The sequence below is a fragment of the Sceloporus undulatus genome, chromosome 5, assembly GCF_019175285.1.
Source record: "Sceloporus undulatus isolate JIND9_A2432 ecotype Alabama chromosome 5, SceUnd_v1.1, whole genome shotgun sequence".
Classification (NCBI taxonomy): domain Eukaryota; kingdom Metazoa; phylum Chordata; class Lepidosauria; order Squamata; family Phrynosomatidae; genus Sceloporus; species Sceloporus undulatus.
Window position 1 is genome coordinate 149,649,333 of NC_056526.1, and position 72,089 is coordinate 149,721,421.

Genomic DNA, 72,089 nt, shown 5'->3' on the forward strand with positions numbered 1-72,089 from the left:
CATTTAATTAAGTCTTAGATCTTAGCTATCCCCTCATGGATACCAAAATACATTGATGCAAAGGTCCTATTAAATACAATGGCATAGTGAAATGGTGTCACTTATATAGAATGACAAAATCAAGGTTTGGTGTTGTTTTTTTTCAATTTATATCTTTTTGGAATATTTTCAAGTTGTACATGGTTGAATCTGTGGATAAAGAATCCATAGACATGAAGGGCCAACTGTATATTATTCTAGCATTACAGAAACCAACTAAATACACTGATGTTCCTAGTAACCAAAACCACAAATTATTACGCTGCTAGATTTCCTATTGCTCAAAAATTCCATAAATGTCTTCCAATTTCACATATGGCTCTTTTACATGCATGTCTTTCTCATTTACAGTCTGACCCTGGGATACGTTTCCACACTTTCCAGGTATAGCAAGAACTGCAGCTAATGACAAGCACTGTATTTATGCTGGAAGTTGACCACAGAGTTGTATTGGAGGACCTCCAAATGTCTGTAGAGGTGGTCTCTCTAGATCCTCCAATGCAACTCCATGACTAGCTTCTGGCAGAAATATAGTGCTCACAATTATCTCTCTGTTCTCAAACTCTCTTTTTTACAGACATGGGTAAGTGAAACCGTGGCTACTGATTTACACTTATGAGGAGGGAAAATAACAGTAATGGCCACAACACCATATTGAAGTCTATGGCCTGTTACAGACTGCCAAAATAAAGCTGCTTCGGGTCTCTTTGGAGGTATGCTGTTTAAATGATGCATGGTTCTAAGAGTCGGGAGGTTGCACCAAAGCCACACTCCATTCCTAAGCACTGGAGTGCAGCTTTGGTGCAGCTTCTGGATTCTTAGGATGCATGCATCATTTAAACAGCAAACCTCCAAAGAGACCCGAAGCAGCTTTATTTTGGCAGTCTGTAACAGGCCTATGTTACATAACCTTACAATATACTTAGCTAGGTGGCAGAGGCAGATAAGGGTTTGGAATGTATTATAATCTGAGAGGTTTTTAAAACATATAATGTGACCAGTGAACACAAAGAAAGGCCCATAATGGCACAGTGAACTCGAAACCCATGTTGTTAGGGTCTCTGTGTGTATGTCAAGAATGTCTCATATCCTGGGATCTGTCTCAAAGCTGCATAGTGTAAATTTTCACACATTGATTGTGCTACACAATCCATGTTGAATGGCAATGTTGCAAAATTGTCAGTGCAATAGAAGAAATACTACCTCCAGTTTCACCACAACAGCCCTGCACATGGAGCTCTGCTTCTGCGACCTTTAACTAAATGCATGGTTTGAGCAAATGACAAAAATGTCCAACCACTTCCATAGGAAAGCTTACATATATGTAGAAGATCTAGTTCTATTCTTCTTCACTTAGAAGTAATTACTATTATATTATCATGTTAGCAGCCAACTGTCATGCCAAGTTGTTTTTATTGAGACTGTGTTGGATATTTCCTCTTCCAAGAAACCCACCCCAGCAGGAGCCCACACAGAAACTTGAAGCACCAAATTTGGTTTTGCACTATTCATGTAACATTTATTAAACATAAAGACATGCATATATTCAAGTACCAAGAGAGCTCTCACACACACCATTCACCCAATACTCACGCATACAAGAGTGGCTGTCACTGAAGTCATTGATCAGGTGCCTTCATGAAGCCATGGGAGATCTGATGCCGTGGATTCAGGATCACAAAGTCACTGCTTTCAAAAGTCTCTCTTTTAAACCTTTCTGCCTTTCCACTGACCACCGCCTTTTGGGTTTTGTCCAGGAGTTTCTTCTTCAGTATAAACTGGGTTGTTTTCCACATTCCATCTCTTATCAGTCCAAATTTCAAACATCCTGGACGGTCATCCAAACATACAGTAACTCATCACTGTTAGAACCTGTATGTTCTCTGTTCCTAGATAAGGTTTTTGGCAGCTACATCTTGTTTGCTTCAAGATGCGCCATCTCCGTCAACAGACTTGAAATCCTCGCTTTGCTTGCCAGGTAACTTCCCCACATCATGCATTGCGGCTTCTCCATTTTGTTCAGAGCAACAGTGCCACCTTATTCACATTCACTCATCTCTTCACACAACAACTGCAGAATAAGAGGTAAAGATGTTACAGAATGCATCAAAGATGCCCTTCACCTTAAAATATATGATTGCTTGGGTGGAATAGCAAAAATCTATGTATCTGATCAACATCAGAATCTGGTGTTTTTTCAAAGAATGTGGTAAGACATTTTTTAAAAACAATTTTAAAAGAAAAGATTCCTGGAATGGTATCAATTCATAACAAACATACGTTAGGAGGGTTTTTTACTCTTAATCTTGTTTATTTTTCTTCTCATGTGACTGTACTACACTTATGAGGAGGGAAAATAACAGTAATGGCCACAACTCCATATTGAAGTCTATGTTACTTAACTTTACAACATACTTAGATACATGGTAGAGGCACTATGGATCTCCACTAGTGAATTGCAAAAGATCTGGCACTGGCAAGAGTATCCAAATGCACATCTAGGGCTCTACTTGTGCACACTGGTATTCCCTAGTCAATGTCCCATTACACACCGGGAATGCCCAAAGCTCAATAGTCACTTCACTAGCTTCCTGATGCAGTCACGTCACAACAGCTGAACAGGAATGTTGTGAAAATGCTCAATTCTCTTTCCTGCAAATGAAAGTCCACTTACACAGACATAAGATTTATATTAAATTCTAGCCATCAGCTACAAAAATTACCAGATGACAAGAAAAAAAGAAGTCAAAGCACAGATGTAATCTGCTCTAGTGTTTTAAAATTCCATGGTTTTAAAACTTTAACAGCATAATCCTATGAGAGTGTATTCAGGAAGTATTCCTATGGGATTCATTCCACAGTTTAATCGCCTTCTTATAGTGTTGTTTCAAATAAAATGCCAATGCTCACGGTTTTGACTCCTTCCTAACCTGCATGATGGCAATTGCAAACTATTTTTTCTTCTTTTGCCTGTAGATATTCGCTAGTCATACCATTTGATTGATTTCCACAGTTATGTATTATAATTGCACTTCATTATACTGAGAGTTCGAGTACTGGCCTGTTATCCTCTTAATCAACCAGAATCATTAAGTGCATACCGAATCAGAATATGATTTCATAATTCAGAGCACTTTCTTTCCCCCACAGGCTATTCCTTATCCTTCACATTCTTTCCCCCCTTATGTTTGATTTACACCATATAGCTTTATTGAGATTCTGAGGAGCTTGCCATTACAGGTTGAATATCTCTTATCCCAAAATTCAAAATCCAAACATGTGCCATAATCCAAAACTTTTTAGAGTACTGACAATGGTTCCATTTCATCCTGGAGAGATGTGACCAGTAGGGTCCAACTGGGGTCTGTCCTGGGCCCAGTGCTATTCAACATCTTTATCCATGACTTGGATGACAGAGTTAGGGGCATACTTATCAAATTTGCAGATGACACCAAATTAGGAGGAGTAGCTAACACCCCAGAGGACAGGATCAAAATTCAAAATGACCTGAATAAGCTGAAAAGTTGGGCCAAAGCTAACAAAATGATGTTCAATACAAAAAAAAAAAAAAAAAAGTAAGGTAGGGCCCAAACAGACAGGTCAAAATAAAGCTGCTTCGGATCACTTTGGAGATATGCTGTTTAAATGATGCAGAAGCCACACCAAAGCCATGCTCCAGTCCTAAGGACGGAAACACAGCATTGGTGCAGCTTCTGACCTCTTAAGATGTGTGTGTTATTTAAACAGCATACTTCCAAAGTGGGCCAAAGCAGTTTTATTTTGGCCTGTCTGTTTGGGCCCGTACTAAACTTAGGGCAGAAAAACAAAATGCATAGATATCGGATGGGGGACACCTTGCTTCAAGAGACTACATGTGAAAGGGATCTAGGAATCCAAGTAGACCACAAGTTGAACATGAGTCAACTGTGTTATGAGGCAGCTAGAAAGGCCAATGCAATTTTAGGCTGCATCAATAGAAGTATGGTATCTAGATTAAGGGAAGTAATAGTGCCACTATATTCTGCTTTGGTCAGGCCCCACCTGGAATATTGTGTCCAGTTCTGGGCATCACAATTCAAAAAGGATGCTGAGAAACTGGAGCGTAACTAAAATGGTGAAGGATCTGGAAACCATGGAATGACTTAGGGAGCTGGAGTTGTTTAGCCTGGAGAAGAGAAGGTTAAGAGGTGATATGATAGCCCTGTTTAAATACTTGAAGAGATGTCATATTGAGGAGGAAGCAAGCTTGTTTTCTGCTGTTGCAGAGACTAGGACCCAGAATAATGGATGCAAGCTACAGGAAAAGAGATTCTGCCTCAACATTAGGAGGAACTGCCTGACAGTAAGGGCTGTTTCACAGTGGAACACACTCCCTTCGGGAGTAATGGAGTCTCTCCTTCTTTGGAGGTCTTTAAACAGAAGCTGGATGGCCATCTGTTGGGTATGCTTTGCTTGAGAGTTCCTGCATGGCAGGGGGGTTGGACTGGATGGTCCTTGTGGTCTCTTCCAACTCTACAATTCTATGATTCTATGATACTTTGAGGTGAAAGCTGCAGTGCTCTTGCTCAATTGTTTGCAAGGTGGAATCTTTGTTTTTACTTTGGGTCATACACAAAATGATTATCAATATTGTATAAAATTACCTTCAGGCTATGTGTATAAGTTAAATATGAGACATAAATTAATTTTATGTTTAGTGTCCCATCTTGAACATATCCCATTGTGTATATGCAAATATTCCAAAATCTAAAACACTTCTGCTCCCAAGCATTTCGGATAAGGGAGATTCAACTGGTATTAGGAATTGTTAAGGACTCCAAAACCGGCTGTACATCAGGTGCCCACTGGCATTATCCCAATCACTATAGCTTTACTTCTGGCCACCACTTTTCCTACTTAGGTTACTTGGGCTGACCACTGTCCAAGAAAAACTCACACATGAATAATTATTTTGATGTCATGCTAACATCAGTTCTGTTTTATAAATGGGTAATCTCTGTAAGGCATCCCAAAAACTGATAGAATTGCAGGATTGCTGTCAAGTTTGCAAAGACTTTGCATCACCTGTCCCATTTCGAACCTGTTATATTTTTCTCCAGATACTTTATTTCCAAACTACTATGTATCATTCCTTCCTGTTAAAACGGAAGATCACATTAAACACCTTTTTCCAGATTCTCTTCTCTATTGAATCGTTTTGCAATAGTTTCAAAGTTTTTCATAAATTCTATGTATTGTTTTTCTTCAAATGTTTCACATTCTTGGCACTGAGGTGCTTCTTTATCCTGCAAACAAGAAAGGTTAAAGAAGTGAGCATTGTGTAAGTAAAATAATAAAAACACTGAGAGAGGCAGGGCAACACTAGCATATGACTGGCATAAATAATAATACAAAAGAAACAGAGAAGGGTCGTGAAAAGAAAGCTATACCTAACAAACTCGGGGGAAACCATACATGGTACAAAATATAATATAAAAAATGAACAAAAAGTTACTAAAGAACATATGAAAAATAACTACTAATTATATAATGAACTAAAATTACACAAACCAAAAAGTAATTATCAAGAAAGTAACTAACAAATGTATAATCATATACAGAAGTAACTGACAGTGTTTTGCAATATTGATTTTACTGACAAATATTACCTACAATACCAGTATTTGACAGAATTGCTAAAGTGCTAAATAGAAGTCAATGAAAGAACTGTCTCTTTCACAACAACTTCAAGTCTTGAATCCTGGAATAAACAATGGTTCACTTCCTCATGTGTCAAGCTGTAGTAATGGAATAATAAGCAAACCAGCTTCACAGACAGGCTGCTATTGTAATAGCACACTTAGCTGAAACACTGCGTTTCAATCTTCAGAGAAAAAAATCACAAGGTAGAATGATTAGGTCTCTGGCTTTCAATCATGTTTCTCAGAGGATAAAACATCATATTTAGACACTAACACATAATGCAAAACCTTCCTGATTGTGCAAAACTACCTATCAGTGGGTTATGCAGGACTATAAATTTAAGAGATGCATTAGTACTCAGAGATTTCTTTCAATGTGAGCAGATAAGTCCGACTACATTTGGACATTTTAAATTTGGGCACTGTTTAGCACAAAGTTTCTAATGCTTGTAATCAATTCCCTGGCTTTCCTTCCGAATGGGAATTTGGGCCTTTGAACCAAGATGATGATCCCCCTGAGCTACAGTGCTAAGGATGGGTCAAAATATTTTGCTGACCAAGGCACAGCAACCAATAGTGCCCCCTTCAAGATACATAGTTCTGAAGTTGACCAGGTTATTGTGTGACATGAAGCAGAAAATCTTACAAGGACCCTACCCATTATCCATTTACTAGCAGTAAAAATACAATCATAATAAACTAAATAACTAACAGTTTGGATGTTTCATGATGCTCACAATATACTGCCTGAGTTAAATGCTTCTCCCTTCCCAGTGATAAAGGCTGGCTCTGTAAAATGAACACAGCAAGCATTTGGCTCGCCAGTCTTTTCCAGGACTCCTTTTCTCTCCTGCAAGGATGTTATCTTTAGTCAGCTGAACAGGCTGGCATCATGCACAGAAACATGCAAACACCACAGCTCTCACTGTCAATTAGTTCTGTTCAGAATTTATTTTCTTGCAGTTTGAATCTATTGGTTTGTGTCCTAGTCTCTGGAGCAGCAAAAAAATAATTTCCCACTTTCTACATGATATCCTATCAGATATTTAAAGATGGCTATCATATAAGCTCTCAATCTTCTCTTTTTGGAGCTCTCTATGACATTCCTCCTAAAGCTTAGTTTTCAGATGTTTTATCATCTTGGTCACCCTCCTCTAGCTTGCCAATATATTCTTGAACTGTGGTGCCCAGAATTTGATACAGTATTTGAGGTAAGATCTGACTAAAGCAGAGCAGAGCAGGACTTTTACCTCCCTTGATCAGGACACTATAGTCCTCTTGATGCAACCTTGAATTGCACTGGACTTTTTTGGGTGCAACATCACAGTGTTGATTCATGTTTAGCTTGTAGTCTATTAAGATACCTATATCTTTTTCACATTGTGTCAAGTCAGATGTTATCCATTCTATATTTGTGCATTTAATTTGTTCCTGCTTTCCTGCTTTTACCCTACATTTATCCCTGTTAAAATTCATGTAGTTAATTTTGGCCCAAGTCTCCAATCTGTTATGATCATCTGGAATCCTGAGTCTGTCCTCTAGGGTATTCATCTGAGGAACTTGGTATTCCTATAATAACGCTTTACTTATTCTGGGCTGTGCATCATTCCTTCTGTTTGCACCAGGCTGAGCAGTCTTTTTCTTTTGGAAGAATACTTTGGAGGCAAAGTAGGTGCTGAACAGTTCCACCTTCTCTCTGTTGCCTATTATTGTTAGAGAGAATGATGATGTTTCTTGGAGAGTTACCACTAATGGAAGCATATACAGTCGGCCCTTCTTATCCACAGATTTCTTTTATCCATGGATTCAAGCATCCACAGATTGAAATTTTTTTTAAAAAAGTATACATTCCAAATAGCAAAGTTTTCCATTTTATATAAAGGGCACCACTTTACTGTGTCATTGTATTTAATGAGACTTGAGCATCCAAGGATTTTGTTAACCAAGGGGGTTCCTGGAACCAAACCTCTGCGGATAGCAAGGACCCACAAATCATAATTTGTGGTGTAGGGTTTAATAAACTATCTAGGTTATTCACACAGCAATTTGTTGAAAAGGGAACTGGACACTGGCACCAAATCTAGTATGATAGAACACATGCATGTACACAAAGGCTGCAAAGTCACTATCTAATCACCAATGATGTAGACTCTAGTCTACATCAGTGGTAATTGGCTAGTGACTTTGCAGACTAGTTTTCTAGGATAGTGGCCCTTTTAGAATGCTGAAAACAAGGTGCATGGCGTTATCCCACTAAGTGGTGCAGAAGCCTATCATGACATATCAAAAAGGTCACAAAATGGGGAGTAGTCTCCTTGTTGAAAGAAACAGTTGAGAGATTCAGAAGCCAGGGAGCTGAGGTGTAGTCCCCATGAGACAGGACTGTGTAGCAAATTTATCCAGTTTAGGCTTTGCAAAGAGATCAAATAAGGCTACAATGCAAGAAACATTGCTAGAGGGATTTCTGCACATTTTGTGACTATATACAGATCTCATCCAAAAATAGTATCAAGACAATATATAGCAGATATGACAACTAGGAGAAATAACAGATTTACAATCGGGGACCATATTTCCAGAGACTTGATAGCTGTGGGAAAGCAAATTAAAGAAGCAGTTTGGAGAAAAAATTAGAGAATTTAAGTGGAAGAAATTTAGTGGAAAATACTATTGGCCAAGCAAGTCACTTCTACTTTTCCTTTTCTCTGTTCTCTGGCAGAAATTGCCTTATCTTAAAGTACTTTGCAATACAGATAGGGCTGTTGGAAACACCCTGCTTGTTACTATAGTACCCCTAGGGTACACTTACCTGTTTGCCTTTTAAAAATGCTTCTAGGGATCTCACAACACGATGCACTTTGTTATAAAACTTTTCATTTCCTCCAATATAGGCTTCATAGGAAAGCACTTTCATCTCAAGATAAAAACACTTCACCACTGATATATTACAATGCCCCTAGAAAGAAAAATTCAGGGGGGTTACAATATGAATGCTATACAGATTAATTCAGAAATGACATTTTTCATCCACACAGACCCTCCTGTATCTAGGTTGTACAAATATGCTATAAGGTCCTATAGACATGCAGCTATTCATGAAAAACAACCTCTGTGATAATAGAGGGTAGAAAAAGTAAACACCACCACCACAAACCTTCCCCTATTATCCCACAGTTGCTACCTATACCTGCAATATAAAACCATATATGGATGGAAGAAGTAAAGCATAATATATTGTAATATATTCCTAATAAATTATTAATAAATTAATTGATGATTAATCGCCATCTATTTGACAGTTGTGATAAAATCCAGTGGTATCCTGGTATTTGTCCTGGGATAAATTTCTAAATCCTGACCACTGCAATGGGGAAAAATCAGGCGTCAGTGGGACATAAGGAAGGGCCTTTTCTCAAAGCAGGAAGGGTTATCATTAGCATTTTTAATCAAGCCCAGAGTAAATCAGTTATCAGTCTAGCTGTTTCAGCACTTGCTCCCAAAAGGCAACTCAACTAGTTAATAGAAACCTGGCTGTTACATCCTGGAATTTACAGAATAAGTACAATTATGCCAGCTATATTGTTGTGGACTTTTGAAAATAAAGCTGCTGTGTTTCCTATAGAAATGAAGGAAAATATATGACAGCTAACATGGTGTAATGGTTTGAGACCTCTGGAGACCAAGGAAGGGAAAGAAGAGAGAGATAGGTTTGTATCCATTTTGCAAACCACGAGCCTTGGAAATCCTGGTAGTAAAGGGAAGAGAGAGAGGGAGGGAGGGAGGGAGGAAGTTGGTACCCCATTTTGCAAGCCATGAGCCTTGGAAATCCTGGTGGTGAAAGGAAGAGAGAGAGAGAGGTTTCTACTCTGTTTTGCAGGGCATTAGCCTTAGAAATGCTGGTAGTAAAAGGAGGGTGTGTGTGTGCTTGTGCACGTGGACACTGAGGTTTGTTTCTCCATTTTCTATATTGAGACTGTGACCCTTGGGAGAGGTCCAGAGAGGGACAAGGAGGGAGGGAAGTGGTGCTTTGTTTCCCTCTTTAGATCTTTTGTAACATGCCTCAGTGTTTGACCCTTGACTTATACACGGGTCATATCAAAATCCATGATTTTGTACCCAAAACTGCCTTTGACTTATATATTAGGTCGATTTATACACAAGTATATGGTAATCTTTAACTTGAGGCGAAGCAAATGAATGGCTTGGAGCAACCTCTGGCTGCTCCAGCCATGATCGGCCCGAGACTGCAGTGACTGGACACATACTGAAGCTGGCCATGATCCTGAATGGGCCACTAGCAACGATTGGCTTTTTGACACTCCTTTTTCAGATGTCTTTGGGCCACCTTAGGAAGTTTTAGAGTGGCTTTGCGCTGCATTGGGAGCATACATTGTCTGCCTGCTATGCCCCTGAAGTGGATGGAAGCCCCACCTTTTGGCCCCTCTGTTTCAGGCCATTGCATTTTATATCTGATTAATAAATTATTATTTTTATTACACACCTGTGCACCTGGGAAAAGTGCAAGAGTGCTAATGGTTAAATTCAGAACCATACTGTCTGTGAAGGCAGAAGCGGTTGAAGATGGTGATGTCTAGATGTGGGATTATAGGAAGAAAGAGTCTTGCACAGGAACCACAAGGATATCCAGAAAGTCCTAAAATAGGTAGAACAGTGGGATAGGTGGACAACCTCCACCCAACATAAAGAACTCAGGAGTAATCCAGACATGAGATATTCAGCACATGAATTATCATGGATAGATCTCAACAACTTTTTAAAAGACTGATCAAATAAAACTGTATCTAAGATGCATACAATTTATTTTATAAGAGATGATTACATTCATGAAATGTACTTACAGGATAATTTATATCTGCAGTATATAAAGAAGCATCAATCTAAAAACAAAAAAATTCTATGTAATCAAGATAATCAAAATGAACAAATAATAAATACTTGAGACCCCCCCTCCCTGCTTCCTAAGTGGAAAAAACCCCTGCAAAATTGGAAATCAATGGAACATGAGATGTTCAGTATTTTAAGAATATCTAATTCCTGAAAGCTTCTGTTTGACAGTTACCAAAATTATTGGTAAAGTACAAGGTTTCACCTATGGATGCTGAAAAAAAGTTTAACATAGGCAGCCTTTCAAAACATCTGCCCTTCATTCAGCTCAATGAAACATGTTTTTAGGAAGACAATTCTTTTCTGCTTTACTTCAGTGGAGCACACGTAAAATATTCAAATATCTCAAAGAAGAGGCATTTGATATTAAATGCTAGAATACATCACTCATGCAGAAAGCACTGCAAAGAAATGGATTTCGGGGGGGGGGGGGTTACAAAATTTTCCCCAAAAATTCTCTTGTGTTAACCAGACTCTTGTAACCCTGATCCCTTAATTTCAAATAACTACATTTTAATTTGCAAAGTGCCTATCATGAACCCTTAAAAATGAATGTAACCCTCTTTGCTTGGAAGTAAATTCATTTCTGTTGAAGTGTAGCTATTAGAGTTGGTGTCAGCCAAGAAATTCATAGTATCACCCTCACTGACCTGTTCCCATACCGCACCATATAGAATCCTTAGTAATGTTTTTAATACTAATGTTACTTGTAAACTGTAATCCCTGTATAACATTAAATGTACTGGCAACAGCTGTAACATAAACAACTAGCAAAATTAAAATTATATCTTTAAATTGCAATATCATACATACATAGTTTCATGCGGTTAAAGTGACAATTTGAAAAGATGTGATTTAAAAAAATAATAATTTTTTAAAAATTAAAATTAAAATGTTTAAACTTTTTAAAAAAAATTTTTTAAAAACTGAGGCCTTTCCTTCCTCCTTTCTTGCCACACTCACACCATCTCCAGTGTTTTAAAGGAACACAGGCAAAGGCACAGCCGGTTTATGACAAAAGGCAGACATTTAGGGAGCAGTGATTTTACCCCCCATCAGGGTGTCACCTAGAACGGCCTGCACCACTAGCAACCCCTAATGACACCCCTGCTCTGTTGCACTTACTTGGGGCATACTCTCCAGTAAGCAGGAAAGGATTATGTAGGTAACCTGTGGCCTTCCAGCTATTTTACCCCAGTAAAAAAGAGATAAATCTCCAAGGGCTCAATTGATTCTGGAAAAAGCACAATACATTTTGCCCTACATATATTTCAATGGTCTCCTTCAGGAAAGATGTGAAATCTAACTGCAGAAATGTCCGAAGCTGAGAATTTTGTTCCATTTCCTGTTCCTTTTCTGTCTGGCAAATGGAACGAGATGCTCAGCTTCAGAAATTCCTGCAGTTGGATTTCTTATCCCCTCTGAAGAAAGCCACTGAAATATTCAGAAACCAAAATGCACTGGGTGTTTTTTTAAAATAAAACAGCCATCCACAGAACACACAGAGAAGTGTCTCTGTTTTCCCCTTTGGATGCTATTGGGTAATCTTCAATTTTTGTCACTTCTGCTCCTTCCAGGTATTTTGGCCTACCATTCCCATCAGTCCCACACAGTATAGCCAGTGATAATGGATTGTGGGAGTAGTAATCCAAAATATCTGGAGGGTCACAGCAGTGTACCTCAAGCATTGGGGGAAAGGACTGGCAATTTCTTTTTCTAATGGGTTAACAACTGGGACCATAGTTGTGCTTATTGTGCTACAATTTGTTTCTTTTCTGAAAAATTACAAGAGAATATCAGCTGTTGACTCCTGGACTGATATCAGTCCATGGACCAGCACTTTAAGTAGCACCTCTTTATAGGATTGAATCTCTACTTTCAAGTTATATACTTTCCAAATTACAGAAGCCATAATATACAGTGGACCATTGTTATAAGCTGGGGTTTGGTTCCAAGATCCCCTGTGTATAACAAAATCCGTGTATGCTCAAGTCCCATTAAATATAATGACATAGCAAAATAGTGTCCCTTATTTTTAAAAAATTGAAAAATCAAAGTTTGATATTTGAAATTTATACTTTTTTGAACATTTTCAAATCGTGGATGCTTGAATCCGTGTATAAAAAAATCTGTTTACAAGAAGGGCCAACTGTAGAATAACACTATTCCCACTTCTCTTATTTGAGACTACAGTACAATGTACTGTATTTATATTTTAAGCCTTATGTTAGTTCACTTCTATTCTGTAATCTTACCTCAGAATGATTTTTAATCTGTTTTAAATCTTCTATTACTGGTCCCCAAGAAAATAATTTGCTGGTCTGTACTTCTAGGAGGTATGAGCTTGGATGTAACAAAGCAACAAAAGTGATTAAAATACTTTGGTGTAATCAAAGCAAGGGAATTTATTGCTTAAGACAATTATCAAAAATAAACATAGAAGATACAGGTCATCTGTAGGACGTATTTGATGCATTGATTGTAATTTCTGATCAGTAAACCCTTGCATTCCTCTCTACAAGCTGACACCACAGGATATCCTGATTTTTTATTTATTCCAGGGAATGACCCATGACTCTAATTTGGCCGATGAATAATTCCCATTTATCCTAGGATGGATTCTCCCACCAACTCCCCCCCCCCAAAAAAAAACTCTCCCAGAGAACAACTGGGAACAGAGTAGGGGTGTTTTAAATGCTTTTTATTTGTTTTGAATGAATACTGATTTTAATTGAACAATTTTTTTTGTGGGTTTTTCGGGCTATGTGGCCATGTTCTAGAAAACTTTCTTCCTGACGTTTCACCAGCATCTGTGGCTTCATTCTCTGAAGATGCCAGCCACAGATGCTGGCGAAACGTCAGGAAGAAATTTTTTCTATAACATGGCCACATAGCCCGAAAAACCCACAAAAAAACATGGATGCCGGCCATGAAAGCCTTCGACTTTACATTTAATTGAACAGTTTAATTATTTTTAAACTTTATATCCTGGGTATTAGCATGACTTTATTTTCATGTATGCTGAGACCCAGTTTGGGTACCATGTTAGGAGAATGGTGAGATATAAATTAAATAAATGAGTATTTGTTATTTCTGATCAGAAAAATATCCCCACACTGCTCACCATCCAAACTCAAAAAGTTATTTGATTTACATTTTAAGATGAACTGACCTAATTTTCACTTTCCAAGCAATCAGCTTTCAGTTTTCACACTTCTTCCAAATTTTATAATCATTTTTTCTGTTCATGAAACATATAGAAAATTTAATCATGGAGTTTTATTAATGCTAGGACTGAGTTGTTTCTTTGTACTTCTGCTCTGTCTCACCTGAGGGACCTGCATGTTTTGATCTCTGGACCACAGATTACACTGTTTCTAGAGATGGGGATCCAATACTTCATCTTCAACCCAGCATGCACTGCCTGGTGTAATCAGCTACAAACAGCTACACCTACCATTGTTCATGCAATTTCCATTTAATAGTTGAGTTTAACTGCAGAGCTCACAGCTACAATATATGAACATTTTCAGGAGGCTTGCTATGCTCTGCCCGTTCCTCCAGTCCTTTTCAATCAACTATCCTGATGATATGTTTTGAAAAACCCAGTATATGGAATTTAGTTGTCCCTCATAAACAGATTGGCTCCCTGTACATTTTTAATACTAGAGACTTTTCAGTTGTACAAAAATGCACACAAGAACATGTGTACATATTTGTGCAGAATGAAAATTGCAAACTGGTGTAGAACTGGGACAGAACTTGTACATGACAAATGTGAATGCTACAAAAACCTGCCTATATTCCCTTAAAGTCTGTTGCTAGACTATCACATTTGCACAAGACCAAAAGCAGGAACATTGTTAGTGGAACCTTTAGACATCACATTGAACATTGTCCATTCCTCTCTTGAGGTTCATACAGTACTAACCAAGGGCCCATATTTGTGTGCCATTTAATGATTTTCAAGAAAATATAATTAAATTTATATTCCTAATCAAATTATTACCAGTGCATTCGGGAGTGCAATTACTCTATCTATTATTTTAATCCCCATCCATGCCATTACATATAGCAGCACTAATATAAACTATAATTTAAAGTTATAAACACCAAAAAACGAATTCCTACCAAAATATCCTTTCATTTTGTGAAAAGGCAGTATTCCTCTTGTACTTCAATTGCACTACTGCTACAGATGTGGTTTTTTATCTTTCCTTGCAGTTTGTTTTGTTTTGATTTGTTCTTTAAGAAAAATATCATCATGACTACAGCATACTGATTTGCCTCCTTAACTATCTAATTATGAAGACAACTGTTATGTCTGAACAGTAATTTCACATAAATACTAAGATATTTGGGGCAGGCAGTTCAGCATAATGCCTCACTTATTCTAACTGGAAATAGTAAGGTATCCTGCAAAGTTAAATCTCCCTGGTAATGTACACATAAATGAGGACATTTTTACTATTTCAAGCTATAATTACCAAAGAATGAAGATGGAAATGGCAGATTCATTAATTAACGAGCTCCAGAAATAATTGTTCATAATGACATGCATTTACTACTGAAGGTAAACATTCTCAAGCGTGTTTCCTGAAAGACATAATTTGCGAAGGGGAGGAGTGAATAGTACACAAATACATTGCACTGTACAATCCTACCTTTGTTTTACACACATTTTTATTAACCATTAGGAAACTCATTCTGCAAACAGAATATAACAGAGGCTAGATGATGATGGTTAAGCAGTATGTGCTTCACTTACTGGCAATGGGAATAGAAATACTTAATGCATTGATATACAGGAAAGTAAACTGGGGAAAAATTCCTCCATGCAAACCTGTTTTTCTGCTCTGCTGAAACAATTGCACTGCTGAGGTGGTAAACAAAAGTTGATGGATTAATGAATAACCTATAGGGTTGCTGTAATTCTCTCCCATAAAACCAGGACTAAAGTATACGAGACGGGGCTGGCCAGATTAGCAACAAAAAACACCAACCCACATATAAACATTTTGTTTTCATGTACCAATTATACTTTTCAGGAGACTGTACTTGGTCAAGATACTTTGATTTATTTTCACTGCACATCAGTTTGTAAAATTCAGTGCGACTTACATTGGCCATGTTGTACTGAATGTCAAGAATGGACCTATTGGATAACAAGAGTGAATATATTTTTTCTGATCAGTCCACTGGAAACATCTGGGAAAACTTTTAGGTTCTGTATAGGTTTTTCCAGAGATAACAGTACAGAGACTTGAGAAATTCAGTGTTCTACACCCAAGAAAGGGGCCTTTGGCTTCAGAAAGGACAGAGACATTATGGATCCAAAGTGAAGCAACTTTACCTACCAAGTTCACCCAGATCTTTTTGGACAAGCATATACTACTATTTACTTGATCTCTACATTCCTAAATTCAGCCTAAATGAAACATTCCCAGTTATGGTAATGAAAAAAAACCTGTTAATGCTAAGGATAATTACAAAAATTCCACAACTGTATTATTATTATTATTATTATTATTATTATTATTATTATTATTATTATTAATATTATTATTATTATTATTATTATTATTATTATTATTGGCAGTATATCAATATCCCACTTTCCCCAAAAAAAATGGGACACAAAGCAGCTTACAAATTAAAAGAACAATACAATCAAAAACATCCAAAATGAGCATTAAAATAGAATTAAATTAGAACAGGATTAAAACATAACTCATTAAAAGGATAAAATGCAGTTTATAAAGATAAAACCACTTAAAACCATTACACATTAAAACAGTTAAGAATATTAAAATGCATTAAAACAACAATAATAAAATTACCATGAAAGCATTTGTGAATCAAAACCATTTTCTAAATATCCAGCAGGTTTGTATTAACCAATTCCATGTCTTGTGAAATACAATGATGTATAAATTGAGCAAACCATGAGTACTGAGGATAATAACAACAACAATAATAAAGTATTCATTTATATCCCACATCTTCCCTTTTGGGGATCAAGGCAGGTAACAACAGAGGTTAATACAATACAAAATAATCAAACAAAACAAACCCCCAAATCCCCCCAACCCTCACCCTCCCTCCTTGAATAAAATTACCACAATAAAACCATATATAAATATAGATCACAATAATAAGTTAAAATCAATTTAACACATGGAGACAGCGGTGAGATTTAATCAGAGAATCAGACTTGTTCTAGTTTGGGCAAAGGTCAGTCTGGGAAGGCCCAACGGAAAAGAACTGTTTTTATCGCCTTTTTGAAAGCCTCAAGGGAAGTTATTTGGTGAGTCTCTTCCAGTAGGTCATTCCTATAGAATCATGGGATTTGTAATTTTGTGAGGCACTGAAACTCTTTGGCAGAGAAGGCTAAAGACCTTGTAAAACTACAAATCTCAGGTTTCTATAGGAAGGAGCTACAACACTTAAAGTGCTATCAAACTGCATTATTTCTACAGTGTAGATGCACCCTGACATTTTCCTGGTGAGGTGGAGCAAGACAATTTCTATACCAAATGTGGTCCTGAGCTGGACTGATCTGGGTCTGGTTTATTTGAAGCGAGGCTGGAGTTGATCAACAGTCATTTGCTGGGGCCGCATTTCTAAAGATGCAAAAAAATGGGACAGACACACAAAACACACACACATAGTGTAACCTCTGATAGTACAGAAAGCCACGTCTGTTTGTAGCTTACAATGGAAAAACAATGGATTGCATTTTTTAAAGCAATAGGTGCCATTCATCAAGAGCCACCTTAATATCAAAGCTGGGCTTGCTTGTGTGTAAGGTGTGAAAGGAACCTAGCTTACACAATCTAACTATGGCGGGTTACACACCGCCATTTAGTACGTAATGAATACATACTAGGGTTAGGAAGGGGCGGTGCTTCCGCACCCCCCTAACCCTAGTACGTATTCTGTATGTACAATATGGCAGCGGCCGTTCCACACGGCCGCCGCCATATTTATGTATCGGACGCTGTGCGTCCGCACGTGTCGCGGCGTCTATGACATCGCGAGTCCGCCCCTGGCGCCTCGCGACATCATAGAGGCGCCGCTTAAAGAAGCTCCATTTTGGAGCTTCTTTTTCGGTCCGTGCAGGAGCCGTGCGGTGTGGCTGCTGCGGCTCCCACATGGAACAAACGGCGGCGGCGGCAGACCGCCACAAAGCAGCGGTCTGTAACCCACCTATAGGATCCTGGAGGCAACTGCTATCATAGAGCTTTGTTTTTTTTAAAAAATGAAGTAATTTGGTAACCCAAGTAGAGATTTTTTTAAATCTATTAGCCTCATTTTAAAATACAATAGTATTTCATTTTGAACATGGGTTTTAACTAGTCAGGTTAAATTGTGATTAAACCTGCTCCGATTTAAGCAATATATAAGATGAGATGAGATGAGATGAGATGGGCTTAATTCTCTTACTGCATATTAAATTCCATTCACGTGGCAAGCATCATTTATCTGGTAGATGAACCAGAGATAGCAGTTCAAATGCCTGGCTCATCATCTCAGAAAATGACATCTGACTAATTTTAGTTGTGGTACTATATGCTCCAGGACATGGCAAGAAGAAATGAGGACAATTTAATCCATTCAATATATGGCCCAATTAATTAATGCTGACTAGCTTCCAATGGCAGAAGTGGAGAATGTCATTTTGCTCTTTGTTCTCTTCGTAAAAATCTGGGTATTAATATTAGTTTCCATTATTTATGACAGACCTTCTATCCTCTATTCCTTACTGTGTTTTCCCTCAACTGATCAATTAACAAATTCACAATGCCCTATACAAAAATACAGCTGCAGCCTCATACATAGATACTTCAGAGTAAGCACCGGTAAACATAATAGTGTTTTTCCAAGCAGACATGTATAAGATTTCAATGATAAAATAAGCATCGGCAAAACTCTTTGTTTCTTGTAACCATTTACTGCAACAGTTATTAAATCTTCAGCTTCTCTGAACTCACCTTCAAACAAATGGTGCTGTGTCGTCATTCTGTGATGGCATCATTATGCTGTATCAGATGTAGAAATGGGGTGAAGAATGTACTGAAAAGCACGTTAAAATCAGATATTGCTGTTTGTTTGAGTCCTCCTCCTGCCGGCACATCTGGCTGAAATGATAAAGAAAAGCTTTAGTGAGAGTCTCTCTTTCCATACGCACACATACACACACTGAAGAAGGTTCCAAGTTTTGTCCTTGACCTATCCACAGGTCATGGCAAAATCCAGTTTTGGCCCCAAAACCTGACCTCGACTTATACATGAGGTCAACTTATAGTTGAGTATATACGGTAGGTGCTTGAGAAGTAATGGCTCAAGTGTTTAAGGGAGAATGGATGCAGATAGTGTGGTGTAGCGGTTAAGATGTAGGACTGGGATTGCTGCATCAGTTTCCTAAACTTTTAGACTTTTTTTTCCTGTATAGGAAAACATCCACTATCTCCTACCTCCAACTGTGGCTTGTGAGGAAACCCAAAATGTTCCTCACAAGCCCCCAGCCCTCTTCCATTTCTAGCCCTGTCTGTTATAGTGCTGTATAGTATTAAACAGCACCCTCAGGTGCAATACTGAGGAAAATTGTCCCAATTGCATAGCATAGCACTTTTGGGGGAAATGCTATTTTAATGCTAGAAAGGACTTGTACAATAATGTTGTAAACTGAGACTGCCCTACTTTGTCCTAACATGAGAAGACATGACTCACTAGAAAATATAATAATGCTTGGAAAGGTAGAAGGCAGTAGAAAATGAGGAAGATCACCTTCCAAATGAATAAACTCAATCAAGGAAGCTACAGCTCTTTCTGTAAGACCTTAGAAGAGCTGTTGGTTGCAGGGTGAACTGGGAGATTATCAGACAGGGGCGGGGGGGGGGGGGGGGGAGCCAGGAGAAAAAGGCATACTCCTGGCAAAGTTGCAAAATCATGCTGGAAATTTTCAAACACATTGCACTTATTCGAGACTTAACCCATGAAGATCCAGGAATGCTCCAGCAATAAATCATTCACAGGTTAAGTCCAAGCAAGTGTGACATCATCTGAAAATCTTCAGTGCCATCAAGCAACTTTGCCAAAAGTATGCCTTTTTCTTCCCCAATTTTCCTCATCTGGTAATCTCCTTGGGGTTTCTCATACATGGGGTCACTTTAAATCGAAATTGACTTGATGGCAGTTAACAACAACAACATGACCCCTGAAGAAGTGCAAGTATAGATCAAAACATCTTGAGCTTGTTATTAATAAATCAGTCATCTACTGAGCGCCTTGAGACTTGTCTGCTGTTTTCTGCTGATTATATTGGGTGCTTCTGAGTTTTTGTTTCCTCCACTGTTATTATGGCAGGAAAACAAGGATCCACAATTCAAAGGATGTTGGGAAGCTGGAGTGTGTCCAGAGGAGGGCAACCAAAATGGTGAAGGGTCTGGAAACCATGCCCTATGATGAGCAACTTAGTGAGCTGGGTATGTTTAGCCCGGAGAAGGGAAGGTTAAGAGGTGATATGATAGTCCTGTTTAAATGTTTGAAGGAGTGTCATATTGAGGATGGAGTAAGTTTGTTTTCTGCTGCTCCAGAGAACAGGACTCAGAGCAATGGATTCAAAGTACAGGAAAAGAGATTCTGTCTCAACATTAGGAAAAACTTCCTTGCATCAAGAGCTGTTTGACAGTGGAACACGCTTCCTCAGAAAGTGGTGGAGTCTCCTTCTTTGAAGGTCTTTAAATGGAGGCTGGATGGCCATCTGCTGGGGTGCTTTGATTCAGTATTCCTGCATGGTAGAATGGGGTTGGAATGGATGACCCTTGTTGACTTTTCCAACTCTATGATTCCATGAAAAGCAAGATCAATGGGGATTGGAAGCTTTCACATCTCTCATTGTCCAGCAATTCTCACCAAGATCACTGCCCTATCCTTTCTGACAATAATAATAATTATTATTATTATTATTATTTGTATTCCACTTTTTCACAAAGGAATCAAAGCAGATTCCAACAGTATAAATAAAACAATTAAAAATTATAATTTAAAACCCCCAAAACCCGACCCCTCCCCCCAATCATAAAAGCAGTGATCAACCCCTAAAAAAAGATTAAACATCAAAAAATTTGAAACTGTCCAATATGAATACACTAAAATTTCAAGCAGATTAGGCTAGAAATGAGTCTTCCTCTAGAGGAGGGGGATACGGGGGCGATGGTATCAATCGTGATATCGGTATCTATAGAGGGGGAGGCAAGTCTAATGGATCTAATGGATCTAACCGAGTCTGGAAAGGCCTGCCGGAAGAGATCTGTCTTAATAGCCTTTTTAAAGGCTTCCAAGGTAGTAATATGGCGAATCTCATCCGGCAGGTCATTCCAGAGCCTGGGAGCGGCTGATGAGAAGGTCCTCTGGGTCATCACAGAGAGTCAGGTCTTCTTAGGTTGAAGCAGATTCTTCCCAGAGGACCGGAGTGTGCGTGGAGGATTGTATGGAAGTAGGTGCTCCTGCAAGTAGTCAGGACCCAACCCATGTAGGGCTTTAAAGGTTCGAACCAACACCTTGTAGCTTGCCCAGAAACTGATAGGCAGCAAGTGAGGAGATTTTAGTACCGGTGTAATATAGGCAGTTCTGGATGTACCCATGACCAGCCTGGCTGCCATATTTTGTACCAGTTGAAGTTTCCGAGCTTGGCATGAGGGTAGCCCCATGTAGAGCACGTTGTAGAAGTCGAGTCGAGAGGCCTTCCCACTCTAGGAAGGGGTGCAGTTGGCATATCAGCCGAAGCTTAAAGCAAGTGCTCCTGACCGTCGCATCCACCTGAGCCGTCAGTTGGAGTGATGAGTCCAGCAACACCCCCAAGCTGCGGACAGAGTCCCTCAGGGGAAGTGTGACTCCATTCAGAACTGGCTGGCATAATTCCATTCCCGGATTAGGGGTCCCTATTACAAGTACAAGTCTTACTTGGATTCAGTTCGAGTTTGTTTTCCCTCATCCAGTCCATTACCGCATTAAGACAGGCATTCAGAGGAGAGACGCCATCCTTAGTCACTCAGCTCTTATCTGAGAGATTTTGTCTGCGAAGTAGTTATTAAAAGCATCACAGCAGGCTTTTGTAGGTTCCAATAAAGAGTTCAGGGTGGGGGGCATTTGAGTCAAGTCCCTTACCACCCTGAATAGCTCTGCTGGACGAGACTTCGCAGACGCAATAGATGCAGAATAGAAAGATTTCTTAGCTGCATCTATTGCTACTCCACAGGATTAATAGTTCCAACCAGCTCTGAACAGCATCTTTTACACACAAACTTCAACCCCACAAGCAAACTGCTCAGCTCAACTGGGATGTAGGGAAAAGTAGGCGAGACTTCCACTAACTTTATCAAGAGTGGCCAATCCTTACCTCTTGGTTACAGTAATACAGTATAACAACATTCTTTTTGTCTCTTGTTTCAAATTGTGGGTTATAGTAGTGGGTGGTAATCACATATTTCTTGGTTTTAGCATTTTTAAAAAGTTTTACACCATATTTTTTACAAAATGTAACAGCCTGTTCCAGATTTTATTTTCTTTTTCGTTGGACACAACTGATGAACATTCATAAAATCTGAGTGCTTAGAATGGGTACCACTAGTATTACTTATTATTTCTCCCAGCCTTCAAGGGCTCCCAGGGTGGTGCACAAGTAAAAGCAATTAAAATAGTAGTTTTGGGCTATGATTTCAACCAAGTATTAATAGAACAAGAAATCAGAATCTACAGCACTGTTTGTGAAGAGCTGGGATCATGGTTTATGAAATTTACTGAGACAAGGAAAACTGGGCTGGAGAAAACAAGAAAGGGAAAACAAACAATTGTTGGAAAGTTTTATTACGTGAGTTGTTTAATCATTTGTCCCAAATATTTCCTCAGTTTCTTTCTTTTATCATTTTTCTTTCATTGTACATTCTGACCACAGTGAGTAATAACCTCTCCTTTGGCAAAACCAAAGCAGAGCTCATTCCTTTCACATCCTTGCTCAGCATGGACTTGGATTTTTACCTTTCAATCTTTACAGTAATATGCCTCCAAAGACACTTTTTAAAAAATCAATAAGCTTTGTAGTGCTTTGAGCCTCAAGCTCCCAGCATTGTGTTGTTTAGGAAATTATGTGCCTTGCGATTACTGCCTGCCTAAAATAACAAGTGAGCTCTTGGCATCATGCTGGGCTACCTCTTCATCCACAGTAAGTACCATACAATATTCAGTACATTTACTAAGGCCATTAGAGAACAATAAAGAGATAGGAAAAAATGAGAAATGAAGAGATTAAAATTGAATAAATGTATAAAAGTGTGAGGATGAAAAGGAAAGCATTAAGAATAATAAAATAATAGTAGCAACTGAAACCAGAAATGGTAAGAAGGTAGACAGAAAAAATCAGGACATGGAAAAGGTTTTCTTTTTGTTTTTGGGACTTCACTTTCCAAAATTCCATAGCTATCATGGAGTTATAGTGCCCCAAAAGTAATTATATTAAGTCCTGGCAAAGTTCCCAGTTTGAAATCATCCATAATAATTCTGGGATATTTCCAGATAGAAGACTCTCTCTCTCTCTCTCTCTCTCTCTTTCCCGTTAAGAAACAGTGGAAAAACATGTACAGTCAGTCCTTCTTATACATGGACTTTTTATATGCAGATTCAAGGATCCATGGTTTGAAAATGTTCAAAAAAAGTATAAATTTCAAATATCAAACCTTGATTTTTCCATTTTTTATACGGAACACCATTTTAATATGTCATTATATTTAATGGGGCTTGAGCATCCACAGATTTTGTTATCCACAGGGGATCTTGGAACCAAACCCCAGCGTATAACAAGGGTCCACTGTAGTAGCAGCCAGTGTCTGGGGTGTGTGCATTTGTGTGCAGTGAATTTGTGCTGGATTTTATTACAGACTTCAACATTATTCAAGGAGCTGAATCTACTTTGGGGATAGGGTTCAGTAAATAAAATTGGTTGATGTTAGCTACCTTCAAGTTGAATTCAACTCATGGAGACCCTGTGGATGAGACATCTCCAAGACTCCCAGTCTTCAATCTCTCTGCTCAGGGCCTGCAGAATCAGGCCTGTTTCCTCCCTAATTGAGTCTATCCATCTAGCATGTGGTCTCTTCCTCTTTTTCTGCTGCCTTTCCTAGCATCACTGTATTCTCTAATGATTAATTTTTTAATCTCATTATTTGGCCAAAATATGAAAACCTCAATTTAGTCATCTTGGCTTCCTGAAACAGTTCTTTCATAGCCATCTTCCCAATCCTTGTCTTCTTCTGATTTCTTGACCACTGTTTCTATATTTGAGGCTAGGTATGTGAACTCAAATAAAATACTTTTGTTTAAATTTCTGGAATAAAATCTAAAGCAAATTCACCAAACAACCCAGAAGTCTGGAAATTCACAGTATTTTCATTCACATATCAGTAGAGAAAACTTTTTATATAAAAAGCATGTAGTTAGAAAAACCTTCAGAAGTTCAAAATTCAGAAGCCGTGAAGAGCTCTTTGTACCTAAAAATGCATGGAGAGCATTTTGCACATCCCTATCTCTAGCCCCACCCATTAATGCACAAATGTGCCTCTTTTCACCCACAAGACATTGATTGGTATGTTTTGTCTGGTACTAAAAGATGTCACTGCATATTAAAAGGTTATGTTTTGCCCTCGTTATGATCTAATTGCTTTGAGTTATCAGGCTCTTTAAATGAGGGAATTACAATATTTATGTGTCACATAAATGATGCATTATTTTCTAAGGACATCTATAAAACATTATGCATCTTGAAAGCCACCTTCCATTATCTGAGAGCAAAGGATCAGTGAGTTGTATCAGCTTCCCCATTCCAGTCCTCCCCACCATTTCTGAATGTGCAGTGGAATTTTACTATTACTTCCACCTCCGCAAGGCACTCACATGAAAAATGAAAATATGGAGGAAACACTTCCTGTGTGATGAATATCCATGAATTATCAGAAATGCACAACTATAAATCTATGTTATGTTCAGTATCCCCTGTTTAACTAATAATAAATGCAGACAACAATCATTTTAGGAACCAAGATTGTGTGCCACTTCTTTACCTTGTCAGCCATGCATAAAGTAAAAATGAAAGTATAGGACAGCTTCAGCAACTCTTAGTCTATTGTTAAAAGTCACTGATGTCAATTGTACTTGGTGGTTTAATCATGCAAGTACTCTAAATACAATATATTAACTGCTAATAGGCGGTCAGCACTCATTTGTCATGGAAGAGACTGCTTGACTGAACAAGGTACTCAAAGCATGTTATGGCCTTTTTTAGGCAGTCTTATTTTCAGCAAAATGAACAATGGTCTGTAAAATAGGGGGTCGGACTGAATACAACCTGTCGAAATTACAGCAGGGTGCTAAATTGGCAAGACTGTCCATTTTAACAAACCAGAGCTGTTTAGCAGATATATTTAGAGCCTTATCACATTCAAAAAGTAAGGCAAGAGGCAGCGCCGGTTTCTGTTTACATCTCTGCATCTTTCTTTTGAAACGCAATTAAGGCTCTTAGTCTACCAATATCTGAAAGGGCTTTATATTAACTGCAAAGTGAAATGGATAAAATAGCATCAAATGGCTTGTAAAAGAATCACTTTGGCCCCCAAAACATAAGACTCTGGACAGCTGTCCTTATTTGTCCCGTGACTCTGTAAGGACCACCTGACACATGTCATCCTTGAATCTACTTATGTTGTGCTAAATGCAGTCACCACAAACAAAGTTAATAGATTTGTAATTATCAGTTACTTTGGCTTCATTATTTCACCCGAGAAGCAATTTGTTTCTTTGTGTCCAAAGGCCAAAGGTTTTACTTCATTACCTTGCTTCTAAAAGATATGAACCTCTTCATTTCCTTCAATTAGAAATATTCAAAGATATCGTGTGGAGGCATGCCGTAGAAGAATAAATAAAACCACAGTTTTTTAAAAAGGTAGTTCTAACTTATAAACTGCTCTGGAACCAAAGCTAATATAAGAAATAGGTCAAAATGAAATTATAAATTTATTTACAGCTATTCTTAAAAGGAAAGAAACAGAACAATTTGGTTTAAAGAAATGTGTGTAAAATCAACTGAAGTACATATCAAAAATAAAAGGTTGTTCCATTGTATGACATTCAGGCAGCATAAATAGGTATATTATTAAAATCATGGGTAATCATTCTCAAAGGCAGTAGTATTGCCAGCAAGAAATCTATTACTTTCTACCAACCAGCTCTGAGATGCAAAATTATTTTGTGTTTTACACAGTACTGGCTGCTTTTATTAGTTTGTTTAGTTTTTTGTAAATATCATTTTGTAAATATTGCAAAATGGTTTACAGCTGTGGTGTCAAGGTACTCAGAGCCAGATGAGAAGAGAACTTTCCAGTTGCTAATACTCCATTTATTTACTATGTTTTCCACATTGTTGGAAGTTTTACAGTGTGCCAGAATGTTTTTCATTCAAATATGATTACTTGCTTTTGCTTTTTTTTCTTACTCCAGGCCTCTGGGGGCATTTTTTTTCCTTTGCTCTCCGTTCTATTTTGGATCCTCCCTCTTTACTGACAGCTTTTTTACTCTTATTAGCTATGGATTTTTAGAATCTTTCTTTCATAGCTGCCCTCCCCATTCTTAATCTTCTTCTGATTTTTATTCTTATTAGCTGTGGATATCTGATGACAAATGTACAGGGAGAACAGCAAAATAATAATAATAATAATAATAATAATAATAATAATAATAATAATGCTAAAATAGCTGAAGTGGCCACTGGTTTAGATGACTTAAATTGAGAAAGGATATTATCTTGCAACTTGTAATAGCTATAATGAGTAACATTTTTGTTGTTGTTCAATGGGGGTTATGTCTTCAAATACCAACAAAGAGAGAGGAATAGCCTCATGCTTTGCTTGTTTGCTTCCCAGAACCATCAAGGCTGTGTGCTCTGGTTGAAAATGAAACTAGGCTAATGGACTGTCTGCTCTAGCAAGGCCTTCTTATATTCCCATCTGCTCCATCCACCAAGTGGCTTGATAATCTTGATTATATAGTTCTGTGTTTCATTCAAAATTTACAACATAACATACATACCTCACATAAATTTGATGGTATTTTTTGTCAAAGTAAACCATGCATATACTATATGGAAAGGACATATCTAGCCTCTTGGGCCTGCCTCTGAAAGAAGTATTACTGTATAACAATTTCCATAGAACTAATTGGGGCATCCAAGGAAGATGTGCGTTTTTCACCAGCCAAGTTCCTCTGCCTCTGGATCTCTTTAGTCAGAATTTCTCTGATTCACAGATTTAAAGCAAAGGATCTAATCTAAGGTCTCCTTTGCCTGGATCTCAAACTGGATTACATTTTTGTGCATACACCAAAAATTAAGGCAAAAATAAAACATAATCAATTCCTGTTTTCTTTGAAAAAGAACACCTTCTAAAAATTCACCTGACACAGTAGGGAAGAGAATGAGAAAAGACATGGAGTGGAAAAATCTGAACACCCATCTGAAATCAAATAGTAGTGTTTTAAATAGTGTCAATGTATGTTCTCTGGGAATTTGCATTTAAAAAAAATCTTTCCCAAGCTACAAACCTTTTCCTTTGTGCTACTGCATCCCTAGAATTATGCTACAACCTTGAAAATCCAACAATGGAATCAATTCATGGTGCTGTGCTGTAGGCAATTGATGTGATGGAACCTGTTGCATTAGTTCTGAAGATCTCAGAAACTGCAGGGTATGTTCTGTTCTTCACTGTAACAGAAAGCAGACAACCTTCTCATCAGTGAGGATCAGATCATCAGCCAAAAGGACATTTTCTTTCCAGCCTAAAGCTTTTAATTCCTCACTGTTCTTTAGTATCTGAACAGATACAGGAGAATGAGTGATGTTCTGCTTCAACAGTTCTCTTGATATGCTTGCTTTTTTCTGCTTATACAAACCAGGCGACATGCCTACCAGAGACAGACAGTCTCATCCACCTCACGAAAGTCCTAAAGCATACTTCCTAAGAAGCGAGTTCCTCTTAATTAATGAGACTCAGTGGCAGCAGGTGGCTTCCATGTCAATACATCCCTGTTTCAGGTTTTAAAAAGAACCTTAAAAGAGCTGTCCAAGTTTGGGATAAGGATAGGGTTCAGCAATTTGAATAATTCCTTTAAAGTTTTGAATAAAACCCAGAGTGGTTTCCCACACACATACACACAGAGAGATGGAATCTTCCAGCTGCTGTGTATCAGGCTTACTAGAAAGTAGCATGCTTTGAACTGAGGCTTTACACTGCATGCATTGTGACTACAACTGTTATGAATTCTAATTAAATCAAATGGAAACATGCCTTGAGCTGTGGAGGAAAAGCAGGACAGAAATGTAACAAAAAAGGTTTTAACCACAGGATAATATCACATGGGGGGAAATCAAGGGATTAAAAAGGCATTTTCCTGGGAAAGTTGCATGATCATGGCGAAGATTTTCACTCACATCGCAAGAACCAGGAATGCTCCAGCAACAACCCATTCATAAGGAAATCCAATGAATGGTTTGTTGCTGGAACATTCCTGTTTCTTCTCGGCATATGTCCTCTTAGATCATGACTTCATCTGAAAATCATCACTGCGATTGCACGACTTTCTCGGGAAAATACCTTTTTAATCCCCTGATTTTCCCCGTGTGATACTCTCCATAGTTTATACCACACATCTTGTATGGCAAAATCTTTCTGGACAAGTTACCATGGTTTTTGTTTGTTATTGCTAACTGCCCTTAAGTTGATTTTGAACCATGGCGACCCTGTGGATGAGACATCTCCAAGAACGCATGTGGCCATCCTCCCTTTCACTTACCCTCCACCTTTCCTAATTTGTGGTTTTTTTCAATTAGTCAAGCCTTCTCATGAGGTGACTGAAGTAAACACCCTCAGTTTTGTCTTTTTGGCTTCCAGGGAAATCTCTGGCTGATCTGCTTTAGGATCCATTGTTTGTGTTTTTGCTGTCCACGGGATCCTCACACCTCTCCAGCACCATCTCAACAATGATTTTCTTCCATCTTCTTTCGTAACTGTCCAGCTATCACATCCATACATGGTAACATGGGAATACAATGGCTTTGTATGTTTCTAACATTCGTTACTGAGTTGTAAACTTTGCATTTTGAATTGTTCTTTCATAGCTACCCTCCCCATTCTCGTATACTTATGATTTCCTGGCTACTGTCCCTGTTCCTATCAATGTTTGATCCTAGGTAGATAATCTTTTACTATTTATTCCTCATGTCTATTATAATTTGAGTAGATAAAATTGTGTGTTTCTCTTATGTTCAACAGGTAAATCCTATCTTTTGCATTGCCTTGCTTCTGTTGATTTTTCCTTACTAGTTGTCTTTGAGGTTTTCTGCTAGTATTATGGTGTTGTCTGAGTATCTTAGATTATTGAAATTCCTTCCTCCTATTTCCACTCCTTCTTCTGTGTCTAGGCTTGATTTTCTTACAGTATATTCTGCATACAACTTGAATAGGTAGGGTAGGCCCGTTCCGCACGGGCCAAAAGTACGCGCCAAGTGCGTACTAGGGTTAGAAAGGGGTGTCCTTTCCGGACGCCCCTAACCCTAGTACACACTCGGCACGTACAAAATGGCGGCACCCGTTCTACATGGGCACCACCATCTTGACATCGCAAGCACCTAGCGTCAGCACGTCGCGCGGCAGAAGTGACGCCGCGAGTGCACGACTAGCGATTTGTGGCGCCACTTCCAGGGTGCAAAAAGAAGCCGCTTTTTGCGGCTTCTTTTTGTTGCGTCCGGGAATCGTGTGATTTGTCCGCTGCAGTTCCCAGACGCAGCAACCAGCGGCGCCGGCAGAGCACCGTTTTTGGGCGCTCTGTAATGCGCCGTAGTAAAAAGCAGCCTTGTCTGACCTCTTTGCCAATTGGGAACCATTCTGTTTTCCATGTTCTGTTCTGACAGTAGCCTCTTGCCCTGAGTACAGATTCCTCATCAGGACTATCAGATGTGTTGGCACTCCCATGTCTTTAAGGGTGTTCCATTGCCTTTCATGATCTATACAGTCAAACGCTTCACTAGAATCTATAATTCAGGCACGGTAGAGACCACAACTTGGGGGCGGCCTGCTCCCGCCCCTTTTCATTCTGGATTGAGGGCAGGGCAGCCACACCGGCAGCCCTGCACCCCAATCTGGAGTTTTCTGGGCCATGGAGAAGTGGCAAAATGCCACTTCTCCATGGTGCGGAAAAGAGGTATCCTTGGGGTTTTATGCCCCCAGACACCGGCCATTTGGTTGGAGCAGGAACGATGTGCACAGCGAAAAGGAGCTCTGCTTCGGAACTCCTTTTTGTGCTGCTGATAAAAGTTATTGTTTACACACCCACAAATAAGGGGGAGGGGGAACTAAAACTATGTATCATTAATAGGGCATTATACTTTTCTAGTAAGTGGATTTTTTTAAAAAAAAAATCTTCCAACATCAATAGCTTTAAGTTACCCCACAAAGAAGTAATTTATCTTTCTCAGGCCCATTACAGACAGGCTAAAAAGTAGTACTAGGGTTAACACAGGGCAGTGCTTCCGCACCACCCTAACCCTAGTGTGCGCATTGATACGTGACGACCGCGCCGCCTCCAAACGAGGCGGCGCGGTTGTGATGTATTGGGGTCGCGGCAGGGCACCTAGGGCACCCTTTCTGCGACCCCGGAAGGAGCTCCGTTTCGGAGCTCCTTCCTGGTTTGGTCCGCTGGGCGCAGCCTTCAGACGGCTGCGCCCAGTGGACCAAAGGAGAAAGGTGCCAAACGGCCTCTTTCTCCTTCTCCCCGCCGCCGCGGGGTGTCCTTGGGGCTTGAAGCCCCAGGGAGACCCCTTTTCAGGCTGCGGGGAAGGGGCCTTTTGCCGCTTCCTCGCAGCCCGAAAAGCGGCGGATCGGGGCCTCAGTAGCTGCCACTCTGCACGCTGAGGCCCCAATACAGCGGGGAAAGGGGCGGGTGCAGCCCGCCCCAAATGGGCGGTCTATAACCCGCCTCAATCTTTTTTTTTTTATTTAAAGAGCATTAATTATTAACAGCCCACAAAAGGAAGCAAATTAAATCTAGGTTTATTAATACTATCAAGGCAATTCTCCTTTAAAAGTGCTATTAGTGATATTTCACATTTGCCATCTTTTGTTAATATTTATGTTTTTTACTTGCAAGAAAACAGGTGGTCACTATTAGCTTGACTGGATAGTTTAGCATTATCTGTTGAAAAATGGAAATGTTCTAATCCCGGAAACTGAATGCCCACACAGACACCTATTATATGGGACAAGAAGAACCCTTCTATGGCAGGACATAAGCAACCATATACATACAGTGAAAAGTATATATCTATAGCATTGCCTCAAATATCTAGGCATCTAACTTGTGTATTTATACACACTATTAAAATTATATTTATGATTCATCTGTATTCTAATTATACAGATTCAACACATTAATAGTTGCATCTTTTTGCCATTATATTTCAGGCTTGGCCCCTATTTTGAAAGAACCAGAATAGAGCATTGCTCAAAGTGCTGGACTTCAGAGAAAGAGGCGCAAATTCAAATCCCTGTTTGGTCATGGAATTTGTGGATGTGTGGATCAGGACATTCAAAACCTTAATGGAGGAAAAATCCAGTATTCATCATGGGGTCCTGGTCTTCCAAGATAGATCATAATCACAAGTGACATTTAAATCCATCTTAATGGGTATTTTCTTTAGAGGAGCAAGAAGCATTGTATGCATCTAGAATAAGTAAAGGCTCCATTGAGTATAATGTACATTCAGCATTAGCACTCCCCACAGTATATTTATACCTAGAAGGTATTTTAGCAGAACGTCCACTTGCATTCAACAGGACTGGCTTCTGTCACAAGTAAAAGAACAGAGAAGAAAAGGACTGTAGAGCAAAATATCTAGCCTTTCCATGAAACACCTCCAGAAAAAAATAGCCATTAATAAGAGTTTCTTAAATAGCTCAAAAATCTGTTGTTTTTGCCATTAAATCAACTTCGATTTATGACAACCATATGAATAAGATGTTAGTATACTAAAGGTGAAAATGTTCAGATGTGGCAATGGCTGCAGAAGCCTAAATTGGCTACAGCTGGAGTCCAGAGCAGCAGCCGGATGTTCAAGGTCAACTGAGCAGGACTAAATGTAAATATGCTATGTCTTCAGTCTCAAGAGGGATTGGTGTCTGTGGTGCATAGCAACTTGTATAGGAAGAGGCTGGACTTGGTGGTCGCCTCATGGTAATTCTGTATATAAGGAAAATGCTGTTCTGGTGGACTGTGGGAGTTTGGAGATAGTGTGGTGTGTTTTGTATAGTAGTGTCTTGCGCATGTTTATTTGAAACAAAGTAATAAAGCCCTCTAAGGAGTGAACTGCTGGAGAGTGATTCTTTGATTTAGCAGCTGTCTCTCCAGGCATTGTTCCAGCAAGCCGAAAGCTTGTATTTGGAGTTTCGCTCTGTTCCTGTGTTAGATAGATAACTGGCATCGTCATCCATTTGGCACCGGACCGGAATCACAGGCAAGATTCATCACCCAGATATCAACATAAAAGACCTCCAAGATCCCCAGTCATCAACCATCCTGCTCAGGCCTTGTAAACCACGGGTGGTGGCTTCCTTGATTGAATCAATCCATCTGTAATGCAGTCTTCCTTCTTTCCTGCTGCCTCCCACTTTCACAAGTGTTATCATCTTTTCCAACAGGTCACCTTCCTATAATTTCAACCTGGCACTTTATGGTCAGCACAATAAACATAAACATATAAACTGCTGTCAGTCTTAAATGAAAGGGGCCCCCCTTTCTTTTTTTTTTTTTTTTAAGATACTAGTGGAGCAGGTATAAGCTTCTGTAACTGACCTTCAGCACCTTACACAAAGCAGAAATTCCATTTAGGATACCAAAAGTTATGTGGTTACATTTTCATAAAGTATTGGTGAACAACCTCAGAAATATTTGGGAGTCAGTCATTTGCCAGCAGGAGATGTACTATATAATTAAACTGTCATCCCTATTGATAGCTTATTACAAGCAGGTAATAAGATATATATGTCATTACAAACCATTGCACTGTATTTTATGCTGCAAGAGATTAGGGTACGTTTCCAATGACAGCATAGAGTGATCACTTAGGGATTTTTAAGATTATGGACACTATAAATCACTATCTACAGTTTAATAGTTTAACAATTATCTACAGGGCTGGTGTTAGAAAATGACTAGCAATGAATAGCCACTTTTTTCATAGGTGAAGAGTGAATGTTAACAAGCTGCATTGTAAGAAATCCCAAAGGAGCTGTAGAAGAAGTGGTTTATACAGTTTTACTCTAATTCTGCACAACTACATTTATAAATAAAATCCAACAATGGTTGCATTAAGGCACAATAATAAAACATTTATAGTGGGCTAACTAGAATCAATCTATTCCTGGGAGATGGGAATAACCTCAAGCATGGATGGGGTCTCTAATCCAAAGGGCCTTGTATAATCTACAAATAACAGGCAGTCTCACGCCACTGCCGGTTGCTGCGTCTGGGAACCGCAGCAGCCAAACCGCGCGGTTCCCAGGCACAGCAACAAAGAAGCACCAAAATGGCGCTTCTTCCTGCACTCTGGAAGAAGCGCCACAAGGCACGAGGCGGCACTCGCGGCACCACTTCCGGTGTGTGATGTCTGGACGCTATGCGTCCGCAATGTCAAAATGGCAGCGCCCATCTGTATGCAGCGCCGCCATTTGACATAGTCGTTACACGCGAGGGGCAAGACGTGTCAGGAAGAGCTGCCCCTTGCGTGTAATGACGGCACCCCATAGGGCCCGTCCATAACGCACCTAAGAGATGTTGCTGCCTGAGGCAAAGTACATGACAGTCTCTGCTCCCACCCATTCCACCTACAAAAGCCAACCAGACCAATAGCTGAATCTTACTTCAATGTTTTGATGGGACAGGAACTCCCATCTCACCTGAAGGCAGCAAACTGCTTAGAATACACACCACTTTCCCTCAAGGGGCTCTTCCTGCCATCTTACACATCATCAGCTACCTGAAGCAACTGCGTCAATTTACCAGAGACTGGGACAACATTACTAATCTTTAAAAAGTAATTTCAGCCTTAAAAATAGGGAAATGGGCTACATACTCAAATACTCAAAATGATCTTCAAAAAGCAATGTTTCAGAAGTAAAATTATCTGTGCTTTCTGTGTGTATGTGTGTGTGTCATCTGTTGATTTATGGTGATCCCAAGAATTTCATAGGGTTTTCTCAGGCAAGGGATACTCAGAGGTAGTTTTGCCCATTAATTCCTCTAAAATACAGCCTACAGCAGCTGATAATCATTGGTGACCTCCCACCCAAGTACTAACTGCTTAGGTTCCAAAATCAGACAGGATCTGGTATTGTTAGGGTATTGAGGCATGTACCTGTGCTACAACCAAAAAAACAAAAACTAAGGATTTAACTTTAAATTATAGGCTGGGAAAATGTTTTTCCCCATCTTATTTCTACTCCTCCAGTTATATATCACCAGTAATATAATTACTTATAATTCATAACTTCCAACCTCTGCCATTTGCCTAACAGTAGGGCCAGCCCTGGTGCTATGCTTAATTTAGATCTGCAGCTCAAATTGGTATGTATTAGATTTCTTGATTTATCATTGTTTTAAAACAAAGGTGAAGAAAGCATGCCCTGCAGGCTGAAAACAGCCAACCCAGCTTCCAAAACACTATTGAAAAGCCTCAACACTGAGAAGAAAAGAAACTAAAATTCTGAGTGATATTTGCTCCCAAATGCCCCATAAAAGTGCATCCCGCTACCTCTGGAGGCATTCACGCTTACCTTTTTATACTGAAGAGATGCAGATCTCCACAGTGATGCAATGTGGCTGGGAAAGTGATCTAGATCGATTCAGTAGCACATTTGCACTACTGAAGATCCAGATCGCTCCAGTCCTAAAAAAAAGATGTGATTAGTTCAAGTGGGTTTTTCACACACACACCCTGCAAACTGTGCCAGGTGCATTCGGGGCCAGTGTGAACGTCACAGAAATAGCCTGGCTTCACACCAGATTATTTCCAAAATGTGAATGGACCCTCTGTCTTGTCTGGATTAAGTTGCAATTTGTTTGCCCTTATTCAGTCCATTACTGATAGCATCAGTATAGTTGAATAAAGGACCAGTCCAAACTCTGCAAGGGAGACAATTATACTTAAGAGTAAGCTGTTTGTTAGTATTTTACCTTCACTGTTTTAAATGCATGGCCTTTCCCTGCTTACTTTCTGCCTAAATTTAAGTGGTGCCTATATAAAAGAAACAAAAGCACTGAAGCTCTTTTAACTCCCTCCAGCGCAGTGGTCCCCAAACTGTGCCCTTAAAGAGATTTTGGACTTCAGCTCTCAGAAGCCCCAGCCATGTTGGCCAATAGTCTGGGATTCTGGGAGCTGAAGTCCAAAATTCCTTTAAAAAGCTCAGTTTGGGGACCACTGCTCTAGCCCAGAAACATTAGGCTAATCCCTTAGTTATTTTGCAGGCAGCAAATGAAAAGTAATTATACTTTCTTACAGACTGCTAAATCCATGTTGATTTTACTATGCAGCAACTAAAAATACTGTAGAAATTTCACTTTGGCAAATGGTAACAAAAATATTGTTGCAGTTACACAAGGAGAAGACAAACAGGTTTTAGTGACTGATGACAAGATAACAGGCCATTGTAGTGGTGTGCAGTGATAGCTACTGGCTCCAATATCAGCAAAGCACTGAATCTACTCCAGGTTTTTGCCCATAACTTTAACAAATCTTGCCAAGAACCCTGCTTATCGAATGTTAGTTCACTAATAAGTGGTACAGAAATGTACTTGTGATTGCTATAAGAAAACCTCACATTAGGGTCACCTGAGGAGGGTTTGAATCCCTGCTTTGCTAGAAAACCCCACTGGTTGACCACAAGCAAGTCATACTCTCTCAGCCTCTGAGGATGTCAAGGGCAAACCCGCTCTGAAGAAACCTGGCAAGAACATCCTGTGATATGGTTCGCTTTGGGTCTCCAAAGAAATGACTTGAAGAAAACACACAAGGGTTGGCCTAAAATCAAAAACAACTTGAAGGCACACAGGAACAGCAGCCTGGCAAACACTGGCATTTAAAGGCTTAAATAAATCATCTGAGTTGACAAACTTCCCTCCCCTTTTTCCAATAGCAGTGTTCTATCTGCGTTTTTCCTGTTGCACATTTTCTATCCAGTTGCACACTTGAGGGGGAAAAACCACAAAGCCACACAGACCAGACCGCTCCTTATGTAACCAAAAGAGACTACATGCACAAGTGTCCTATCAGGCACTCTTGGGGGAAAGTTTGCAGGGATACAAACAACTGGAGAGAAATCAGGCCAAAAGAGGGACCACGGGATGAATGTGGGATTGGGAAAGAGGTAAAGATCAGGTGGGAGGTGACATGGATGTGGTGAAGGCCATTTTGGCTCGCTGGAACACAAGCATCCAAAGCTGCAACATTTTGCTGCAGTTCCTACTAGCAAGGAAACAATGACGAGATTCTCATCCCCCTTGAGATTAATCACTTAAAAGCCAAAGGAAGGGAGTTGTTCCTTGGCCCTTTTGAGAAGCCAACGCCCCAGACTGCTTATAACACAAAATAAATACAATGTGCTTTGAGCATTGGACTATGGAGTTTATCACACAGAGGATAAACTGGTAAAATCCTGTGCAGAAACGGGATTTTAAAATCTGGGTGTTCTTTGTCAGATGCATTGGCGTGAAAGAGAAATAACGTGAAAATAATCTGAACAGAAAGCTCTTTTGTAGTTTTAGAATTTAGTGAAAGTAAAAAGGAGCTGGTTTTGACAACTTTTGTTTGGATCATTTTTGAGTTATTTCTCTTTCATGCAAACGCAAGTTGTTTTCAGTTTAAATTTAGTTTCTGCATGGGATTCGTCTCTGGTGATAAACTTGTTTAACTCTGGAGGCCCGGGTTCAAATCTCTGCTCAGCCATGGAAACCCAATGGGTGACCTTGGGCAAGTCACACACTCTCAGCCTCAAAGGAAGGGAAAGAGCACCCCCCCCCCCCAAATAAAGCTTGCCAAAAAATCCCCAGGATATAGGTTCGCCTTAGGCTTGCCATAAGTCCCTGAAAGGCACAACAACAATTCAACGCTGCCATTGCATGTAATGGGAACATTCATGGATTTTGGCAAAACCTCCTTGGTCCAAAACACACTGCAGAAACAATCCAGTTTGACATTGCTTTAACTGCCCTGGCTCAGTGCTAGGGAATCCTGGGAAATGTAGTATATTGTGGCACCAGAGATTGTGGCACAAATGGTGAAGCTGCACATTTTCTGGGGGAAACAAAGTAACAATAAGTTGCAAGGGATAGAAGTAACCAAGGAGAAACTTTCCTGCCTGGTTTTCCTTCTCAGAGGCTGCATCCACACGGGGGAAATAACCTGGTTTGGCACCGCTTTAACTCTTTCTGGCTCAAGGCTAATTCCAACTCCCAGAATTCCATAGTCTTGAGCCAAACCTGGTTATTTCCCCCGTGTGGGTGCAGCCCAAGGGTCCCGCCAGACCTCTCTGCTCCGGCTGCCTCCCTCGGGCTGTTTTCACTTTCCTTTGCCTGTTGTCAAACAAACTTACTCGCTTGAGGCGTGGGAACTCCAGCCGCCAGGGTTGTGGTTGTGGTTGTGGTTGTGACCCGCGCAGGCTGTCCTCCTCCAGCCAAACCTGAAGCAAATGGGGTGGGAAAGGGCGAAGGAAGCCAAGTGGGTCCCTCAGTCAGGGGAGTGGAAGCGCAACAGGAGCGCCGTGTGGACGTCAAGCGCGGAGGGAGGGGAGGGAAGGCAGGCTGAGCCGTCCCTCCAGCTCCTTCTGGCAGCAATCAAGCTTGGTGAGGAGAGGCCGCCCAGAGACTCCAGCCCCAACTGGCCCTGCTCTTCTGAAGAAGGGGCCCTCAAAAGAGGGAGGCCTCCTCCTCCTCCTGCCACACCTGCCCCCCCCCCCCGACACCACAGGGACCCTCCCTGAGAAGGGATTTCAAAGTGTCCTCCCATTAGAGCATGACCAGAATGACCGGACATCCTCCTTCCTCTCCTGTCCAGCAGGAATTTCCAAACTGCCCTCCATTTGGAGCACTTGCCAAGATGCCCAGAGGTCCTCCTTTTCCAGGACATAGCCTCTTCCATTTCGGCCTCCTGTCCAGGAGGAATTTCAAAGTGCCCTCCATTTGGAGCATGACAAGGATGACCAGACATCCTCCTCCTTTTCCAGGACGTGGCCTCCTCCATTTCAGCCTTCTGTCCAGGAGGCTTCCAAAATGTCCTCCATTTTGCGCACAGCAAAGAAGCATGAATTTACATTTCTGTGAATGTTTTTCACTTTTATTTGGGAAAGTACTACGTTTTTCTTTAAGGTCCTACATTTTGCAATGCCTTGTCCTCCTTTGCGGTAAGGACATCTGGTCCTGATAAGATTCCCGCTATTCCAGAGGCGACTTGAAGTGGGGTGACCAGGATGGCCTAATCTGGGGATTCCCAAGCAGTGTTGCCAACAAGCCTCAAAGATAATTCCCCAAACGTTTGGCCCAAAACTCACCAAATCCCCCCATATCTCACCAAATATTCAGTCAAAATCCCCAAACATCCAAAGACAGAAAAGAAGCAACAACAACAATAAAAAGGAATAGTGCCAGAAATAGGATCAGAACCCTGAATGCAAATGTACAACAACTTGTGAACAGGGATAAAGAAAACTACTATAATAATCAATGCAATAAAATAGAAGCTAACAACAAAAAAGGAAGAACAAAAGACTTCTTCAGCAAGATCTGAGAAATCAAGGCAAAATCTGAACCAAGAGTGGGGAAGCTCTATGACAAGCAGAGGAACAAACTGCATGATCAATAAAAAAAATAAAGAGCTGATGGAAACAATACACAGAAGAATTATATAAAAGGGATGAATTCCTGGCAGATTAATTGGAAGAACTATATGAGTCAATTTTAAAAAAAATGAAGTGAGAGCTACTTGAAAGAAATAAAACACCAGGAACTGATGGCATGCCAATAGAGTTGCTCCAAGCTACAGGGACAGAATCTACTCTAGTTCTAACTAAGATATGTCAACCAATTTGGAAAACAAAACAATGCTCAGTATATATTCCAGTCCCCAAGAATGGAGACACCAAGCACTGCAGCAATCACAGAACCATTGCATTAATTTCTCATGCAAGCAAGGTGATACTTAAAGTTCTACAACAAAATGTCTCACCATATATGCAGTGAGAATTGCCAGTTGTCCAAGCAGCATTCGGAAAAGGAGAGGCTCTAGAGAATCATATAGTAAACATACACTGGATGATGGAATGTACAGTACTAAGGAGTTTCAAAAGAAGTTTAGCCTGTGCTTTATAGACTATAGCAAAACATTTGATTATATAAATCATGAGAATCTATGGATCACTCTTAAAGACATCAGTGTGCCACAACATTTGATAGTCTTGACGTGTAATCTGCCCTTCAGGACAAGAGGCTACTACCAGGACAGAATACAGAGAAGCAATGCTTTCCAATTGGAAAGAGGGTTAGGCAAAGCTGTATTCTATCACCCTATCTATTTAATTTGTGTACCATGAACATCATATGAAAAGCAAGATTGGACTCAGAGGAGGGAGGGGTGAAAATTAGAGGAAGGAATATAAAAAAATCTAAGACATGCAGATGACACCATAATACTAGCAGAAAATATCAGACATGGAAAGATTATTGAAATAGGTTTTGAAGTCTCCAAAAACATCACCCCACCCCACCACCTGTGCTGTCCCCCACTCCTGCTTTAAGGATTTCAAATAAATGAATACAACCCTCAAACGGAGGCGAGGGGGGGAATCCTTCCCCATCCCTGTTCTAGCCATATGAGCAATTATCCATTAAGAATTGCTGAAGGGCCCTTCCTTGTATCCTTTCATTAAGAGAAATAACATTGGTGGGGAACTGTAACAGAGTTTGAAGTTGTTGCTTTGGAATTCATTGCCTAAAGATATCAGTCCAGGCTTCCCAAGTTTTAAAGAAAAGATTTAGAAGTTCTTTATTTACCCAAGTTTCTAAGTAATATATTTTTCAGTGTTTCATTTACCCCATTGTGCTGTTAATTGTTGATTCCCTACTGCAGCAGAGACATTTTCATGTTATTTTCATTTAATTAGAAGCTTTATTGCTTTTCTCTGTTTTACATTGTTTTTATGTATGTGCTATACAGAAAATGTTGGCATATGGAAAAGGTACAAGATAAATAAACATCTAACTCAGTGTTGATTTTCATCTCTGCCTCAGCAGAGTCAATAAGACAAGGCTGAAGGGCAGTAAAAAAAGATATGGTTGATTCAGTGGTCTACTCTAATTGGGATGAGCTAGTGGGTTTTTAGGCCTATATATAATGCTAATATATTCCACATCAGGTGTCGTTCAGTGTAAAAAACTGTATAAGTTGTACAAAGGAAGTATGACCTGACATTTATAATGAAAGAACTGTTTAACTATACTCAGATGTGTTATATTAGTAAAAAGACAAGGAGACAAAACATAAGATTGAGGACTGAAAAATCAATGTGTAAACTCAATTTATCTTGTGCCTAAAGGAATGGGAAATGACTGAGGTATCACTGACAGATTCACTCCTATAAGTAGGAAGCAAATTTCCTTCTGAGGTCTGGTTGATCTTAAGAGGTTAAAATAGATTTGCTTTTTAATTTTAGAACAAGACCATGCATACACAACTTGAAAAAATGTTCAAAAGTAATGCAGGTGTCAGACAGTATTATGCTAAGGCATGCCTGCAGTACCACCTGCAATCCTTCTGCATTAAATTCACATTCATTTTCTTAATGACATAAAAATGTGCTTCCTAATTACCTTAGGGACACTTAATAGCCATCAAAACACTACTAACCATAGCAAGGTGTTTATTTATAGTATAAATTATTCTGATGCATCCACCACCCACAAGATAGCCCTTTCTAATATCTGCTACTCTCATTTCTAGCAGCCACAGCCTATTTGGCAAGATATAGACAATTACCATCACTAATGAGCAGCTAAATTACAATTTAGTAATTTAAGTGCAGTGACAAACAAAGTGAATACTTTACAAGTGGCAAACAACAACCTGAATTAAACACTAACCTGCATTTACCAACAAACATAATTGTTAAATACATTGTGTTCATATTATATTAAAACAGAAAATTAAGACAATGTCATCCAATTTGCAATAATTTAAGGTTATGTAAGCTAACTTGCAAAGTGGATACACACGTAGAAATTGATTTTTTAAAATGGGTATCTCAAAGAAATGCTTGTGTTTTTCCCTTAGTCAATTTATTGATGAATTAAGTTAGCCCAGTAACTAAAACAGATATACCTTTTGCCTCTTTCACATATAAACAAAACTGCAGGTGGTATAATTAAAAATTGAGCAACAGAAGAACAATAAAGGAATATCCAGTCATGAATGATTTTCAGATCAGTGCACTGGATATTTCTGGATAATGTGGCTTGCTTGAATAAACATTCAAGATTTTGACTTTCCTCAGCCTGACCAAGTAGTCTGATGAAATATTTACCTGTTTCTCTGTCTAGGTTCTTAGCCGGCTTAATTTGTTAAGATCAGCCTTCTGCATTCTGTATGGCAGAAATTATTTGACAGCATTTGTCAACAGTATTTGGAGGTGTGATGTTCCCATCAAAATCCAACATATGCAGAAGGGCAGCACATCATGTGTGCTGAAAGCAAACGTGCACCATCTTTAGCAATGTATTAGGTAAAATACAGCACCACACATAGACCAGCTCCAACCACATATGAAAATAAACTGTGGGCCTGAACATACAGGACAAAATAAAGCTGTTTTGTGTCACTTTGGAGGTATGCTGTTTAAATTATGCATGTGCCCTAAGAGACCAGAAGCTGCCCCAAAGCCATGCTCCAGTCCTAAAGACTGGAACATAGCTTTGGTGCAGCTTCTGGACTCTTAAGATGCGTGTGTCATTTAAACAGCATGCCTCCAAAGTGATCCGAAGCAGCTTTATTTTGGCCTGTCTGTTCGGGCCCTATGTTATTAACATCACAACCCTTTTTGTGTCTTCTCTGGTATACATTTCTAGGTAAAAGTAAAGGTATTCCCCATTGACAAGGTTGTCAAGTTGTGTCTGACCACAGCTCCATTACTAAGCTGAAGAGCCAGCATTGTCAGAGACTACTCTGTGATCATGTGGACATTATGCACAGAATGCTGTTTCCCTTCCCACCAAAGTGGTATCTATTTATCTACTTGCATTTGATGCTTTCGAACTGCTAGGTTGGCAGAAGCTGGGACTAGTGATGGGAGCTCACCCCATCATGAAGTACTCGGGCCTCGAACTGCAACCCTGCTGATCTTAATAATAAATAATAAAACTTTGATTTACACCCTGCTATTTAATAATAATTAATAATTTGTTTTATTTATATACCGCTATTCCAAAGATCATAGCGGTGAACAGCAAGTAAGCTAATTAGCAAGTAAGCTAATTTGCCCCCAACAGTCTGGGTACTCATTTTAGCGACCTTGGAAGGATGCAAGCCTGAGTCTAGCTTGGGCCCTTTTGCTGGTCTTGAACTCGCAACCTTGTGGTTTTGAGTCAATGGCTGCAGTACAGGCATTTAACCACTGCGCCACCAATTTATTTATTTATTTATTTATTTATTTTATGGTATTTATATCCCATCCTTCAGCCATAAAGGCTCTCAGAGCAGCTTACAATTATTATTATTATTAATTAGATGGTTCCCTGCCCTTAGGCTTACAATCTAAAAAAATAAAAATTTTAATATAACAATCAAAGCAGCTTACATAGTTAAAAACATCCAACATACAATACTTAATATTACAATTTTCCCCCTTAAAAAGAATTAAACAAGTTACAATTAAAATTAGTTTTAAAATAAGCTACTAACATCAAATAAGCAATCTTGCAATCAACAGAGTCAGTGTCCATAATATAAATTGCATTAAGTTCCATAGTCTTACTCCCAGCAAGATGGGAGCTGAATCCTACATAACTGCATAATGTGTGACATGCTAGATTAAAATTTTGTTGAACATAATTCACATTGGGATATAAGACTAAATACAGTTGCTAAAATCATTATCATGAATCCCACAGTTTTCCATTTGCTGTGTACAGAAATGAAAACTGAGCAAGGAAGAAAAGTAACAGGAAAAAAAACCCAATTTATTCAAAAAGAGGTGGTATGGATGCCAAAAAGACAAACCCTAGTACAAATCAAGCCTTAACTTGCCCTAGAGGTCAGAATGACTAAACTGAAATCACCATAACTTAAGTGCAAAGGCAGTCTTACTGTTGAATTTAAGGAAAACAAAAATAATGATCACAGAGAATTTATGTAAATTCAAACTAGACAATGAGGAAATAGAAACAGTAAAAGAGTTCTCATGGGCTCAAACATTCGTAGGAACAAGGAACTGTGGTCAGGAAATCATAAAGAAGATTAACAATGGGAAGAGCAGCTATGAAAGAACTGGAAAAGATCTTAAAATACAAAGATATACAACTCAGCACAAAAGTCAGAATTGTACAGGCCATTGTATTCCCTATTATCATGTATGGATGTTAGATCTGGACCATTAAGAAAGAAGATAGGAAGAAAATCAATTCATTCAGAATGTGGTCCTGGAGAAGGGTGCTGAGGATCCTGTGGACAGCCAAAAAGACAAACAAATGGGTCCTAGAGCAGATCATGCCAGAAATCTCCCTGGAAGCCAAGATATCAAAACTTAGGCTATCATACTCTGGACACATAATAAGAAGGCATGAAAAACATTGGGGGGGGAACAATAATGCTATGAAAGGTGAAGGGAAGCAGAAAGTGAGGAAGGCTGCATGCAAGATGGATGGACTCCATTGACTCTGGGGTTTTCTGGGCCTGGCAGCCCTTCTGATGTCTGATGGTTACTCCAGCTCAGACATCAGAAGGGCTGCCAGGTGCAGAAAAACCCAGAGGAAGGAAGACAAACAAATATCCAAAGGGAACGTATTTTTACCATACATCAAAGGAGTCACTGACAGAACAGGGAAACTGATGAGGAAACACAACCTTCAAATGGTTTACAAACCGACGAAGAAAATCCAGCAAATGCTTCGCTCAGCCAAGGACCAGAGAGACCCTCTCAGAGCTGCAGGAGTTTACTGCAAACCAGCTGTGGACAAGTCTACATAGGGATCACCAAACGCAGTGTGCAAACAAGAATCAAGGAACACGAGAGACACTGCAGACTGGGCCAGCCAGAAAAATCAGCAGTAGCAGAACATGCCACAAACCATCCTGGGCATAAAATACTGTTTGAAAACACTGAGGTTCTGGACCATGCCAACCACTACCATGTCAGGATGCACAGGGAAGCCATTGAAATCCACAAAGAGCTGGACAATTTCAACAGGAAAGAGGAAACCCTTAAAGTAAACAAGGTTTTGCTACCAGTCCTAAAAAGTAGCAAGATGAAGACTCAACAAATGCAAATGAGAAATCTCCCAGGGTCAGGGGTTTCCCAGCAGCCAATGAGCACTAATCAAGCAGACACTAATCCTCTTTTGCAGACCCTCCCACCCTGAGGCCTGCCAATAGCAACAGATCAATACACATGCAAATCACTCCTGCCTTCCCAGGTTCACACAGTATATATAAATATACCCAAGTCCTTTCCAGGCAAGCATTCTCTGAAAATGCCAGTCACAGATGCTGGCGAAACATCAGGAAGAAACTCTTCTAGAACATGGTCACATAGCCTGAAAAACCCACAAAAAAACTATGGATGCCGGCCATGAAAGCCTTCGACTTCATACAAGTATAAGTTTGCTGAAGCTGGGCAGAACAGCGGAAGACAAGGGGTCTTGGAGATGTCTCATTAGCAGGGTTCCCATAGATAAGATTGCAACTTAACAGACAATAAGAATAGGAAGGATATAATTGAGAAATTCCTAAATTCCTGCTAAGTGGGAGGGGTGGGGATTTAAAAGCCAGAATCCTATTGTGGTAAACAGGCCTCCAAGGGGCATCCAGGCAACTTGATACTAGGTAATTATCTGATGGCCATATTAGCCAAGTTTGTTCTGAAATACTTTAACCTTTCTGAAACTTACAATAGACTGTGTTATCTTCCCCTCCCCCAGCAAATGCTATTATTGTGGAGAAAGATAAAAGCACTTATAAGGATTAGCACCTATAAGGAAGGCACCCTATAAGGATTAGAAGACCGAGAAGCTAACCATATTTGGGACGTTATCAAGACTATGTTAGTAGACATACAGGTTTAAGTTTTAGAAAGATTTGAATTCAAAAGCTACTGTCAGTTTTTAATTGAACCTTTTGATGCCAGTCACTGGAATCCTAAGTAAAATTGCATGGCTTTCCTGGGGGGGGGGTTAAAATACGAGTATTGTTGAAAAGTCACAGAACATGTCAAAGGGAACAGAAATGGATTATTTCAAAGTCAAGAAAAGAGTATGCTTTATAGAATGTGCTGTGATTTAATATTTTAAGGGCATTTTTTAAAGATCACTGAGATGACCTGTAACTGATTAATAGCTGAATGTCTTTACTAGGCTCAGACAGATTGCCAAAGAATAATACTAGAGTACAGAAAGAAGGATTGTGTGTGTGTGTGTTTTGAAAACTAGAATATTGACTTGATTTCTTGGCCGTCAGAAGTAAGCTCCTCCATTTCATAGAATCATAGAATTGGAAGAGACCACAAGGGCCATCCAATTCAACCCCCTGCCGTGCAGAAACTCAAATCAAAGCATCCCCGACAGATGGCCATCCAGCCTCTGTCTGAAGACCTCCAAAGAAGGAGACTCCAGCACTCTCCATGGAAGTGTGTTCCACTGTCATACAGCTCTCACTATCAGGAAGTAATGTTGAAGTGGAATCTGTTTTCCTGGAGCTTGCATCCATTGTTCCGGGTCCTGTTCTCTGGAGCAGCAGAAAACAAGCTTGCTCCCTCCTCAATATGACATCCCTTCAAATATTTAAAAGGGGCTATCATATCACTTCTTAACCTTCTCCAGGCTAAACATCCCCAGCTCCCTAAATTGTTCCTCGACCTCATAGGGCATGGTTTCCAGATCTTTCACCATTTCAGATGCCCTCCTTTGGACACGCTGCAGTTTCTCAACATCCTTTTTGAATTGTGGTGCCCAGAACTGGACAAAGTATTCCAGGTGGGGCCTGGCCAAAGCAGAATACATTTCTTTGACTGTTAATTCTAGCCTAAAGACAGCTTTCAGTAACATTTTAATTTTTGTAACCAGCACCTCCTATGGATGTGTGAAATTGTTGACTTTCTAAAGGGACAGTGGAAAAGCTATCTTTCTGCACCCTTATTTAGTTGCATATGGTGCCAGGCCATTTCAAGTATTTCCAGATCCAATAATTATTGAGGCTGTGCTTTCAAAACATTCCTTAGTAATTATCAGAATCATTATGAAACATCAATTCTGTAATTCAATTACACAAATGTATATCTTCCTAGTCAACTTGTGTATCTGAATGCAAAATTGTGTCCTTGGAAGTTTTAGATAATTTTCTCCATCTCAAAGGCTTCTTCTAACTACTAGCACAATGGCAAACTGCCAGACAAAGATTAATTTCCTACAAATTTAGAGCCAACAGAGCTCCATCTGTTACCTAGTATGAAGCCCTGCAGAAGCAATCAGCCCCAAACCTACCACTTAGGGTGAGCAATCTCTGCCTTAAATTTTAAAAAATGCTTTTGGTTTTGCATCTAAGGAGGCTTAGTTTTTTTCCAGTAAAGCTCTTTCCTGCTCAGTCATTTGGAATTTGTTTAGTGGCAGTTTTCAACAGAGCCTGCGTATGTGCTACAAAAATAATTAGTTTGAGCAGCTTAGTAGGACCACTGGATGTCTTATGAAGAAAAATAATGCATCTCATGTAAATGCATGCTAAGAGAGTCATAGCCACTTTGCAATTTCCTGTAATATGAACCTACATTACATACTACATATTACAAGCATGTTTAAAAATTAATGTTGGTCTGTGTAAGTGGCTCAGATCAATCCATGCCACCATATATAACAGGAGTAGTAACTGTGGAAGACCAGAGGCAACATTAGCCCACAGCAAAACTTGGAACGCTACAGCCCCACCACATAAACACATCAAAATATTTTTGTTGTTGTTCCAAAATGTCTCCAAACACTTTCTGTGTAGGGTCACTTTTGCCATTTTTTGCACTTCTCTGAATTAATTTAGGCCCAGGAGAGGTGTTTTTAAAAATGCTTTATGTTTTCAAAAAAATGTCTCCTGGCCCTAAAATGGCTGGAGGGGGAAGTAAAAGGGTGGGGCCCCATAGCCCTAATGGGCATTTTGGAGCAAATGTTTTTTTGGTCCAGTGGGGCCCGAATGGCCACAGAAAGAGCCCTTGTGGCCACAGTTTGCCCACCCCAGTATATAAGGTTGAGCCTTGGTGACTTTAGCTAATAAAATCTGGCAGAAGTGGATTGTTTGGGGAATTGTAAAGGTTCAGTCTCCCTTATCCAGAATTCTGGAATCCAAAATATTCCAAAATTTTGAATTATTAAAAAATATTGTGTATAAAATTACTTTCATACTATGTGCATAAGATATATACAAAACATATATAAATTTCATGTTTAGAAATGGGTCCCATCTCCAAGATCTCATCATCTCCAAGATCTCGCAAATATTTCAAAATCCAAAACACTTGTGGTCCCAAGCATTTTGGATAAGGGAGACTCAACATATAAATGCCTCACTTTGTCAGGGGCAGGTGCCTGCAATTTTGAAAGAGGGTGCAATATGCTGTCCTGAAGAAGATCTCCTTGAATCCAGAGGTATTTAAGAAATATTGCCCCATTTGTAGAAACCCCTTTCAGCTCAAGATGCTTGAGCATGTTGTGTTTAGGTACATATTCTTGGCTTTAATAGATTGTCTGAATGCTTTTCAGTATAGTTTCGGGCCATGGTATGCTACCGATTATACCGTTTGTTGTCCTGATAATTTCTGCTGGTCCTCCAATTATGGCTTTTCCTGGATAACATAGGCGCATTACAGACGCGCCAAAGGGGCGTACTAGGGTTAGGAAGGGGCGTGTTAGGGTTGAGAAGGAGTGTCCCTTCCGGACGCCCCTCAACCCTAATACGGACCGAGTCCGTACAAAATGGTGGTGCTTGTCCACAGGGGGGCCGCCATTTTGACAGTGTGGACGCATAGCGTCCGGACGTCGTGCAGCGAAAGTGACTCCACAAGTGCGCGAATAGCGCCTCACGGCGCCACTTCCAGGCCCCAGAAGCGCCTGGATGTAGCAACCGGCGGCGGCGGCAAAGCGCCCTTCTTCCCTGATACAGTAAGTAGTTCATGCACTGGTAAGTTCCTGATTAGGTGACCACAATACACCGTTTCTGGGTCTTTCCCAGAAGATAACTTAGAAGCTATAGCTAGTGCAAAGCTGGATTGCTGACCCTAACATGTTCTAGAAATCACACCACATCACTCTTAAAGGATTTGCATTGGCTACCAATATGCTTATTTTCAGGGGATATATTTCAAGCCCAAAATAGTTTGCAACTTTGATATGTGAAAAAGTGTCTTTCCCTATATACATCTGCCTTAGGACTGTGTCCCATCAGTGGGAGCAATACACTATGCTAACATGTGAGCCGTTTTTGTTGTTTTGCTTGGTTGTGGAATGGTCTCTCCTTGCAAGGTGGATTTCAGTTTGGGGGACAATACAATGTGTGTGTGGACATGAGAAATGTCTTTCTTTCCTGTGGTGCCTCAATTGTGCAATATCCTTTTCTTAGAGACCATATTGATAGCACCACTGGTGTCACTTCAAATCATAGCTCTTCTAAAAAGTCCCTGAGGTCTAATTGGTTTCATTCAAATATGCATATGTGCATTGTTTTAAATTTTTAATGTTTTTAACAGTCTTATTTTAAAATTTTAAATTATTTATTTAATCTGTTTGGAATTTATTAAATTGTTTAGAATTTATTAAATTGTTTTCATCGTATGCTAACCTGAAACCCCACAATATAAGGCAGGGAATAAATATTTTAATTAATAGAGTAAATAAATTGCATGGAAATTAAATAGTGCAATTCTTCTCTCCTGTTTCTACAGCAACAATGTGAATCTTTCTCCCCTCTAAATCTAATGTTACCTATACAAAATACTTCATATGAGGTCTGAATGGCCAATTTATCTGAACACATAACTAATACATGGTAATCATTGTATACTTTGTTCTAAGTGAGAAGGCAAAAGAGCAGATTTCATTACTCTTGCTCAATTCAAATCTTGTATTAGCAGCTGGCAAAATATTGCATAAGGCAATGAGTTTTACTTTGTAATATGTGCAAAATGATATGATAACCTTAACTAGTTCTTCATGTATATTTCAACTTTCATTGTTAATAACAATCTTAATATGCTATTCATTAGGCCGTTAATTATATCTTCATTTAAAAACCTCTACTTCCAATTAGCTTTAATGACAATATCAGAGCTATTTTTCCAAGCTGCCATCTTTTTTTGCACCATGCTTTCCCATTTGAACTGCCTGCTGTTCTATCTTAATTAAATTTCATAACAGCAGTCATAGTTTATAGAGGACTTTTTAACCTCATTTGATGTCAGACCATTCGTACTGTCTTGAAGTAGGCACTGAAAATATCCAAGTTAATCCAATTACCTCCAAAGGCAGCAGTTCTCACTTGATTCACATAATTTAAGGGAAAGACAAAACTCCTGCAAAAGGTCAAAACTATCTTATCTAGTACAAATATGTAGAAATCCTGAAAAGCCTGAAGAAAAAAGACATCAAAATGGCTGAAAGGGGCTTCATATGATGCAGAGAAGGTTAAAAAAACTACCACAAAGACAGGCAAATTCAGAGTTATTTTTCAGTCATACCACTTAGGTACAGAGGAACGCTAAAATTTCCTTAAAGTATTATTAGTACTACTGTACTAATAAATATAGCTCTTTAGTGCATCAGTCCCAGAGATTTGCATATAAATGATGATATTATATAGTTAAACCTTCAACGCCTAGGATCTCAGCAGGAGGGAAACTGGTGCAATTGAATCCAACAATCCAAGATTTGTTTTTGTGGGGTTTTGGGGGTATGAAACCATGTTCTAGAAGAGTTTATTCCTGACATTTCACCAGAGCCCTGGTGGCACAGTGGTTAAATGCCTGTACTGCACCCACTCACTCAAAACCATAAGGCTGCGAGTTCAATCCCATCTAAGGGGGCTCAAGCTTGACTCAGGCTTGTATCCTTCCGAGGTCGCTAAAATGAGTACCCAGATTGTTGGGGGGAAGTAGCTTACAGTTGTAAACTGCCTAGACACTGTTAGATCAGTATGAAGCAGTATATAAATGAAGCCATTTGTTCGTTTCTTTGGCATCTTCAGAGAATGCTGGCATGGAAGAGAGTGGAGTATATATACTGTTGGTTGAGAGGAGGTGATTTCCATGTTAATCTGTGTTCTGTTGTTGAATGGCAAGGTCTACAGGGTGTCCATTTGCTTAATGATCCATTGTCTGCTGTGAATCCCCCTCACACTGGGTGGTTTTCATTTGCATTTGCTAGGTCCTGATTTTGGTGTTTTTCAGGACTGGTAGCCAAACTCTGTTTACTTTAAGGGTTTCTTTTTTCCTGTTGACATTGCCCAGGTGTTTATAGATTTCAGTGGCTTCCATGTGCATTCTGACCTGATAGTTATTGGCATGGTCCAGAATTTCAGTGTTTTCAAACAGCATTTTATCCATCTCCTGTGGATACCAAAATCGCTGAATGCTCAAATCTCAATATATACAGTGGCATATTAAAATAGTATCCCTTATATAAAATGGCAAAATCAAGGTTTGCTTTTTGCTGCCTCTTCTTTTGGGTTGCACCTCATGCCAGTTGCCAGAAAAAGTTTTGCTAATAGTCTCAAAAATTTGATCAGGGGGGCTTTAAACTGAGTTATGTGGGGGAAGGAGACAGGATTCTGGAAGGCAGGACCACATCAAGGGCTGGAGATGATAGTCAAACTATTATAGAGGGGAAAAGGCAAATAGTGCAAGGACCCAATAGTGGGAGGGAAAATTTGTTACATAGGCAGCTAGAGGGGAGAACCCATGGTCTTAGATGTGCCTACACTAATGCACAGAGCATGAGAAATAAACAAGATGAACTTGAATTCCTAGCACAACAAAGCAAATATGATATACTAAGCCTCACTAAAACCTGTTAGGATGAGTCTCATGATTGGAATGTAGTAACAGAGGGGTATAACCTTTTAAAGAGAAATAGGCCAAACAGAAAAAGAGGAGGAACAGTATTATATGTTAGGGATATTTACACCTGTGAGGAGATCCAGGACTTATATTCTGGAAATCAGGTGGAGAACATATGGATAAAAATTAAAAGGGAAGGAAACAACAGGAATGTTGTTGTGGGAGTCTACTACAGACCCCCCAAGTCAGATTAAGGAATTGGATGATGCTTTTCTAGAACAGATGACCACACACTCAAAAAGGAGAGATGTAGTAGTGATGGCTGACTTCAGCTATCTGGATATTTGCTAGAACCAAAGAGTCTGAGGTCTAGCAAATTCCTCACTTGTCTCAAAGACAGTTTCATTGTCCAAAAGGTAGAAGAGGCAAGAAGAGGATCAGCTATTTTAGATCTGATCCTAACCAACAGGGATGACCTGGTAAATGGGATGTAAGCAGTGGGATCTTAGGTGGGAGTGATCATGTTCTCCTTGAGTTTGTTATACAGTGGAAAGGAGAAGCCAGCCATAGTCAGACTAGACTTTCCCATTCTAGACTTTAGGAGAACTGATTTAAGTAAACCTAGGGAAATACTGGGGGTGACCTGGTGGTCAGGAATACAGAAAGAGAAGGGAGTTCAGGATGGATGGGAGTTTCTCAAAAGGGAAATACTCAAGGCACAAATTGTTCCAATGAGGAGGAAGAATGGGAGATGTCTCAAGAAACCATGACTAAAGAACTTTCAACTGAACTAAATTTTAAACAGGAGATGTATAAGAAATGGAAAAGGAGGGAACCACCAAAGAGGAATTCAAACAAATTGCTAGCATATGTAGGGGTAAAGTCAGAAAAGCTAAAGTGCAGAATGAGCTCAGGCTTTCTAGTGAGGTTAAGAACAATAAAAAGGGGTCTGGGGGGGCATGTCTGTAGCAAAAGGAAGAAGAAGGAAATGGCAGGGCCACTGCATGGAGAAGATGGAGAAATGCTAACAGGGGACAGAGAAAAGGCAGAACTACTCAACACCTGCTTTGCATCCATCTTCTCACAAACAGAAAAGGGTGGACAACCCAAGAAAAATGGAGCAGAGGACATAGGGGAAATGCAGCACAGAATAAATAAAGAACTAGTACATGAATATCTTGTTAATCTAAATGAATTTAAGTTTCTGAGAACAGATGAACTACATCCAAGGGTATTAAGAGAACTGGCAAATGTAATCTCAGAGCCATCGACAATAATCTTGAGAATTCCTGGAGAACAGGAGAAGTCCCAGCAGACTGGAGGAGGGCAAACGTCCCCATCTTCAAAAATAGAAAAAAGAGGATCTCAACAATTACTACCCAGTTAGTCTGACATCAATACCAGGAAAAAATCTAGAGAAGATATTAAACAGAGAGTCTGTGAACATTTAAAAGGGAATGCCATAATCACAAAAAGTCAACATGGTTTTCTCAAAAACTAGTCATGCTAAACTAATCTGATCTCTCTTTTTGATAAAATTACCTGCTTGGTAGATGAAAGGAATGTGGCAGGCATAGCATATCTTGATTTCAGTAAGGCCTTTGACAAGGTCCACAATGATATTCTTGCAAACAAGCTAGTAAAATATGGCTTAAACAATACAACCGTTAGATGGATTTGTAATTGGTTGACCAGCCAAACCCAAAGGATGTTTCAGCAATGACTCCTCTTCATCCTGGAGAGAAGTGACCAGTAGGGTCCTACAGGGTTCTGTCCTGGGCCCAGTGCTATTCAGCATCTTTATCAATGACTTGGATGAAAGAATAGGGGGCATGCTTATCAAATTTGCAGATGACACCAAATTAGGAGGAATAGCTAATACCATAGAGAACAGATTCAAAATTCAAAATGGCCTGAATAGATTAGAAAGCTGGGCCAAAACTAACAAAATGAATTTCAACATGGAGAAATGTAAGGTACTATGCTTAGGGCAAAATAAAATAAAATGCATAGATAGAGAATGGGGAACACCTCGCTTAATGAGACTACATGTGAAAGGGATCTAGGAGTCCTGGTAGACCACAAATTAAAAATGAGTCAACAGTGTGATGCAGCAGCTAAAAAGGCCAATATGTTTCAAGACTACATCAATAGAAGTATAATGTCTAGATCAAGGGAAGTAATAGTGGCACTCTATTCTGCTTTGGTTAGATCTGGAATACTGTGTCCAGTTCTGGGCACCACAGTTCAAAAAGCACATTGACAAGCTGGAGCATGTCCAGAGGAGGACAATCAAAATGGTGAAGGGTGTGGAAACTTTGCCTTACAAGGAGAGACTTGGGGAGCTGAGTATGTTTAGCCTGGAGAAGAGATGCTTAAAAGGTGATATGATAGCCCTGTTTAAATATTTGAAGGGGTGTCATATTGAGGATAGAGTAAGCTTGTTTACTTCAGTTCTAGAGGATAGAACCTAGAACAATGGATGCAAGCAGGAAAAGAGATTCCACCTCAACAGTAGGAGTAACTTCCTGACAGTGAGATCTGTATGACAGTGGAACACATTTCCTCGGAGAGTGGTGTAGTCTCCTTCTTTGGAGGTTTTTAAACAGAGGCTGGATAGCCATCTGTCGGGGATGCTTTTATTGTAACTTCCTGCATTGCAGGGAATTGGACTGGATGGCCTTTGTGGTATCTTCCACCAGAGGGTTAAGTGGGACAGTCCCTGTCAAATGGAGATATTTTGGAGAGCATACTTTCCTTACCCTTGACTTAAATAGTTATGTCCCATTTTTTACTGAAAATGCAATAGCAATGCCTCTGCAGACAACACTAAAACTTCAGTTAAGTTTATCTTTTTAAGGCTGCATCCATACAAGTCTAGGATGTCTAGGAAGGGGAACTCTGACGAGGCTGCATCTGCACTGCAGAAATAATCAGGTTGATACCACTTTGACTGCTCAGTGTTACGGAATTCTGGGAATTATAGTTTGTTGTGGCACCAGAACTCTCTATAAATAAGCCTAAACATCTCACAAAACTGCAGTTCCCAGAATTACATCGCACTGAGCCATGGCAGTTAAAGCAGTGTCAACCTAGATTATTTCTGCAGTGTGGATGCAGCCTCTTCAGAGTTCCCCTTACTAGATTTGTATGGTTTCCCTCTTCAACTAGCAACGAGAAGCCCTCTAAACCCAACACCAACCAATTCCTTGTTAGCATTCATGAAACAGAATAAAGTTGTTAAAGTAACATAAAATGTAGAATAGTACCCTTCATGCCATATCAGTTGTTCTGTGAGAAAATGTGAAACAGCTAGTCATCAGAAGAGGTCAGCAAGGCAGGTTGACAGTTCCAGACTAAGTAAAACAATCAAAGGATTAGGGTGAACAAAAGGGTGATGTGATATAAAATTGGTTGACATTCTCAATATGACAGAATTTTTCATGTACAGTTGTGAAGATGTGCTGTGCTGAAAGCTGTAGACACTCTGGATGGATAAAAGGGCAAAGTATGACTTGTATTTTACAGAAACTGAACCCCGCCCTTGACAGGCAAAAGATTCAGCACTGCTTATGAATGTGTTATGCCATCAGTATTTTCAAATACTGCATACTTTCATTAGTTATGCTAACTTTTTGTTCCAAGCAACAGCTTACCTTGCAAGATTTTGGACAATGTACTAGAAATTATGGTTTTTAAATATTTTCACCTAATTCATGGTTGTCAGTATACATATTTTAATTTTTAATTTGGTTGTCCTTCATTGTATATTACAGTGTCTTAACATTTTATAGAATGCAAAGACATAACCATGCTAATCTGGACAATCAGTATGCATTTTGTAATACATTTGAGACTGCCTGAAAGAGAAAGGCTGGTAGCATGAATTTATGTAGAATTGAGCCTACTTCCTCAGACTCAGGTATCCCAAAGCTTATGCTACAGTACAGGTACCAGCTTCTTTCTTTCAGTTAGTCTTAAAGTGCCTCACTGAACCTCTTGTCAATACAGAGCCAGAACAGATATGACTCAGGAAATCTGCGAATAGCACTCTTAACTAACTTTCTTCAAAACAGCCTCAGAACGCCATATTATGATTGGCATACTATGGTATTACCATGGAAGAAATTGTTATGCCCCTTTTCTGTTAAAGTTTCCCTATCTAAATTGTTCTCCTTCAAAGATCACCAAAACACGTTGTTATTGATGGGTAATTTAAGTTTCGTAAGGTTTCAGCCTTTGGTAAGGAAATAAAAATAGTGAAATATTAAAAATGTCAAAGTCAAGCCTGTCAGGGTTGAGTAACAGAAATGTGCCTTTGTCTAACTATGCTTCCCTAAGAACTGAGACTGACTCCAAAAACAATACGTAGCTCTAAAGTTTACATTTTTAAACAATAGTTTCTAATGGGTTTAATCTATATTTACATAAAAGGCTATATCCTAATCTAGCTAGTGAATAGTTCATGTTGAGAAGAAATATTTATTTCACCATCTTTCCAAAGAAAGTTGAGAGAGGAGGAAAATGGAAAACATGCAGTTCAGTTGAAAACCTTTGAGAGAGTACCTGTTACTTCCAAAAGGGGAATGACCTAAATCTCATGGTTGGTATGAATGAGAGCAAAAGTGAGAAGAATTTGCATGCAGGGAATCCATATCTAAGGAAGGGGAAAGAGAATGCAAAAATCTTCCAACACTGATATCACATCTATATCATCATCATCATCATCATCATCATCATCATCCTGCATTTCCCCATTCCTGGGATTAAAAGCAGTGTAATTACAATCAAAATTAAAACTGATGAAGATTAAACTTCATATCATTAAAAATATTAAAAGGTTAAAATATAATCCACCTATTTAAAAACATATCCACTAAAAAGCAAACAACACAGACAATGTAGCACATTATTAAAAGCCTTTTCCCCATAGCTGGTCAGTTGCAAAAGAGCTGCTGTAACAAAAACATCTTCACTTACAACTAATTATATCTTACAGATACGAATAGTGAACCTCAAGATATTTCTGTTACAAACCTAAAGGAAAAGTGTAGTGAATGGATGGCCCTCCAGATACATGTATGTATTACAACTCCCTTCAGCCCTAACTAGCATAGTCATCAGTGAGGGGTGAGGGGAACTGTAGTCGTGCAACATCTGTAGGGCCTCCCAATTCTCACCTTGCTGTAGAATGTATTATATTTCCAAAATTAGTTTCGTGGACTTACAAGTGTTAAAATAACTGTCTCTTGGATACAGTCACATGATTAAGAGCATAATCGTACACATATTTACATGGAATAATAACTCATTACATTCTTACTTCCTTATAACTGTCTTTACGATCACAAGCTAAATCATATTTTAAATTGTTTATTTGGTAAGAAATTTGGGCTTAACTGCCTTTATGAGAACCAAGGCTGAATTCCAAAAGGAAAGCAAAACTTGATATTTTATCATAAAATGCAAAAGCTGGAATATTGCTTCATTTACCAAACATTGGAATAGGCATTTCAATATCTACAGCTGAAAGAACATGTTATATTACAATGCGTAATGGGACTAATTTTCATTTCCGAAGTGCATTTCTATATGTGGAACTATTTTAACCCCTATGCCCTTTCCATTATGTTTCTTCCTTTTAAGCTATTTTGAAGAGGACAAAACTCAACTGAAGATGTAAACTAGGCCAATTTGCTGTGACTGAAGTGAACAAATTGAAATATGTCAGTTTGCAATTACAGAGTGCAGTGTACAAGAGTATTTCAGCCCAGAATGCTAATGCTGGAATGAGTTCAAGTGGGTGTTGAGTGGTCATCCCATTTATATGTGAAAATGTGATCCTATCAGCTAGCAATGAGTCTGGTTCACAGCTGATGGGTGTGTGTTTTGCTAGCTAGAGTTTTTAAACTAGAAGTGTGGTAGGAATGCACCTAAAGGTTTGGCAATGGCTTATTTTTAGCATTTGAGATAAATAAGCTCTTCTCTTTTTATTACATTAGCAATATCTAGAAGACCCACTGTGATATATTATCCAGGAGCCAGGCTATTCAAGATGGCAGAACCTGATTTGATTATAACAGGCTGCCTATAATTATAATATCTACTGTCCATGCAGTGAACAGATACAATTTGACACTGATACGGGAGCTTCAATTTCTGGGGGAAATTGCTTGCTATAATGTCAAGTGGACCTGAATATTTAAACATTTCAAAATAGATATCTTAACATGTCAAGGAGGAAAACGTAATTCAGATGCCCAGGAGATTGAGCAAAGCAATGATAATATTGTTTGAACTGAAGATGTATGTGATAGTAGAATTATAGAAGTGGACATCAGGCCATTGTATTCCATTTTCTCAACTCTAGTTAGCAGAATTTGCCTATTATACTAATTAGCAGGTAATTATTCAAATCACATACCCCCGTATTATCCCAATTTGGCAGGGACAGTCCTGATTAATATTTTGCTGTCCCACTGTTTTTCATTTGCTTTTTGTTATTAACAGCCATAAAGTTGACTTTGACTTATGTCGATTCTATGAATGAGAGATCTCCAAGTCCTCCTCCGTATCATCATCAACCCTGCTCAGGTCTTGCAGACTCAGATCAATAGCTTCCTTGATCAAGCTGATCCATCTGGAATGCAGTCGTTTTCTTTTCCTACAGTCTACCACCTTACCAAGCATTATTGTCTTTTCTAGTCAATCATGTCTTCCCATTCTATGGACAAAATACAACTGTCTCAGTTTAGTGATCTTGGCTTCTAGGAAGAGTTTGGGCTTGATTTGCTCTAGGATCCATTTATTTATCCTTTTAGTAGCCTGCAGTATTCATAGAACTCTTCTCCAACACCACATCTCAGATGAGTTGATTCTCTTCCTATCCACTTTCTTCAGAGTCCAGCTTTCACACCCATACATAGAAATAGTAAATGCAATGGCATGGACAATCCCAACTTTAGTATTTAATCATATATCTTTGAATAAATCTTTCATCCTTTCATCTCTTCTGTACAGTTTTTCAGTATTGTTTCCATCTTTTTTTTTAATTTCAATTTGATCATGTAATGTGTTCCCCTGTCAGTCTTAGAGCATCTCCATTCTTGGTTTAAATTTCCTTTTAATTTCTCAGTATCTCAATATAAAATATGAGTAGAATATAAAATATGTCTGTCTTTTCCTCCCACTTTTCCTTTCTGTTCTCAGCTTACTTCAATTGCTACAGTATGAGTCCAGAGCGCAAAAGTAGTTAACACTCAATTAATCCAGCAATGGGAAAGGGAGAGGAGGGATTGAATCTTGCCCTTCCCTATTTTTGTTGTGTGCCTTTGAGTCGTTTCATTAATAATGTCTGCCATTTTGGCCACACAGAGCATCATAGCATTGTTGGACTACAACTCTGGAGACCAGGGCTTCAATCCTCTCTCAGCCATGGAAACCCATTGTGTGACCTTGGGCAAGTCACACTGCCTCAGCCTCAGAGCTCCTCTAAACAAATCTTACCAGTAAAACTCATGATGGGCTGCCTTGCCATAAATGAGCTGAAGCAGTACACAACCCATATAAAGCAAGTTGCAAAGAGTAAAATCACTGGAACACATAATGCCAAATAAAACCATTAGCAAAACAGAACCACTACTAAGATCTGCAAATACTAATATCAGTTCTTAAAATTCTTGGGAGAACAAAAAGATATTGGCCTGACACCAAAAAGACCATAACATCTGTAGTATCTTTCATATTATGCAGTCTATTCTTTCTTTCCTTATGAATTAAAATTCTTTTCTGTACTCCTCTCTGCATGTAGTTTGATGGGGGAGGAGAAGAGTTAGTCAAAATGAGTCTCAGGTCTCAGAATAATCACAAGGGAGAACTGAGGCCAGAATAAGGCCTGCTGAGTCCCTAAATTGTTAGGAATATACCTCTAAGTATGGTGCCTAATTAAACATTACTTTTAATACAAAACATGCAGGAATCTGGTTACCCTTTCCTCCTTTATATATGAATCAGATTCCTTATGTTAAAAAGCTGGTAATGTTTTGATTGTTTGAGATATAATTTTGTGATGTGTGTGTCAGAAGTAGCCCTTTTATCATGTAAACTTTAACAGCTGTTTCACATCAAGTTACTGCTTGTTATAGGCATGGTTTTTGCTAAAAGGAGTAATTCTTATTTAAGAATCTCAATACATGCATTGCAATACATTACACTAATTATTGAGATAATTAAAAGGATTGTTGTTACTGTTTTTAAACTGTTTTCCCATGTAGAATATAAAATATGACTCCAAAGCCAACTTATCATTATTTAGCACCAATTATATGCCTAAAAAATAGCTACCAGTCAATTATACAAACAAGCACAGTGTGTGATTTTATGGTGCTATCATAGAACAGACTGTAGTTACAAAATTATAGCATGGCTCAATTTTGATCTAATGAGTGCAAATCACAAAAACATCTGAGAAAGATTAAAACAAAACTGGAACTTTTCCCTAAATCTTATGGTCAGTTCTAAACTAATAAACGTCTTGGCAAGTACAAGCTAATCTTAGGAAATCTGCTACTGTTTTTTTCTGATGTGTAAAATAAGAGCTGCTGCAGCTGATCCACTAGTCAAAAGGGACTTCTGGATGAGAAAGATGGTGGATTGATACTCCTGCTGTGAACTCTGCAGACAATAGCAAGCAATAGCAAGTACATTTCTATACCGCTTACTGATATACTGAGCAGTTTACAATGTGTAAGCTAACTGCCCCCAACAAGCCGAGTACCCATTTTAGTGACCTCGGAAGGATGCCAGACTTAGTCGACCTGGAGGCCTTGGCTGGTATTGAATTTACAACCTTGTTGTTTGTATGTGAGTGGCTGCAGTACAGGCATTTAATCAGTGCACCACCTGGGCTCCTTACATAGCCAGCATTATTACCACACCTTACATACCCAGCAATATTTTTGAGTACAGTATTTTGTTGTATCATGTTATATTAGCAGTCACAGAGAGGCCAGAAAACATGAACCTCAAAAGGTCAGATGATTTTTAAGTGAACTTCTGATGACTGGTTATGTGGAAAGGACCCATGTAACTTTATGACTGTGAATATTGCTGCTTCCCAACCCCCCTGCCATGTGCATTTGCTCTTGAAGATCATAAAGAAGACTTGTAGGCTAAAGCAGTAAGCCAATCTGTCTGCTGTCTCCCATGATATTTTTCCACACCCTATCCTATCCCAAATCCGTGGTGTTGTCCTGAACTTATTATTGCTTGATTAAATCAATGTCACTCCAATCCACCAAAAATATTTCTTTTTTAACTCTGTAAGCTCAACTAGGTGGGAATCCCATTGTTTCTGGGATTCCTGAAAAATCATCTCAAATGGCCTCAAGTCAAGTTTGGCCTATAAATACCCTGGTTGGGCACTCCTATTTGGTCCAGTTTTGCAATCAAGTAGAAATTCTTGTCAGATTCAAGATCCCTTAGTCTTGCTGCAAGCATACTGGATCACATTCATCTCCCAGACTAGAGCCTGGCTTCTTGGACTGGTAAGTATTGCCCTTTGCAATCCTTCAATTTGCTATCCAATGCCTCCTTTTGTATATCTAGTTCGTGTTTGTGTGAGTGATTGCTTAGTGTGTATGTTGATTTCCCTTTAACAAATAAATTAAACTAAATTGAAAACTGCTTCTGGAGTTCTCTGTGTTTGGTACTGGTATACAAAGGCTTAAGATCTTGGCTTTCAATTATAGAAGCCCTCTCACTGCTACCTATTGAACTAAATCAATTTCTCCATTGAATACAATTTGTGGGTGCCCTCTTGGAACTCCTTGCAATTTAGGTAACAGAGTAGAAGCTGAAATGGCAAAACAGCTGGTTAAGGTGTAATGGTATAATGGTTTTACTCTTCAGTTCTTTCCCATCCACTAACAGGAGCCACAAAACTCCTATGTATTTCAGACTAAAGAGACTGAAAAGTTACTTTTAAAAGTCCGTCATATCTACTGCTCATTATAGTATTTTCAAAGCAAGCCATTGTAGTTATGCATTGCAAAGAAGTAAAAGTACAGTGTGCCTGTGTCATACGCGGGCGTGCTATACGTGGGTTTGAGCATACCCTAAAACTTGCGTAGAGCCACGCAGAAGTGCATGGGGTGCAAGGGGTGGGGCATCCCATTCGAATGAATGAAGCGTGTGTCTGTGTTGCGCACTGCCGCACCACTGGCGCACCGCCATTTGCACGAGCCCCATTCAAGTGAATAGGGCTCGAGCATACGTGGTATTTGGCTTACACGGGGGAGCGGAATGGATCCCCATGTAAGCCAAGGGCGCACTGTAATCTTGTTGCTTGATACTTTTTCAGAATGATAGAATTGACAGTGAGATAGCATAAAACTTGAAAAAAATACTGTAAAATGGCTTTCAAAGAGATAAGTCAATATCACACTATACTTTTACAGCGGTATTATTCCATTTTAACTGCTATGGATGCCTCTTGTTGAATGCTGGGATTTATAGTTACAGGAGGCCTAAGAGCTCTCTGGCGAGAATTCTAAATGCCCCTCCCTAAACTGCAAATCCCACAATTCCACAGGAGGCAGCCATAACAGTTAAAGTGGAATAATGGCACTATAATAGTGTTGTGTGATATTATTCATAGATGTATTAGTCTATTTCAACATAAATGGGAAAAGGGGGTGATGGGATGAAGGAATCCAGAAGCACTTTCAAGACTTGTTGTGCTGCTTTATTTCAGTATGAGCTTTCAAGGTTATCAATCCACCTTTTCACACGCACTTCCTCAGATGCAATGAAGAAGGACATCTATTTTATTCAGGGTATTTACCTTGTTAAGAAACAACAACAATTTATGTGCCTAAACAAGTGTACTTTTCTTTTAATACATCCTCTTGAAATCATATTTGCTCTGACTCTTGCTACTCATGCTCATTGCTTTCTTAACAAAAATCTATAACAATATGATGGGTCTCCCCTGTGCTTTCTTGTGAGTCACCAGAACAAGCTCTGTATTGCCAATTTTCTTTGAAAGCCTCTTACAATGTTATACTAGATGTAACTAATGTTTTATCGATTTCTTGGAAGTAAAAAAAATACCAATCATGTTATGTTCATCCCATTTCTTTAAGCAATGAAAAGCTCCAAGGGGTAACACTTACTGAGATTGTGTTTTACTTTATTACTTATTAAAATATTGATATCCTGCCCCATCTCCAAAGATCTCAGGGTGAGAAACAACAAAATCAATGTAATCATTTTTAACACAATTTCACATTTTTTAAAGGTGATTTTAAAAAAAAAAAAATTAGTTGTGCCATTTTCTCCACAAAAAATCCTTGTTTTTTGCAGAGAACAAATCCCAAACTGAAAAGATTCTCAGCCGGCCTGTATTCTCCTCATAAGGGTTTCCTGACATTTAGGAATCCCATTTTCATCTCTAGTTCAAATATTTCTCAATATGATTTCCATCCATAGTCTCCCTTCATAGCTGGGAGATGGGACTTCCACACCAAGAAGGTAGAGATGCAGCAAAACCAGATTTCTGGTTCAAGATGGGCACACAGTGATGTCTAACCCCTGAGTTCATCTGGCCTGCAGAGGAATCCGGGGTGAGGGTGGGGTAGGGACTATCCACTACCCCCAAACACTTCCCCAGACTAGTCTAATCCAAAAACAGATTGTGAACTCATGGCAGTGCAGACTCCAGGCACCCAAGCAACACAAAAAGTCAGCTGGGAACAAATACACAAAACACAGAAGGGCAAGCAGGAGGACACAAAAACAGAGACAGTGGGAGAGACAGGAGGAAACCAAAATGCCAGAGCAGAGGCATAATAATACTGTATACTACTTTTGGCACAATGATAATTTTCTACTTGTACTTTTCTACTGCTAGCACATAAAAGTCCCCCTTCATAAAAATTAGTCAAATTGTTCAAGCACCAATGTTGAATTTTTTAAGGTTTGATGTTCCCTTATTTACATTTATTCTCCCCCCTCTCTCCTCTCTCTCTCTCTCCCCCCCCCCCCACTCACTCACACACATTAAGTAGTTTTTAGGAAGGATATAGAACTAGATACACAATACATGATTCACTGTGGTAACAGTATAATTAGATGCACATATGCAAACTTACACTTGACTTGTTAGTAACTAACAAGACAGTCAGATAAGATGGTTTCAGCAGTTACTTGGGGTTTGATATGGACCTTTAACCTTAGAAACTAGATGTAGAAAGAGAAAGGACTAATTCAGAGGAATATTTTGTCCACTTTCAAACACCAAATATTAAGAAAAGTAACCAGTTTTACCTTTATATCACCGAACTGCACTTGAATCCTATCCACATTAGAGTAATTTTTCACTGTATTAACTTTAAGCCAACAATTTCATAGTAAATATTATTAACTTGAAAACTGACATATTTTATCCCTTTACAAAATTAGCACTCTAGTTCCTCGATTATACAGGTCATATTTTACCAGACATGATCTCAGGAGGAAAGAGTAAATGGCAAAATTTGGATTCAAGAGGTATCAGCAAAGTAAAAAATAAGTGCCAGATGAAGGAGAGGTGATGTCACATGATAAAACAAAAATAAATGAGTTAGCAATAGGAAAAAAGGAGAACGGCTGCTGGAGGCTAAAAAATTAGAATTAGTCATGAATTACTTTTGTATACGTCCTGGTGGTTTATAAGCAAACAAAGAAACAATGAACATCAGAATTTGGACTGCATTCATGAATATTTCAAACTTGCCAGATCTAGCAAAAATATTTTATTATATACAGGTACATTTGAAAGCAAGAAGAACCAAACAAAGACTCAGAGTATAGAAAAGATAGTTTTCTGCTACAGCTGGCAGTGCCATACTCCAATTGTCTCAGTTTGGTAGGAAAAGACTCAATTAATCCTATCGTCCAACTTTTTGAGCTGATATTAAAATACAGTAGACCCTTCCCATCTGCAGGATGGTTCTGCTCCCAATCCTGTGGATGGGAACAAATGTGGATGGTCACACCCTATATCATTCAATGGGTGGTGACATACGTACGTCTGTATCAGCACATCCACATATGTGTGTCGTCACTGAATAATATGGGGTGTGTTGCAGATGTTCCAGTCCATGGATCACTAGCCTGCCAAAGTGGTGGGTCCACTGTACTTCTGTTTCTCTGTTCTTCTCCTCCCACTTTCCTCCTTCATCCTTGGCTTACTGCAAATGCTGCAAACAGAGTTCAACATGCAGAAATAGGTTGCACTCAATTACCTCAGCAAGGGAGAGAGGAGAGAGGTGATAGAATTCAGCCTTTCCCAGTAGACTCAGGTAAGTGCAAACTGCTACAGTGTTTTTCCAGTGTTCTTCCTCATTACAAATTTTGGCCATCTTGACCAGACTATGATGTTGCTTTCCCATATGTACCCCAGTTTGGATTGGTGAAATGTTGAAAGGTATGCTATGTTTGGTGGAGATTCTAGAAGATGCATTCCAAAAAAGGAACTTTTCCAAGACTTGCATAGAACATAACTATTATCTTTATGAATCAAGGAAGTTCACACACTGTCCTTTCTTCAAAAGTGTCAAATATTGAAGGTGCATACACACACAGATTCATGTGGACACACTGCTCTTTAATACACTGGTTATTTCCCAGCAGAGAGACATTGTCATCTGTGCCGTACCAGCCTTTATAGTCTTTCAGCAAAAGTTCAGTGCGGCCTGGTACAGACTGGTGTCTTGTGCCAGCCTGGGGCTGATTTTAGGGCTCGGGAGAGTGGAGCATCTACACCAGGAGTCGGCAACCTATGGCCCGCGGGCCGGATCTGGCGAGGCCTTGGGACCAGCCCCAGCCCGGTCCTGCCGCCGATTGCCGTCCCCTCCGCAGCTTCCACGCCGGGCACCATTTTGTGTTCTATACATAGAACAGTGATGGTGAATTCCTCCACCAGACCTCTCTCTCTGGAGGGAAGTCTGGGGGAGGAAGGGCTGTGAGGGAGGCCAGGATCTGGCAGGCCGCCGTCCTGGGCTCCCTTGTGGCCTTTCCTCTGCCAGACCTCTCTCCGAAGGGAAGTCTGGTGGAGGAAGGGCCGCAATGGAGCCCAGGACCTGGCAGGCCGCCGTCATGGGCTCCCTTGCGGCCTTTCCTCCGCCAGACCTCTCTCTCCGGAAGGAAGAGAGAGGAAGAAGAGGAAAAAGAGGAAAGTGGAGGAAGAGGAACGAGAAGAAGAGGGAGGAGGAGAAGGAAGAAAGGGAGGAAAATGGAGGAGGAGGAGGAGGAGGAGAATAGGAAAGAGATGGAAGAAGGGGGAAGGAAGAGGAGGAGGAAAAAGGGGAAAGGAAGAAAAGGAGGAAAAGGAAGGAGGAGGATGAAGGACTAGGAGGGAGGAAGAAGAATAGGAAAGAAGGAGAAAGGAGGGAAGGAAGAGGAAGCAAGAAGAGGAGGACAAAGGAGAAAGGGAGATGGAAGAGGGAGGAGAAGAAGAGGAAAGGGGAGGAAGGAAGAGAAAGAGAGATGAAGGAAGCAGAGAAAAAAGGGGAGGAAGAGGAAAGAGGAAAACAGGAGGAGGAGGAAGAAGGAAGAGGGAGGGGGAAGAGAGGAAGAGAGAGAAGGAGGAAAAAGAAGGAAGACGAAGAAGAAGAGGGAGGGGGAATAGGAAGAGGGAGGAAGAGGAAGGAGAAGAAGGACAAGGAAGAGGGAGAGGAAGGAGGAAGAAGAAGAGGAAGAATAGGGAGGAGGTGGGAAACGTAGGAAGAGGAATGAGAAAGAAGAAGTGGAAGGAGGGAAGAAAATGGGGAAGAGACAGGAGGAGAAAGGAAGCGTTTTGAAAGGCGTTGCATGAGGAGAGTACGAGGCAGTGCTTATTTTTTTATTTATTTAAATTTTTAAAAAATTATTTAATTATTCATTTTTTGGCTTCGGCCCCCCAGTTGCCTGAGGGACAGCAACCCGGTCCCCGGCTCAAAAAGTTTGCCTACCCCTGATCTACATGCTCTCGAGCCCTACCGCGCTGTCCAGGTGCCATCATGGCTCGCAACATCCACATGTGGGCGGCCATGATGATGTATGCGTGGCACAGCATCCAAATGGCACCACACCGTGCGTGCATCATTGGTGCACACAAGGACACCAATGGTGCCCTGAGTGCATCCCAGAAAGAACCCTCTAGAAGCAGGTTCTTTTTACTCCTCGCGGAGGCCACGCCATTTGATTGGTGCAGCCTTCATCCATGGTAAAAATGGGCAGCTGCAGGCCACCCTTTCAGGACTGTCTGTCCAACCCCTATGTTATAAATGAGAGGATCTACATCAGTTCGTGTCACAGTCCTAGTCAGCTCTGCCTAGTTCCAGCTTGATTTTACTGGACTCTGAATCTCACTGAACAAAGTTTACACTCTCTCTTTCTCTCTCTCTCTCTCTTTCTTTAACCTTCCTTTTTTATTTTAGTTATCTGAGCCTACTTTAGAAGAAATTGGTTTAACTTTGTTTTGTCATTATTTCAGCCACTGGTGATGTATCACAGACACAGTTAATTTCCATGACAATTTTGAGCCTAGCAGGATCAGTGCAGGAAAGCAATAGATAATTTGATGAATCGGACGAATTTGTCCTCTTCAAAATATACTGCTGAGCTTGCACCAGTAACTCTACTTTGGGAGAAGGCAGACATCAGCTCTGGCCCTGGCCCGATACCACTTGAGTCAATACACTGATAACTCCACTGGATAGAAAACCCATCACAGTATTCCCCAGCTTTCCTGGCTGAGAAGACGACCACATTGCTGCAACTGAAAGCACCAACAAGTTGGCTCTAGGGATTGTACTTACTCAGATATGAAAATACATTTGTATTGAATTAGAAAAGAAAAACAAGAGGCAGTGAAATAGAAGTGGCTTTCTGTTTACCTCTTCACATGACATCATAGTACTGTTATCAAGTTTAGTTCTAATAAAATTTTGAGTACATGCGGTCTGTACTATGGCCCCTGACTGACCTCATATAGGACCCGCCATTAACCCAAAGGCAAGGAGACCACGTAGGCAACTCGGCTTGCAAAGGCAGAGTCCCTAGGAAAAGATGGAATTGGAAATTCTCCTCAGGAAGTTTGGGAGTCGCCAAACCAGAATCGCCACTGCTTGCCCAAGTAAGACAATTGATCTGGCCTCACACCTGATGAGTCAGTGATAAGCTTAACGACTCAGTAATCAAGTCGGATGCCCCTCCGAATTATGTCCAGACTTAAATGCATTGTGCAACACATTACTTGCTCTTGGCTTAACAAAGCCCAAGCAATCAACACCTTTGTCTAGCAAGTCTCCCTAGCCTCCAGCTACATTTCGCACTATAAGAACCCCAGGTTTTTGGACCCTCCTTGTGCTATCACCAGGTTGCAAGCTGGTCCACACCAGTTTGAACTCTGCTCTTAGCTCCCGTGGCCCTCTTCCCCTGCTCCTGCAGCCGTGATCCACTATCCATCCAAGCTTCATCAGACTTCCAGGAGAAGACTTCTAAGGTAGTATTCCCTAATGGTGCCTCTCTTTCTCAAACCTATCTCCCTAACTCACCCATCCCCTGCTGTAGCATTGAATGTGTGTGTGTGTGCTCCCCTTTTGCTGTGTGGTTTTCCCTGTGCTTTAATAAACATTACCCTTTTAATTGGACCTAGTTGGTATCAGTGTCTCTTTCTCTTGGGGCTTGCTGGCGACCTCTGGTATACACTGTTGGGACCCGATTCCGGCACGTGGTGTTGTTAGGGGAGGTGTTGTTATTTGAGCTAATTAAAATTCCCCTAAGCGAGAGACTTCCTAACAGTACTTCCATTCTCCCTTCAGAAAGAGATGGTCATAAAGTCTGGCTTTTGCCAAACAAATTTTCCTAGCAGGATAAAAGGCACAAATTTACAATTGTCACCATCAGAAATAGAATGAATGTGCTTTGAGGGCATGCAATGTCAACAGAAAGCCACTCCTATCTCACTCCCTCTCATCTTTTCTTTTATAATGTGATAAGGCTCTTAAGTAAACATTAAGTGGCAAATCATAACTTCTTTTTCAGTCACCTGCACTTTAGCAGAAGCTGGAAAAGAGTAGGGAAGAGCCTCCCCAAGACATCCCAGAAAATTTATGTGTGCGCGCACTCACACACACACACTTCTCCTTTGAGCTTTGCCTTTTTGAAGTGGGAAATAAACAAGCATTTGCCCTCCCTCTTTCTTTCTGGCTGCGTATTCCACCCCAGAGAGTTGATCATGGAAGAGCAGCAATACAATTGTCTCATTAGTTCTTTCGTTCTTTTTCAGTGTAGGCTTATTTAGAACATGGTCATATAGGCTACTAGAATGAACTTCTGCATTTCTAAGGTTACTATGATACTACTGCTTACAACAACATCAATTCTTGAAAATTGCAAAATATTTCTTACTGAATGCCAATGACTTTGCCTTTCCTTTGTTCTTATCACTCCCTTATTGGGTTATACAGTATATTATGTTTATAAGCTGTATTTTTAAATTTAAAAAAATCAAAGAGATGTAGAAAGAAAGGAAAGGAATGTAAGAATATAATAATAATTTTTTTAAAAAAAAACACACACACACAATAAAATGAGCCAAAGGACCAAGCAGCATGGGAAAATAGTGCATGGGCTGCAGTGGGAGAAAATAAGCACCAAAAAAGCACAGTCTTCACAAACCAATACAAGTTTAAGAATTAAAAAAAAACACACACACACAAAATTTTCCATGAAAAAGAGCCCCACAATCTGGTGCTGCAAATGATACAGCCAAGCCCTGCATTCCTCTCAACCACACATCTTCCTGTGATGCAACATGGAGCAAACCTCTCCAAAAGATCTCTCTGGGTGGGCAGGATCATGTAAGCACAAATTATGTAAAGCTTCCTTTAAAGGCAATATGCAGCACTGAAACCAACCAGGATGAAAAGAAAAAGCTTTTTAGACATTCTCTTCTGCCTGATCCTAACTGTACTGAGAAAAAGAATGGGGCTGTGCCTCAGCACAAGCGATGCATCAAGAAGAATGTCTGATGAAAGGAGCATCTTCTGCTCATGTAGGCACATACACACCCCATTTAAGTCTATATTGCACAAAAATAAATGGGAAGTGTGTGCTTTATAGACATAAAGTAGGTTTAGTGTCTGCTAGAAAAGGAATGCCAAAACCTCATCTCATAATTAACTGTTTAAACATACAGGACTCCCCCCCCAGATATTAACCCAAATACATAGAGAGTGGTAAGCTAGGGCTCAAAAGAATATAACTGTAAGTGCATAACCCCCCATTGGACATTATCAGACAAGGGAAATTGGAAGTATAATCCAATGGCAATCCGAACACAATCATGGGGTTTAACGTTATTGCATGATAGACTACCACAATTTCGGGCAATGGGAAGTTAGTCCGAACGCAATCATGAGGTTTCACGTTATTGTGTGAGAGGTGATCACACACAATTTCAGGCAATAGCAAGCTATTTTTGGGCAATGGGAAGTAAGGTCGAATACAATTCGAATTCACGTAAATTTGCTGAATTAGTGAATTCACATGAATGCGTTCTGGCCCCATTTTCTTTTCATTCAATATTAAGAGAAATTCCTCCCGTGTGATAAACTCCATTGTTTTTGGACTTCAGTGCTCGAAAGCAGTTACTGTAAAACTCATATAGGGTTATGTTACCCTAAGATGTGGGGAAACGTTGGAGGTCCCCACCAAGAGTGTAAGCATCTCTTTGAAAATTTGGGAAAATTATAGGTCAAAAATAAACCTGCAAGAGGAGGATAACATCGGGATGTTTTTGCCTGTATAACAGTAAAAACTGCAAAGAGCACTCCAGTTTCAGTGAACAGAATGGTTTTATATAGAAATGTGGAAAGATGCACACAAATATACAAAATCAATGCAACCTTAGGAACCATGCAAGGCTATCAGAAAGAAAGGTGTAGAAGGTTGGAGAGGAATCACGCAAGAGGGCTGTAGGTAGGCTTGCCATATGTCCTGGGAAACTAAGACAATCACATATTGCAGGGTCTAAAAAATGTTCCAGCCGGATGGGCATGACTGAAGCCACAAATCCCAGATACTTGCTTTGTTTCAGGCTGCATTTTGTCAGAGGCTGAGCAACTCTCATCCCTTCTTATTCTTCTCTGAAGTGAGCAACACAATAAAAATAAAAGGCAGGTGATAATAGGCCTGTTAACACTAGGATAGGAAAAGGGAGCCAAAGAGGAGGTGGGGATAGCCTCCAGCAGTCATAGCTTTAAATCTTGGATGGGCAATGAGGTTGTCTCCTCCTCTCCTGTTGGACTCTCTTTTTGCTTCAAAGAGTGAGCGAGCAAGCGAGCGAGCAAGCGAGAGAGAGAGAGAGAGAGAGAGAGAGAGAGAGAAGGGGTTAAAAATAAATAAAGGCAGATGAGACAAGAGGGGAGGAGTTGGAAGAAGAGGAAAAAGAGTAAGACAAAGAAAAAAGAGGTGTAAGTATAAAATATCAACTTATCTGCACAGTACAGTGCGCCCACATCATACACGGGTGCGCCATATGCAGCTTTCAACACACACTAAAACCTGCGTGCCAGAAGAGGCAATGGCATGCATGGGGGGCCACAAAGTAGGATTGATCTGCATTGCAGAAATAATATAGTTTGACACTGTTTTAACTGCCATGGCTCAATGCTATAAAATTCTGGGGTTTGTAAGATATTTAGCCTTCTCTGTCAGAGTGGTCTGGTGACACAACAAACAACAAATCACATGATTACTTAGTTTGGAGCCATAGCAGTTAAAGGGTTGTCAAACTACATTATTTCTGCAGTACAGATGGAGTATAAAAACAGATAGGGGAGGGAGTACAGAATCATAAAATACAGAGTTTATAAAGTTAATTTGATCCGAATAGCAGCTGATGGCATCCATGTCAGCGGGTTGGTAGATCTGCTCCAGATTTTAGTCTGAACTTTAAAAGAGCTACCCCCAATAGTGTCATTTGTTGATGCTACACATTACAGTGTTGAAAAAGGGACTGATTACTTTTACCTTTCCATTACACCAATGAGAATGGTACAAAATTTCTAAAACAACCATACGCCACGGCCCCGATCTGGCATAGATGGCTGCACAGCACCTTAGTTCCTTTGTTACATGACCCTAGATTTTACCCTCAACTTATCATATAAAAATCCATTATTTTGGCCCAAAACCTGCCCGCATGGTCAACTTTAAAGGCAATTTGAATACAGCACTAGAAAAATCTTATATGTTACAACAGTAAAATAAACTTCATCCTCACTAATTATGCTGTTTTTGAAATATAACTTTTGAGCCATTCATTAACACTCCACACACACACACACACACACACACACACCAACTCATTGTGTTTGCTTTAAGTTCTTTAGTCTACACAGGCTTCCTACCCAAAACAATGTTTGGTAGTTAGGTGTGTATGTGTATATATGTGTGTAAATGCATACATGTTTAAATGTTTAGATTCTCCATTAGAGATGAATTAATAATGAATGGCAATTCCATGCGGGCTAAGATGTGGAGGTTTTTGAATCATATATATTATTCTATGCAACTTTCTCTTCCATGTCAACACTGCATGAAATCCCCACTGTGGACATAGTCACATAGATCATTTCCCAACATGGAAAGGCTTGTGTTAACTCAAACAGCTCTTGCTTAGGTGAAGCTCCTGTGGGTATATGACAATCCACAACACCCACAAGAGCTCCTGGGTAGGTCACTTGACTACTTCTCCCTCTGTTTATAGGCTGATATGTGGGGCTGAGCTCAGACTTTAAACTCTGTACAGGTATTTGGCAAGATTGAATTCTCTTCCTTTCTGCTGTCCTTCTAGTACACTGTTGTTGTTGTTGTTGTTGTTGTTGTTGTTGTTGTGTGCCTCCAAGTTGAGTCTGACTTATGGTGACCCTAAGGTGAACCTATCATAGGGTTTTCTTGGCAAGATTTGCTCAAGGGAGGTTTGCCATTGTCATCCTCTGAG

At 39.7% G+C, this 72,089-nt stretch overlaps 1 protein-coding gene across 1 annotated transcript; it reads right to left on the minus strand.

Moving 5' to 3' along the window:
• Window positions 1–1,077: 1,077 nt before the first annotated feature.
• Window positions 1,078–37,719, minus strand: IL15 (interleukin 15). The gene is made up of 8 exons (XM_042470364.1): window positions 37,367–37,719; window positions 18,620–18,766; window positions 15,113–15,221; window positions 12,881–12,968; window positions 10,580–10,618; window positions 8,530–8,676; window positions 5,204–5,324; window positions 1,078–2,110 (listed from the first exon to the last, which is right to left on the minus strand). The coding sequence occupies exons 3-8, from the start codon at window positions 15,184–15,186 to the stop codon at window positions 2,100–2,102; spliced, it is 480 nt and encodes a 159-aa protein (XP_042326298.1). The 5' UTR covers window positions 15,187–15,221; window positions 18,620–18,766; window positions 37,367–37,719; the 3' UTR covers window positions 1,078–2,099.
• Between the last annotated feature and the right edge of the window lie 34,370 nt (window positions 37,720–72,089).

Bases quoted from the DNA above. Each gene is read 5' to 3' on its own strand.
- IL15 (XM_042470364.1), bottom strand. From the start codon at position 15,186: ATGCATGTCATTATGAACAATTATTTCTGGAGCTCGTTAATTAATGAA. The intron at 12,969-15,112 runs GTAATTATAGCT...GTTACATCCAAG, and splicing joins ATTTCCATCTTCATTCTTTG to CTCATACCTCCTAGAAGTAC. The intron at 8,677-10,579 runs GTAAGTACATTT...TTTTCTTTCTAG, and splicing joins CTGCAGATATAAATTATCCT to GGGCATTGTAATATATCAGT.